At 41.7% G+C, this 62,583-nt stretch overlaps 1 protein-coding gene across 2 annotated transcripts; it reads left to right on the top strand.

Moving 5' to 3' along the window:
* The first annotated feature begins 19,571 nt into the window (after positions 1–19,571).
* HLF (HLF transcription factor, PAR bZIP family member) lies at positions 19,572–52,746 on the top strand. 2 transcript variants are annotated; one of them, XM_069952131.1, is made up of 4 exons: positions 19,572–19,841; positions 21,912–22,250; positions 43,326–43,546; positions 47,574–52,746. In XM_069952131.1, the coding sequence occupies exons 1-4, from the start codon at positions 19,727–19,729 to the stop codon at positions 47,787–47,789; spliced, it is 891 nt and encodes a 296-aa protein (XP_069808232.1). In that variant the 5' UTR covers positions 19,572–19,726; the 3' UTR covers positions 47,790–52,746. The 2 variants fall into 2 exon arrangements, with proteins under 2 accessions (XP_069808232.1, XP_069808231.1); XM_069952130.1 differs by having other exon boundaries at positions 47,571–52,746.
* Positions 52,747–62,583: the final 9,837 nt, after the last annotated feature.

Below are 62,583 nucleotides of genomic sequence, written 5' to 3'. Positions count from 1 at the left end.
ACACACACCAGTCCTCTCCCCCTTTATACAGGACCCCCCCCACACACACACACCAGTCCTTCCCCCATATACAGACCCCACACACACCAGTCCTCTCCCCCTGTATACAGATCCCTTACACACCAGTCCTCTCCCCTGTATACAGACCCCACACACACCAGTCCTTTCCCCCTGTATACAGACCCCCCACACACCAGTCCTTTCCCCCTGTATACAGACCACACACACCAGTCCTCTCCCCCTGTATACAGATCCCTTACACACCAGTCCTCTCCCCTGTATACAGACCCCACACACACCAGTCCTCTCCCCCTGTATACAGACCCCACACACACCAGTCCTTTCCCCCTGTATACAGACCCCACACACACCAGTCCTCTCCCCCTGTATACAGATCCCTTACACACCAGTCCTCTCCCCTGTATACAGACCCCACACACACCAGTCCTTTCCCCCTGTATACAGACCCCACACACACCAGTCCTCTCCCCCTGTATACAGACCCCACACACACCAGTCCTCTCCCCCTGTATACAGACACCACACACCAGTACTCTCCCCCTGTATACAGACCTCACACACCAGTACTCTCCCCTTGTATACAGACTCCGCACACCAGTCCTGTCCCTATGCATCCCCCTCTGTCTTACTGTCGATATTGGAACTCCCTTTCCTCTTTTTCTGAGGATACACGAGTGAATAGGATAGATGCTGGAGTGTATACTACACATCTGCAGTAAGCCAGAGATTAACCCTCCCATGTGCTTGTATCTGCTCGTATCTATCCTCCTCGTCTCCTCGATGGTGATTGGCTGAATGTAGGTCAGCCCCGCCCACTCACATGACGGCAGAGCAGTCTTGCAGCCGCGCTTTGTGCAACGTGACCTGGAAAACCAGGTAAATCTTGTGGTTTCAGTTGAGAAGCAGGGAGGAAGCGAAGCGGGAGGGCGCTATCTATATGTACTTACTTATTTATTTTTTTATATGAAACTCAAAGATGGGCATTACTATGGTGTGTGATATAAAGTTCTATAAAGTATCCCTTCAATAAACAAAACATTTTTACTTTTTTTTGCTACTTTTTACTTGTTTACTGTTTATTATAGTAGTTTTGCTTTATATTTGTACAAATACAAAAGTATCACAGTTTGAGGAATAAAACCCTACACTGTAAGCCGTGTCTGTTTATCGGCCAATAAAGTGTTATGTCTGGCTGTGTTCCAGTCAAATCTGGGGGGGTTCACATTTATTTGTTGTATTGAGTAGTGCGGCAGACTGCACTCATCCATAGAAAAACATCCAGGAGGAAAATATATAACACCATGTTGTATGTACATATTACATTACATTATGTATGAGAGATGCCACTCAGTTTCATCTATTAGAATTCACACTGTGAAAGTATAAGGAAAAGGGTGCAGACATATACCGTGGCGTACTGTATAAAACTCCCTTCATTTTATAGTCAGCTAGTGACTAGGTTAAGGTCACTTTTTGCTCATATACACCTATTTATCAGGAATTGTAAAGTGCTACAAAATAATAATTTTAATATTTATATAAATTCTGTAGCGCTTTACAATTCTCATCACAAGAGCTTACAATCTGAAAAGGAAGGGTTGAAGGCAAAAGGCAGAGGTGCTAAAATACTAAAGTGGTCTGGCCATTTTTTATTTTTTGGAGCATACATTTTTATTTTCGAACAACACGGGTAGGTACATACATGCTTATATAAATAATACATACTGTGCAGAGTACAGCAAATATACTGTGTTTCTCTGAAAATAAGACATTCTCCTAAAATAAGACACCCCAAGTAGCCTAATAAGTAACCCAAAGTAAGGCATACCCCCGAAAATAAGGAACCCCCAGAAAGTAAGGCCGCCACCCAGGGAGGAAGGGCCCGGGTTGAGAGCAGAAAGGTGAGAGAAATAAGTTAAAAAAAAAACAAGAAAAGACAAAAGTAAGACGTAGTGCCTCTTTGGGAGCAAAAATAAATATAAGGCACTATCTTATTTTTGGGAAAATATGGTAGCATGTAATACAAAGTGTGGCAAGTATAGTAATTCTTACAAAAACACAAAATACAAAAACAAGGTTGCTCTTAGAGCCGGCAATAGCCCAGTAGTGTATTAAACTATGCACCTTAAGGGTACATTCACACTGACCGACTCGCAGCGGAAATCTCTCTGCGAGTTTTGCAGCGAGATCCGCTACGAGCTAAGGTCCTGGCAGGTCCTGTGCATAATTCAGCTGCCCCCTTAACCCCTTTATCGGTTCCCGCTCGGCTCGGCCGGTGTCTGAGAAGATCTTTACTGCCGCTGAATTCGGATGCGGGCGGGATTCTCCGCTGCTCACAACTGACAACTGACAGGGTTCTTGAGGCATCGCTAGGGATCCAGGCTGGAGTGTATACTATGTTTATACACTCCGGCCGGGATTCCCTCAGCGGCAGCACTATGTAAGTACCGTAGTAATCACGGACGTGATCAACTACGGCTGTGATTATAACAGTACTTATGTAGTCTGAACATGCTGTCAAAATCCCCCCTCCCCAGGCAATCCCCTCACACAGCTCCATTAGGTTAAACCCCACATGTGGGCATCCCCCTATTAGTAGGAGCTCACATACTTACCTGGCTCCCTGCAGTACACCACCATCTTTGCATGTTGGATGAGTGACCTCCCTGCCTGGCACTGGTGCTGGGAGAAGAGAGTGGTCTCTAGTGGCTGAAGACAATCTGCAGCCAAAACAGTGATGGCACTGACACTACCCTCTGAAGTGGCAGCATTAGAAACACCCTAATTATGCCAGTAATGTCGAATCAGGCCACAGTATACCCCTGAGGATAAACCCTACACCTGGGGGTGTAAAACAGCCTAGGTCATGCTATATCTCTCCGGGTCATAATGTTATTACTTCACTGGTTTTCTCACCCCTGGCCCAGGCCAAAGTATATCCCAGGGCATATATTTTCATAACCAGGGGTGTAATATAGCCTAGGCTATAAACCTGGAGACAGTCTAGCCCAGGCCACAATATACCCCGCCAGACTATGTCCTTCCAATTTATCATATCACTGGTTTTCTCAGTTCTAGCCCAGGCTACAGTATACCCCAGGGGATACATTCTATACCAGGGGGTGTAAAATAGCCTAGGCCAGACTATATTCCTCCAGGCCATAATGTCATCACTTCACGTTTTTTTTTTTCACTTTATCTCTAATTTGTTGAAAAGAGTGCAGATTTTTTTTTTTATCATACTCGGACACACAGCTGCTTCCTCTGGTTGGGATATACAGTACAGTGCTTACATTGAACTGACAGTAGATGGCGTTGTCCCATCACTGCATCATCTGCACTATTTAAGCAGGAGGAGGTTTTTATGGGCTGTGCAAAATTTTACGGTTCTTGCACAAAAATCATCATTAGACGCAAGTGCCTTGATACATTTAATTAAAATTTATGAAAATTTATTGCATAATTTATGTGTTTTTTGCAGAACGTTTTTTTTTCATCCTTTTTTGGAACAAAAAAAAATGGATTGAAAAACGGATCAAAACGCATTTCTTTGTAGTGTACACAAAAATGCAGTCAACCACAGTATTTGTGTACGTAAAAAAAATGATGCATTTTTATCAGGTTTTTTTATTATGGAATGGTGCCTTTAGCTTCACACATACGGGATCCGCAGCGGATTTCAGGCTGCTAGTTTGCACCGAAATCCGCTGCGGATCCTGAACTGTGAAGCTGAATCGGTCCCATTTAACCCCCCCCCCCGCCGCCCGCCCGCCCGCCCGCAGCCCTCAGCCCTCAGCCCTCAGCCCTGGCCCCTCGCTCCCCATCAGCCAATCAGTGCTGCCTGATTGGCTGATGGGGAGGCGGAAGCGTCGCACACAGCCGCGGCGGCAAGCAAGTTATGTATGCTCGGGGCCGGGGCTGAGTGCGGCCAGCGGCGGGGGGGGGGTTAAAGGGGCCGGGTCCCATACATGCAGCGGATCCGCTGCGTGTATGGGACCCATTCAGCCTCACAGTACAGGATCCACAGCGGATTTGGCTGCAAACTCGCAGCGTGAAATCCGCTGCCGATCCGGTACGTGTGAAGCTGCCCTAGTGGAAAACTGATCAAAATGGAGGCACACTAATGCTTCCTTTTTTTCTCATCCATTTTGCAAAAAACGAATGGGAAAAAAATGGACTGCAATAACACAGTGTGAACCTAGGGGAGGATTTTAAGCAAAAAAAAATTTAAATTTGCACTTGACAAATATAATGAAAACTAGTTAATAGAACACCCCCCTCCCCCTTGCATACATTGAAAAACAGTGCAGGCAATGAAAACTGATGTAAAATAGCGCAAAACCCCTAATAAGTCTTGGACAGGTATTTATGAAGTGCACAAAATGTCCTTATTAGGGGGGGATTTATCAAACATGGTGTAAAGTGAAGCTGGCTCAGTTGCCCCTAGCAACCAATCAGATTCCACCTTTCATTTCTCACAGGCTCTTTGGAAAATAAAAGGTGAATTAATTGCTAGGCCAGTTTCTGAGCAAGTTTCACTTTACACCATGTTTGATAAATCTCCCCCCATGTTTGATAAATCTCCCCCTATATGTTTAGATTTTTCAGATTTCCATCAGTAGATTCTCACTTATCTCACAGACAAAGCCGAATCCCCAATACCACGGTTGAAAAATTAAGTATTTCTTGTGTCTATCACTCACTGCTGCTGATTTCATGGGGGTATAAAATGGCCTGAGGGGGTATGAATTGGCCTAGGCCAGAATATACCCGGGGTATAAAACAGCCTAGGCCAAAATATACCCGGGGTATAATCTAGCCTAGGCCATTTTAACCCCGGGTATAGTCTGGGCTGGGGGTATACTCTGGCCTGTTACACCGGGTATGCTGATGAGGGCCTAGACTGTCAACTGGGCGGTCACCACAACTCAGTTCCTAACAATGAAAGTGATTAGATTCCTGCACTTACCTTCATCCTCAGCGCCCTTTGCCCTATAGGGACATACCTCCCAAGTGGCCCTCTTTTGGAGGGACAGTTCCTACTTTTGAGGCAAGTCTCTCTGTCTTGCTTTGTCCCTTTTATGTCCCTCTTTTTGACTTAGAAATAAGATTTGCATTAATAAACTTTATATGTTGCTGTAGAAAGCAAATTGGATCCTAAAAATTGTCATATCCAGATGAATCCCACATCATGTCCAGATGAATCACATATCATTTTACACATGCAGATAATATGGCCTCATACACACATCTGTAGGTGTTACAGGTCCGTTTTGGGGTCATGTTCGGTGACACAAAACAATGATTAAGCAATTGTGTGTCTCTGTCACCTATGTGACAGCGGGTTCCTGCAAATGCGGACAGTTACTGCAGAAGAGCATGTACGTGTGATTGCGTCCTTGCATTAAAAAGTATAGAAAGGTCTGTAAAATTTTCCTAGATTGAACCACAAGTGTCCCTCTTTGGCTGTTCAAAAAGTTGGGAGCTATGATATCAAATGGTTAGTGAAAGAAAGCTTAATAAAGAGAAGAACATTTCGGTAAAATAAGTAAGAGTCCATTTACACAGAAAGATTATCTGACAGAATATCTGCCAAAGATCTGAAGCCAAAGCCAGAAACAGACTATAAACAGAGATCAGGTCATAAAGGAAAGCCTGAGATTTCTCCTCTTTTCAAATTCATTCCTGGCTTTGGCTTTAAATCTTTGGCAGATAATCTGTCAGATAATCTCTCTGTGTAAATGGACCCTAAGTAATGGTGTGTTTACACAGGCAGATTTATCTGACAGATTTTGGAAGCCAAACCCCAGAATGGATTTGAAAAAGGGAGAAATCTCAGTCTTTTCTTTATGACCCGTTCCCTGTTTATGGCCTGTTCCTGGCTTTGGCTTCAAAAATCTAACAGATAAATCTGCCTGTGTAAACGCACCATAATGCTACGTTTACACGGAGCGATTATCGGGCGAATTTTCGTGATAACGATCGAATTCGAACGATAATCCTACGTGTAAACGCGGTGAACGATCGAAAAATCGTTCATTTTGATCTTTTAACATGTTCATAAATCGTCGTTCGTAGTTCGCAAAAAATTGGCCGATCGTTCCGTGTAAACAGTCGTCGCGTGATAGTCCGGCCGCCCGCCGCCCGCAGCCCCGCCCGCCGCCCGTCCCACCCCCCCCCCAGGCTGCCCGGCCCCCCGCTCATCCGCAGACCCCCGCACTGGCTTGATCGCCACCCCGCCGCCGCTCTGATCGCCGCCGCTCCGATCGCCCCCACCACCGCGGCCAAGAGCATACGTTACCTGCTCCGCGCAGCAGGTCTTCGAGATCCCCGGCTCCCCTCTTCAGCGCATTGATTGGCGCCAGTTGAAATTCCCGGCTCATCTCTTCAGCAAATCAATGCGATGAAAAGGGAGCCGGGGATGTCGGAATACCTGCTGCGCGGAGCAGGTAACGTATGCTCTTGGCTGCGGCGGTGGGGGCGATCGGAGCGGGAGGGCGATCGTAGCGGCGGCGGGGGGGGGGGGGGGGCGATCGTAGCGGCGGCGGGGGGGGCGATCGTAGCGGCGACAGGGGGGCAATCGGAGCGGCGGGGGTGGCGATCGGAGCGGCGGAGGTGGCGATCGGAGCGGCGGGGGTGGCGATCGGAGTGGCGGGGGTTGCGATCGGAGCGGCGCAGGGGGCTGCGGTTGAGCAGGGGGGCGGGCTGCGGCTGGGCCGGGCTGCGGGCGCGCGATCGCAAAACGATTTTTCCGTACGATATATCGTACCGTCTAAACACTGATCGTTATTAAAAAAAATCGTTACTTCGAAATCGTTAATCGTACGATCGGGCCAATAATCGCCTCGTGTAAATTTAGCATTAGTAATCGAATTGAGAAAGACTGAACACAGGTGAAGCTCATGAAAACTGCAGCCAATTTCTGGTAACACTGCAAGCAAGATCTGCACGATCACCGATACTTCTCTTAGCAGGTGATTGGCAGAATGAGTGATATCTTGGTGTGAACTAATGCCATGAGGATGGACGGATTGGCAGACAAACCCCTTTAACACCACAACAGATAATGTCATACTTTTTTTTATACCTACTGTAAGGATTTTACTTTTTTAACCAAAACTGGTAGTAACATGGCAGCTTACAGCAAATTTATGTCATCAAATTGAATGTTTCAATTATTAGGTAAACACTGTAAATGTTTTTTTTCTCCGTGGTCCGGGTCTGCCCATATATGAACCAGCAATATGCAAATATACAGTATAATTCTTTCTGAGTTTACGTCATCCCCTCTCCGTGTACTCAGTGGATGATAATGATCCTGTGGGTTTGCATTGTCTATGATTAGCTTCTCTTTTTTATACCTGAGCGATTATGACAAAAGCTCCATGATAATTGAGGGTCTTCATTAAGTGTTTGTGATTCATTCACACTGTGTAATAAATGAGGTGAAAGGAAAGAGAGTTATTACAGGGCTATTTAGTGTTTCAGCTGCAAAATAGTCAGAAATACCGCGTTTACAACTCGGCCACTGGTTCCTTTAACTGGAACAGAGCTAATATACAGTATTTCTAATAAAATGTCATGGTAAAATTGAGAAAATTAATGCCAAGCTTAACCCCTTACCCAGTTGTGTAGCTTAACATTTCAGGACCCGAATGCAACGCTTGGTTTGTGCCATCCTGCCAATTTTACATTCTATACATATACATTTATGTTATTTCGGTCTAAGAACTTGTCTAAGCTTGTTTTGAAGCCTAAGGCTTAGTTCACACATTGTAAATTTTCAATAAATTACGGCCGTTGCAACACCGGACCCTATTTATTGAAAATTAAAATAACATTGTGTCCTATGAAATCCCAGCTGGAGTGTATACACTCTATATACAATCTGGATGGGATTCCTTGTGGCTGCATAGAAAACTGACTGTCAGTTTTGTGCGGCCGCTATTCATTAAATAGTGGCCGCACAAAACTGACAGAGCAGACAATGTATAGTGCGGCTCCAGCTGCACTTTACATTGTCGGCTATGGTTATTTGGAATGTGGGCACACCCGAATGTGCCCGCACTCCAAATCAAAAGTAGTGAAGTTCATCCAGCCGATACTGCTGTACCAGCCGGCATTAACTTCACTGACAGTAGCTGATTAGTGACACGACCGCTGTCTTACACTGTGTGAACCTGGCCTTAAACTGAACAGCATACTCCAGATGAGGCCGCACCAAAGCTTTATAAAGCGGTAATATTATATCCCTGTCCTGAGAGTCCTTCCTGTTTTAATGCATGACAATATCAGTCTGGCCTTAGAAGCAGCTGACTGACATTGTGTGATGTTCTGTAGTCTATTATCTACAAGTCCACCCAGATACTTCTCTATTAGTGATTCTCCCAGTGTAACTCCCCCTTACACACACATACATACATCCCTTTGTTCATGGTAAGATAAGCTTCTCCAAAAGGTTCAGGAATAATCAGCGGGGAGCTAAGTGCAGGCCCCTGTAGACTTATGTACATGTGCGGGCCTGGAGCTGAATGTCCAGGAACTGTAATGTTCTCATCCTGCATCTTGGGGTGAGGTGCAGTGAGTGGCTCTATCCTGAGCTTAGATATCTTTTTACATCATGCCTATTGTCTGTATTCCACATTGGTCATACATTTAATTATTATTACCACCAGATCTTATGCCCCCCCCCCCCCCCCCCGCTATTGTTAAGTCTATCAAAAATAGACTAGATAAAGTATTTGTATTGCCCCCAAAGCATCTAGACATAAGCCAAGCTGTCAAGTTTTGCTATGACACTGTTTCAGTAAATCCCGACTCCTGGGCTCTTCTTCAGGCCCAGGCACTGTTGGAGCATTGTTAACTAATAGATCTAAAACATTTTCAGTAGCAGATTCAATAATGGGATATTTTGGCAGCAATGGGGCCGTCAGGAGCATAGTCTACCTCGGGGGGAGGCAGGGGGAGCAAGGAAGGTAACTATAGGGCATTTTTCCCTCCTCACTGGCCACATCCTTAGAAAAATCTTACAATTCAGAATACCCTTGTATTAAAGTTATGTTTGCAATATAGTTGGTGCAACAAAAATGGAGCTATTCCACTTGAATGGGGAACCGTAGACCCTCTCCTGTCTGTCTTTATCCTGTAAAGCTCTCGTAATTTTGATACACCCAATTTAATAAATAATGTGCCCCATGTACTCACTGCTATTAAATCCATTAATGAAAGACTCTTCTCTAGAGCGAGCCAAGAGTGTTCGGCTTTTTGCGGTCTTTTCTTTGCAGCAGAACCTCCTTTTGTATTCCCAGTTGCATAGCTCATCTTGTACAAATCAAGAAGAATTTGATGAGGAAGTGAAGAATCACCTCCACGTCTTCAAGCCGTATCCATTGATTTGTTTTTAACAAAGTCAGAATAAATAAATGCTGTAATCAGTAAAGATTTGCCTCCAGTTTTTGACTGCACTGTATGCTTTGTATTCAGAGGCTCCAATTACTGGTTAATGTGTTTCTTTAGAACCACCAAGGTTCCTATTTTATCTCTTAGAGCATTGGAGATCGCAGCAGACAACCGCATTTCAAAAGCCTAATAATGATTCGTAATTACACTCCAACTCTGAATATTATCAGCTGGGTATTTCATGCACCTGTTCCATAGCAAAACACTGTGATTTGGCTGTATGGTTTTATCCATGGGAACTTTTCTCTATTTTTTCATGTTTGGAGGTGGCTGGGTACGAAAGGAAAAGTATCAAGCTCTTTGAATCTATGAGTCATTCACAAATTACTAATCCAAATATAAAGTTTACCTTGCACTTGACATTGGTGATGGCTGCTGTAATTTGCAGGTGGGTGATAATAGAAAGAAAAAGAGGTTTCTTTTTGCAGTAAACAATTGAAGTTTACTGGGTGAGAAGATAATGAGTGGTCCCAGAGGAAAAGGCGACAAAGTTGGAGAGTGAAACGCATAACTGCGCGCTTCATCCGGCGCGTTTTAGAGATCTGTGGGGGTACTAACACTCAGATCCCGAAGGATCAAAACTTTTGATGTGTTAAAAGTTTTTGTCTAATGAAGAAGAAAATGTATCCAGAAACAGCGCCACTCTTGTCCATGGTGCAGACCTCCTCTCCAATTTCCAGCAGGTATAACAGGTGCAGCTACTCCCAACAGATGATGTGTAAAACTACTTTATTAAAATAATAAAAACATGTATAAAAGGCTCAGCATGACGGGTTTCTAGACCGGACTGGTCTCTTAATCAGAGGCTTGGTTAATACAGTGAGAAGTAGCCATATTTAAATCCAACAAGTGACATCTCAAGTAGGAGGATACAGAGTGTATATAAAACTATAACATTATCTATACATATACACTCTGTATCCTCCTACTTGTGATGTCACTTCCTCTTGTTGGATTTAAATAGTCAATTTCATAGGAGTGTATTCAGACTTACGTTTTGCTTGAATTGTTTGCTTCTTTCTTTTTTGTGCATATGTTTTTTTAGATTCCAATATACGTAATAATATAAAGCATTAGAGGAAAGGATATATATATATATATTTTTCGACATTGTTTGATTTTTTATTAGCGTATTTAGCACACCCCTTAGCATCCCATACAGATATAGCGTTTGTTCTGATAGCCAACCTATGTGCGGTTTCATACTGCGCTCCTGAAATAAATTTGAAGTACTGGTATATCTGTTTTATCCAGGAAGTGTTGACACTATACTCCGTGGTGTAGGCACCGTTATGTTACATAGCTTTGTTTCAAGAATACATATCACAGATTTCTGCTTTTTAACACAGTTGTTTCAATCAAGGCATACACACTTTGTGTCATGTGACATGCCACACTGTTTTTCATTGGCCAAAGTTGGTCTCTTAAACACCACCCATAGTGACGACCTCAGACATGAGTAAGTACGCATGCGCGAAACGCGTCGTCTAGTCGCCACTTCACTCCAATATGGATCCAAGTTTTAACCGTAACATGGATTAAAGTTTAATGTTTTAACAGTTTTTCCTTTGAACTCTCTGGTCGTGCTGGATCCACCAATTCTTCTTTGAAAATATACGCATGGAGAGTTGTGCCTCGATCTTGCACAACTTAGCCAGGTGAGAGGGGAGCCGGTTTTACTCCGGTACTGAAATTCTATACATCCCATTGCATCTGGTCCTGCACATGGAGATGTGTTTGGTGATGATGGTACTTGTAGTTCCCCCTAAGGCTCCTCTATTACTGCTGCCTGAGGTGTTAATGGAGAAGACCTTGATGGTGATAAGGTGCAGAAAAAAATCAGACAACAGGGAGTCGAGGCAGTGAGGTGCAACAGTGACTTTTATTTGCAGTTAAGGTATACAACTTGAACAGTTCCTTTATACTGTGTGTCTAAGGGTCCTATTCCACGGGCCGAGCAGGGCCCGATCTGCTAGATAGGCGCTCGTTTACTGGGCCTATTTCACGGCCCGACAATCGTTAGCGAGGGCTACAGGGACATCGTTACCGATGTCCTTGCAACATACATTACCTCTAGCAGGGCTTCTCCTCCGCTCCGTCTTCTTCCCCGGGTCCCGCGGGGCAGCATCAACTCTGGAGCGGCCTGACTGAGCTGTCAGACCGCGCAGCCAATCACTGGCCGCAGCGGTCCGAGCCTGTGATTGGCTGAGCGGTCTGACAGCTCAGTCAGGCGGCACCAAAGCTGCTGCTGCGAGTGGGACCAGGATGAAGACGGAGCGGAGGAGAAGCCCTGCTAGAGGTAATGTATGCTGCTTCTCAAATTGTCGGTCGCCCACTGCGCACCGCTATTCCACGCAGCAATGCGCGGTGGGTGACCGATGATTTTAGGTTTAAGCCTAAATAAACGATCAGCCGATGACACGATTCGGCCGATTATCGCTCCGTGGAATAGGTCCCTAAGATGGCAGTCGGCCAGAGATGGGTCACTGTTTTTTCACTGGAGTTTGGTCGTGTATGTGGGTCACCCTTTTGTGGTTGAATAGATAGTGAATCAGAAGTGAAATGAAAGGATTTTTGGGCCATCCGGGCCAGGCCACAACTTTTCAGGTCCCAGAAGGACTAAGGCACTTCAAATAATTATCCCTCAGTATAGTACAGTACCTAGAAGAGTGGTTTGTATGCTTCTCCTTCTCTGGTCACACTTGTAGGTTGCACTTTCCTAGTCTTGATAGTTAAGCTGACTCCAACAAATCTCCTTACAGTCTGTAGTCCCTTCAGAGGATGTTGCTCCTGCCACAGCTGCACTCAACTACTTAGTGAATTCTAGCCACAGCTGCCTCTTAAGGGGAGCTCATTATAATAGCTCAGCCTACCTTCTGGATATTTCTCTTAACTAGTGTAGTACACTAAGGAGGCAGTTGGTGGTGCTGTTTTCTAGCTCCCTGATGTGCGTGTAATTGAAGGTGATGACCCATCTCTACTGTGACTCCTCTCTATAATGCGTAATAGAAGAACTAACATACTAATAAACCCATACCAATACAAAAAAGGGGCCATTCTATGACGAACCTTAGGGAAACTCACCTTAAGTACACTGCAGAGATGTCGCATGTCACAGTTCATGGCCTCACAAAGGTCCAGGAGGGAACAGAAACATTCATCATTCAGTTCATTTATATCTGTTTTAATGGAGAAGCCCATCAAAAATTTTTATTAAAGCATTGTATTGTCCCTCAAAAGTTATACAAATCACCATTATACACTTATTATGGGAAATTCTTATGTTTTTTTCCCTGCACTTACTACTGCATCAAGGCTTCACTTCCTGGATAAAATGGTGATGTCACAACCCGACTCCCAGAGCTGTGCGGGCTATGGCTGCTGGAGAGGATGATGGCAGAGGGACGCTGAGGGACACAGGGCACTGGAGGGACACTGAGCATCCCCCTGCCATCACTTTATAAGCATTTCCAGTATTAAGTGTATATTGGTGATTTGGATAACTTTTTGGGGGCAATACAATACTTAAAGCGCAACTATAAAATATTTTGACCATTCAGTTTTAGTTAGCTTAGGTCATGATAAGAATTTTTCCAATATACATTAATAACCTAAAATGAACAGTTTTTTAAATACAGAAGGCTGATTAAGCCCTTATAGCCCTCTCTGGCTGTGACTTATTTCTGCATTCCTGCTGGACACGCCCCCTCCCTGCAGATCCGTCCTGAGTGTACGGACTCTGACAGGAGGATCAGATAACAGCCCTGACACAGAGAGAAACATAAACAAAGCCTCCTCCCCCACCTCCTAGCAGCACGTTCTCCCCCCTCCACTCACAGAGGTCACATAGCAGAGCTGAGGGTGTTGTGTGTGAGGAGCAGCACAGGGCAAGAGCTGGAGCTGACATTATCTTACAGTGTAATGAGAGCAGATGACTGTATCTAATCCCACTGTGTGTGATACCATCGGCTGGGGCTCTGAATCTAATCTTACATTGTGATACTGTATGCTGGGGCTGTATCTAATCCTGCTATGTGTGTTACATCTGCTAAGGTGCTGGTTAGTGGATAGAGGGACGCAGCCAGGGAGATGAGGGATAGGCCACGCCCACATTCTCTCAGCCAGAAGAAAAATTCATTTATTCCTCTGAGCCAAACAACTGGGGATATCTCAGCGAGCGTACATGCTATCAACGCAGTTTAGGGCTCTTTTTAAAGGGTAACACGTGGGCTTTTTATTTGAGGAATTTCATTTTTTGGCTACTGAAATTATAGTTACGCTTTGAGTAAAATTTTTTGCCGGACTTCTCCTTTAAGTTCATTAACTGTTTTGTGAATTTTCCAAAATCTCTTAGGTTTTGCTGCATTTTGCTTAAATGTGTTAAAATTGCAGCATTTTTAAACAGTTTTGGAAAATTGTGGCAAGACCACAGTGGAAACACAACATAAGTGCAATGTGTGAACACACCCTTGAAGGAGAAGTCCGGCGGGGGGCAAGAAATCATTTTAGTTTGGGGGTAGGGGGAACATAATAATAAGAAGGTATATTTACCTGTCCCAGTGCCCGCGTACCTGGACCCCCACTCACAGTCTGCATATCTCCCCTGCTGCTATGTCACAACTCAGCTGACAGATGCCCTGCTCAGCCAGTCAGTGACTGGTACGGGACACCGCTACAGTCACTCATTGGCTGAGCAGTCTAAATGTCACCCTTTAGTGACCTTTCAGCCGGGTGGTGATGTACCCCACAGCCGGTAGGAATTCACACGCGGCGGGGTATCGGAGCCTGGTGATTCCGTGCAGCATGGCCACAAGGTCCGGTAAGCATACATTTTTTGGCAGGTTCCCCAATCCCCTGGCCAAAATGATTTTTTTACCCCCCCCCCCCCCCCCCCCAACAGACTTCTCCTCTAGGCTATGTTCACACTGGGTATGATTCCGGCCGTAGTGCGAACCGTGAATATACGCACGTAGTTTTGAGGTTGATGCGTTTGCTTGAAAGTATACGATATACGCCCGCACAATGCACACTACGTATGAGCTTACAGCCGGATCATATACGGCGCCGTGAAAAATGAACAAGACCATTGTTTGAGGACGGAAATGTTGAAACTCACGGCCGTGGATTTCAATGCGGTCCCGTACGGAGTACTTATTTCAGCCAAATTGAACTTGATTTTTCGATCCAAAAGGTTCTGTGTCGTTTACAGGGCTGGGCGAAGATTTCCAAGTAAATGACCTGCCTCAGATCGCTTCGAAACAAGCTAGGGAAGCATAACTGTACTACGGGCGTATGTTCGCGGTTCGTATGCATCCGACTCATATGCAGTGTGAACATAGCCTTAATCTGTATTCAGATTACTCTCTATTTTAGCCCTGCACTACCTTAACATGTAACCTACACCATCCAATGGATAATGTATCTATTTGGTAACCAGAACAAAATATTATTTATTCAAAATCATAAAAGTCATAAAAGAAAAACTCTTGACATTTCACATGCTTCAGGAAAATGAGCTGGGAAAGGTACACGGTTGTGAATTTCACTCTTTGGCTCTCAGTGATCTCCATGTAGGCAGCTCCATTACAAGTATATGGGGCTGCTTGGATAGAAATAATTGACCGTGAGGAAGTGCTGCTCCCTGTTCATTCTTCTGATTGGGGAAGGTCCTTTAACGCATCAGTATAACACTGTCCACAATTAGAGATTACAGACAGTATAGTACCCATTGATTTTAATGGACCCTTTTACACTTCCGTGTTTGCAACAGATCCATAAATGGGCCGTGATCTGTGCCGCAAACAGTACTGGCAAGCCATAACACAGGCCATGTTAATGTGGGCAGTTACCGAACACATCCATAATCCTCTCCGTCATTGCTGGTCCACAATGACAGAAAGGATTACTGTGAATGGGGCTTTAGGTCGGCATGACACGTAGTGCCTTTCATATATCCATCTGTATTTCCAGGATCTAGAAAAATGCTTTTATTTCCTGGTATAAAGTGCCCAAAATTTTGTTTCTTCGACAATAGTCCATTTTTCTTTATATAGCACAAACACATTGCAAAGCACTTTACACAATTTGTCACCACTCAACACATTGGGCTCTCTCCCCAGTTGAGTCTTATCCACAGTGGGGGTCTGATCTCTCTGATTTTTTTATGTTAGACGTACCCCAGTAGCGTAATTTGGTGGGGGCAGAGGGGGCGGATGCTCCTGGGCCCACACAGGCAGGGGGCCCACTGAAGATTTCACCAGTTAATGCTGTCTGCAAAAGCTATTGCTTTTGCAGACAGACTTAACAAATGTCTATTGGCTGTAGGTGGCCCCTGGCCAGCACTACGTGCTTCTACATGGCTAGCAAATGCTGTGCCTGATGCGAGAACATACGGTTGAATGCGGCACAGTGATTGAATAGGCTCTCCACCCTGCCAATCACTGTTGTGGCCACAAGAGGCTGTTCCCTCCCTTAGAGCTTTTGGACATGAGTGATGTCACTCATGCGCTCACAGAGTAGGGAGAGAGTTGACATGAAAAGACTACAGTACTGCAACCGCACAGCAGGTAAGTATGGCTTTTGTTTCCTTAGTTATAGAGGAGGAGACCTATGTGGATGGATGGCTAACTCCTGGGAAGGATGTTATCTATAGGGGTTGGGGTATGGGATGTGCTGCCTAACTGAATAGGGGTACCTAATTTGGAGGTACAGTCCACTCACAGTGGTGGTGTCTAACCACCAGGAGGATTACCAGGGAGATTACAGCTGGGGAAGGGGGTGGCCGCATGGGAAATACATACCGGGGGGATTACCTACATGAGATGGTGCTGGAGGTGATGCCTACATGCAGAATACTATCTTTTGGGGGGGGGGGGGATTGTCTGATTAAGATAGATATGAGATAAAGAGATAGAAGAATGGATGGATGGTCAATTAGAAAACAGATACAGCGCCATAACTTCCTCTATGTTGTTTGTGGTATTACAACTTGGTTCCATTCTCTTTTACTGGAACTGAGCTGCACTGCCACATCCAAGCTTTGGGGGAGAGTGGCACTGTTTCTGGAAAAAGGCTGCTATGTTTTTGCAATGCTGGATAACCCCTTAAATTTTTACATGGTTATATACAGTATGTGAAATGTAGAAAGAATTTTCCACTGTTCTCAGTCCCTGTGCACTATGAATAATGTAGTAGAAAATACCCTTTATTATTCGGAAAGCATTGTCATCTACTGAGGTTCCCTATGGGTAACATAATTGGTTGGGGGCCCACTGAGACTCACTCGCCCCCCCTAGGCTTAACCCCTAGCTACGCCCCTGACGTACCCCCAAGTCAACCTTAAAGGTAAGCTGTTCCAGGCTGGTGCTGCCACTTCCAGGCATGCCTGTTGTTTTCTGTGGCATGAGTCCAGTTTGTTATTCCATGATAGGTGTGACACAGAGATGAGTGAGTCAGGCGGTGCCGTGTCCTGTACACTTTGTATCCTCTGAACTTATTGATGTTTTCATCCATGATATAGAGAGTGATAAACAGGCAGAGCATGTGCCAGTCATGTGTGTTCCTTGCTGGGTATAGTACACACGTTTTTAAAAGTTACAACTCTGCATCAATTTCAGATGCTGCAATAAGTCAAAAGCATCAGTGATCCCATATTGCGATGTGATCCATATTGACTGACAGTAATATGGCATGGTCAAAGCTGCCAGTTGTCTGGTATATTGATAATTGCTTCAGTCTATACAAGTATGCATTAAACTTTAATTACATTTTGTGTTGGTAGATAAAGGGGTATTTAATTCTCATACCGCATCCCATAACAGTGTCGCACTGGGGTATCTGGGGCCCACCAAAGGAAATGATCCTGGGGGCCCACCAGTGAAGAGCCAGTGAGACATGTCAATGTTAGTGCAGGTTCTAAAGCTGGGGGCCCACCATTTAGACAGTCTGACACTGCCCTGACCAATCCCAGGAACAGAGACACAATTGTCCCTGAAATAATGATGTGCATACCGATGAGCGTCTCTAAGCAGGGATGAGTATGTTTATGTTCTCAGGAATGTTGGGGAGTCCTAGCGGTCTGAGTCCCAGTGATAAGCTATCTGCTGCCCATGGATAGGAGATAATCAGCTGAGATGTTAATACCCCTTTAGGCTATGTTCCCACTGCATATCAGACCGGCTGTTCCGGTACTTAAGTAGCGGCCAGATGATATTTCTGGCCGCAGAGTTCTGATGCGGGCGCATCAGCGCGCGCCCGCATCAGAGCTTCACACAGCACACAATGAAGCAAGCAGTCGGAGCCGCTCGCTTTATTGTGTGAACTGACAGGGTTTCCTACGGCCGCTATTCACTGAATTGCGGCCGCAGAAAACTGACATGTCAGTTATTTGCGGGTCCGCATGGGATCCCGACCGGAGGGTATACGATGCGTATTCGCCCTGGCCAGGATCCCATAGAAGAACAGGCAATGTGCCACACTGCATAGAGTACGGCCGTTGTTGCCTACACTAATATAAAGCCCTCTCTGTACCAACAACATTTGTTTTTCTATATCTCATTGAATAAAAATGGCTGATAACAGAGAACAAATTGTTACATTTAACCACAGATTACTCTTACTTTCTAAACATTACTTAGCCAAGTATTTACTATCCAAATATAAATCCCCGAAATCGAATTCCAATTCTCAGCAAATGGGGCATTAAATTCGCTTTGCAAATTCACTAAACATGGCGGACGCACATGTTAGTTTGCAGAACTGTCTTTTGGCGGAGGAGCAAGGGATTATCCATAATTCTTAGCACCAGTCCAATCATCTGCAAACCCCACTGGGCAATAGCCCCTCACCCTCTATATAAGGTGATTCCCTTCCTGGAGGCGGCCAGTCGGCTGTGCATAGTGGAGAGTAGGTTGCAGCAAGCAGTTAAAGCAGGGAGAGAAATACAGAGAGATAGGGATAGAGAGGAGAGGGGGGGATTGTGGGTGGTTTTCTGTGGGAGCAGTGAAGCCATTGTCCAGTATACCAAGTAACTGGGTGACTGTTGCTCATTATACCAAGTCACTGGGTGCTGGGTGTGCACTATAGGAAGGCACAGTGAACACAGTGTCCATCTTGATACTTCACTGGGTGCTCATTTACCAATGCCCACTGCTGTCCTGGGAGAAAACTGATATTATGCCGCAGATTCACCAACGTCCATTAGTTTCCATGGGGAAATTGAATGATTGACAGGCTGATTGACATTTTCCAATTTTGACACTGTCACAGCAACAGCTGTTGAAAAAAACACACCACTCTATAAGAGTCCCACTATTGTAGCTACTATTATTTGACTGTTTTAATAAAAAAAATTTGTTTGTATGCGATTCACAAATATTCCCAAATTCGCACAAATATTTGCAAACTTTGCGAAACAAATTTCCGAGTGATTCCCTCATCTCTTATTTTTACAGATGCATTGGACAACTGCAAGAAATAATAAAGCATGATATATGTAATATCAGTATATAGTTCAGAATACTGATATAAACATATTAGTAGCATTGGTAAATGAAAAAAGAAAAATTTCCTTTTCACGGACACAAAAAGTTTTACATTTTACAGACTGCCAAAAAATGTACGGCCAGACAACCATTGAATAAAACCTTATTAAGACATAAAAAGCAATGAATTGCTCATACAGTTTTAGCTGCTGCACTTAGTACAGACACTTGATGAAAACCTAGGTTCTAAATCGTGCTGATTTAAAGCAATAAAAGAGCATACAGTAAGTGATGTAATTTTAGGCATTCACTATACCGTCTGTTCCCAATAGAGCATTACGGGCTGGATGCATTTGTTTTTCTAGCAAGTTCACGACCATGCAGGATTCATTTAGACTGCAAGGACATTGTAAAGAGAAGTTGTAATTTGCAGTTAAGTAGCAGCAATTGTGAAAGGGAAAAAAGCAGTGTGCTGGCAACTAGAACCAGGATATTCATGTACAGTAAGTGGAACAGTATGAAAACCCTCCCAGCTATTCCTTTTTAGGAGGGAGGAGTGGCGGTGACGTCACGCCTGTCAGCTGCTGCACATGGAGATGGGGATGATCACAGCCTCACTGCACAGATCTGGATTTGCAGTGGGAGAGTCAGGAGAAGCAGTGTGACAGGTCACTGGGCTGCACAAGTATCTGTATTATCCAGTGCACAGTTCAGCCTGCTTTTTCCTGACTTCACCGCTGTGAAATCCCTGCACAAGATCAAAGATGGAGAAGATGTCGAGGGTGTTACCGCTCAACCCAACTTTTATACCTCCAACCTATGGGGTGCTGAAATCTCTGCTGGAGAACCCTCTGAAACTACCGCTACATCACGAAGATGGTAAGAAATGTTCTCGGATTATTATTGGCATGAATATAGTGAATATGAATATGAGTATATGTAGTCATAGCGTACATTACAATAAATGTTAAGAAAGATGTAGCAGAGTCTGTTTTTTTTTTTTTTTTAGCACTTTGCTAGTTCAGATAGAGTATTGTAAAACAGCAGATAACTGGTTGAGTTGTTTTATATATCAGCTTTGGTATATCTGTGTGATTTAGTGTGAACTATACAATATATTCTCATATTCTCATATCATATCTGTTAGGGCCCTATTACACCAACAGTTTATCTGACAGATTTTTTTTTTTAGCCAAAGCCAGGAATGGACTATAAACAGAGAACAGGTAATAAAGGAAAGACTGAGATTTCTCCTCTTTTCAAATCCATTCTTGGCTTTGGCTTAAAAAAATCTGTCAGATATTCTGTTGGTGTAATAGGGCCATGTTAGTCAGCTTTTAAATTAGGAAACCTATGTTTGGACTGTGTATTCTTTTTATTAGTCTTTATGTTATTGTAACTTACTCCATAAAAAGTACATCCATGTGGGATGGAAATGCTGCAGATTGCCCACTTCAAAAAATGGCAACTAAATTCACTGCGGCACTGCATCATTCAGATGAATTTGTGGCAGATTTGCTAAATCTGCGGATTGTAGAAATCTGCAGCCTATTAACCTGGTGTGAACGTACCTTAAAAGTTTCTGTGAATAATTGTTCATGGTATGAATGCAGTAAATTGGTAATTACTGGTCACACATCTTCTACCTATCTGTTCCAGGGCTTGTGGACCAGACCTACGTGATCAGCGAGACTCTATAACTTTAGTTAATTATATGGGATGTAGCATGCAAACACATGATTTTCACTTAAAAGATCATGTAATGAAATTACTACTAACTAGACAACAAATCTGGAGAGTATTGTAAAACAGCAGATAACTGGTTGAGTTGTTTTATATATCAGCTTTGGTATATCTGTGTGATTTAGTGTGAACTATACAATATATTCTCATATTCTCATATCATATCTGTTAGGGCCCTATTACACCAACAGTTTATCTGACAGATTTTTTTTTTTAGCCAAAGCCAGGAATGGACTATAAACAGAGAACAGGTAATAAAGGAAAGACTGAGATTTCTCCTCTTTTCAAATCCATTCTTGGCTTTGGCTTAAAAAAATCTGTCAGATATTCTGTTGGTGTAATAGGGCCATGTTAGTCAGCTTTTAAATTAGGAAACCTATGTTTGGACTGTGTATTCTTTTTATTAGTCTTTATGTTATTGTAACTTACTCCATAAAAAGTACATCCATGTGGGATGGAAATGCTGCAGATTGCCCACTTCAAAAAATGGCAACTAAATTCACTGCGGCACTGCATCATTCAGATGAATTTGTGGCAGATTTGCTAAATCTGCGGATTGTAGAAATCTGCAGCCTATTAACCTGGTGTGAACGTACCTTAAAAGTTTCTGTGAATAATTGTTCATGGTATGAATGCAGTAAATTGGTAATTACTGGTCACACATCTTCTACCTATCTGTTCCAGGGCTTGTGGACCAGACCTACGTGATCAGCGAGACTCTATAACTTTAGTTAATTATATGGGATGTAGCATGCAAACACATGATTTTCACTTAAAAGATCATGTAATGAAATTACTACTAACTAGACAACAAATCTGGACAGTAATGTACTGTAGGCGTAACAACCCTAAAAAATCTTTCATCATTTACCTATTTGGGGTACATTGTGTCCCCGGGAATATGTTTGCTACAATAAGTATTGTTTATCTTACTGATGTGCGATGTGACCACCAAGTTAGGACTCTTTAGCTAAAGTCATTCCTCTAAAACGGAGAAATAAAAAGCTGTACCTTGTAAAATTCTAAATTGTAATGTTTCTTGGTGGTTTCACAGTTGCTCTATGTGTTTTAGTGTTTCATCATGTTGGTTTAGATGCCATACATAATGACAGAGAAAATATCAACTTTTCCATTGATTTGACATCTTGCCTTGGGTACTATGCTACACTTCTTAATCCAATGTTAATTTCATCTTTACCCACTTAGCCTTTTGTAAAGAAAAAGACAAAGAAAAGAAACTTGAAGATGACACCACAGGTTCTACCATCCCACAGTCGGCTTTCTTGGGGCCAACGCTCTGGGATAAGACCTTGCCATATGATGGAGATACCTTCCAGCTGGAATACATGGATCTGGAAGAGTTTCTCTCAGAAAACGGTATTCCACCAAGTCAGTCCTCGCATGACCTGAGCTCTCATCAACCCAGTAGTCTCCAACCAGCTCCAGTGACATCACCTTCTGTCATTGATCTCAGCAGTCGGGCATCCACATCCGTCTTACCTGGCTTGGTGCCCCAGAATTGTATGCACAGTCCAGTAAGACTTGGTAAGTGTTATTTCTCTTAAATCACTTTCCACCACCGTAGACCCATTAACTGTTTAGCCACCATGGTCCATTATATCACCATTTGTGAACTATATATGTGGTATAGTACATTCCAATTTCTCAAGAAGAACAGAGAAAGGAGCGGAAGGGTCTATATGTTATACCCATTTATAAAGCTTTACCATAACTCTGTTACCGTCACATACAACACCCTCAACCATATGAAGAGCAGGTAATACTTAAAAGTAATATAAGAAAGAAAAGCAGAATATGTTGATACTTGAGGGGAAACCTAGTATAATAGTCTCAGATGTGTAATATATCACAACGGCAAAGTCTGTGATGCTGGACCATTACTGGTTTTCATAATGAATAAACTTTATTGAGTATTCAAACCCCTTTAACACTACTGGAAATGTGGCACAGGACAGTAAAGGTCCTGAGGAGAGTATGTTGTAGCCACCGCTAAAACACATCTAATTTTACGTTCTATAAATCCCTTGTCTTCTACATACAAATCAGCAGGTTCTTAAAACCCTTCTCCCCTGTAAGTATTGCACACTCTTTTACGTGCATATGTCCATTTTTAGCGACTGTTATTCACAAGTAATCATTTTTCCTCTCTCGAGGACCACATTTTAAGAGCTGCATCCTTCTCAAGGCTGCCTGTAACCATGGATTGTGCCCCCACACTCTTCTGCAGCAGGCTTTGTTGCAGCACTGTGTCCTTATAAAGACATGACGAAAAAGCTGTATGCATGAAAGCAGCTCAAGCATCACTTAACTATTTCGCCTTTTTGCTACAAAGAGGAGGTTGTGGAATTTTTTTGGTTTTGGCTCATAAACCGCTATACTGTTGTTGTTGTTTTTTTTCTGAAAAATGCTCTGTGTGAAACTGCCCTCAAGTGGATTTCCTCTTTAACAACCTGTGAAGGGAATGGAAGTTTAAAGAAGTGCTTGCCCTATGCATATAAGTTTCTTGTCAGATCATATCGATTGACTTTTCTGGGGTTATCCAGCGCTACAAAATCATGGCCACTTTCCCCCTACTGTTTTCTCCAGTTTGGGTGGGGTTTTGAAACTCAGTTCCATTGAAGTAAATGGAGCTTAATTGCAAACCGCACCTCAACTGGAGACAACAGTAGTGGGAAAAGTGGCTATGTTTTTGTAGCGCTGGATAATCCCTTTAATTGTGAGGAAAGCTGAAAATGGCTATTGTTTGCTTATAACAGAAGATATATATATATATATATATATATATATATATATATATATAATCCATATCCCATATAACATGTTTTGCAGCCATATCACTTTTTCAGCCTTTATCTTTTTTTGCTATTCGATCTAGCTCCTTCCCCGAATATACACCAAAATTTACCAAAATTGATATTGAAGTCAAATAATCTTGCTTAATATAACTCTTAACGTCAAGTCCTAAATATACAGTCATTAGATGGGTTAATCACTCTCATGTAAGTCATATACATTAGATAGCTTTTAGCCAACAGATAATATTCCTGATTCTCTTCATACACATATACAGTTGGTTCGGCCAAGCGTGCATGTGTCCTAAATGGGAAGAGAGAAGTAAGCCACCACCAGACACCTCTAGCAGCAGGTGTTTTTCCTTAGGAATAAAATGACCAGCAATGTTCTCTGGGTACTCTTTTTTTTTTTCAAATCAGCTGGTTTCAGAAAGTTATATAGATTTGTAATTTACTTCTATTTAAAAATCTCAAGTCTTCGCATACTTATCAACTGCTGTATGTCCTGCAGGAAATAGTGTTTTCTTTCCAGTCAGACACAGTGCTCTCTACTGACATCTCTGTCTGAGACAGGAACTGTCCAAAACCTCTCCTGCTCTGGACAGTTTTTGTCTTGGACAGAGAAGTCAGCAGAGAGCACTGTGTCTGACTGGAAAGAAAACACAATTTCCTACAGGACATACAGCAGCTGATAAGTATGGGAAGACTGGTCCTGTAAAAATCTTCAGGCTTGACTGACACGTATGATCATCGGCAATGTCAAGAATCCTTTTTCTGCATGCTGGATCAAAGCATTCACCCACAAGTGATGCACTTTACAATTCATGGATGAAACAGAATAAAGACTAAACTGAGCTATTCTGGGCAGTCATTAGCTATCCCAAAGGCTTGTTGTTAGCTGCAGATTACCACTCATAATATTAGCATGCACTTTTTTACTAACACGTTGTTATGCAATATATGAGTCAGATGATGTATAGTAAGTGACATAGACAACAAATATGTTGGGTGCAAAATTTATTCTCCACATACTATAGATAGAATAGCCATTAGTACAATAACTACCAGTGCTTATACAGCTAGTACTTCTATTAGTACAATACAGAAACGTTCATGAATACTGATGATCTGAAATACGTAAAATAGATAGAGCTGGTTTTGCTACATGGTAACACAAATCTTGCTTACATCCACTGATATTGAATGGTGAACTCATGTGCATAATGTGACCTCTATAGACTGTGTTCTTTTCTTATGTTATGTGTTCTAGGTATATATTGCGCCATTTAGAAATATGTATATGTATGCTGACTTTATTGTTATTCAGACGTAAGAATGAATTTCAAAGTGATTCGTCCTTGTGATAAATTGTATTTCTGTAGCTTCTATGGGAACCAACGGCTCACACAGTAACTTAATTTTTGTTGAAACTCTCCAAGGTTTCAAGGTCGGTGTAAATATATTAGAGTTAATATAAACTTAACAATCTATGCTGCTTATTTGTGTTCTCTTGGGAGAAGCATCCCAGTGAATCCTCGAAAGAAATACATTTCTGCTCGGGATAAAATGAATACCTGGAACTATAAATCCATGAATTATCCTCTAATGTGATGATACAGGTTCAGCCTATAACTTGACTGTGTTGATCCAGAGGAAGGCAAAAAACTTTTTTGAGACAGATGCAAATTGTCTCATATTAAGGGGAAAAAAATTCCTTCCCGACTCCAAATATGGAGGTTAGAATAAATCCCTGGATCAACATCCTATCACCAGAAATCCAGTAGTACTCGGAAACTGTAATATGGTAGTTTTCAGGAACATCTTGTTCTAAAGTAGACATTTTAGTGGACTCTAAAAAATCTAACAAACTCTTTATGACAACCAGTAATGGCATTTCTTATAACAAAGTGACCAGGTGGAACTACATTGATACTGAATGTAAATACTGTATGGATACCTTTCAAGCTGTAGACTTGCCTTAAAGGGTGACCATTAGATTTGTATTAATCTTTGAGGATGCTAGGGGAGACTGGTTATGTATGTGCTCCACTGGAGACAATGCTGAGGGGGGCATCAACAAGCTACTCTGCCTTGCCCCCCACATTGAAATGGTTCTTTGCCCTGGATGAACCAAAATATAGTGAAGAGTGAGTAAATGGGAATACCCTCAACACATAAAAATGGTCTTTACCCAACAATGACCAGCCCTGTTTATCATAAAGACTTAAGACCCTATTACACAAAGCAATTATCGGCTGTATTTGTTCGATATCGACCTCTACGGCCAATAATCGCTTAGGGTAATAGGAGACAATGATCAGCCGACACGCACAATGTCGGCTGATCGTTGTCTTTCAACATGTTGAAACGTGAACGATCCCGATAGCAGTGATATGCTGCTGTCTCTCTACGTAATAGGAGCGGCGGACCACCGTTATCTTCTATGGGCTGCCCGGATGATCTAGCAATGGCCTGACAGGTCGGCGCTCGTTTGCTCCTCTGAATTGCCCCGTGTAATAGGGGCTTTATTGTATGTCACATATCTAGCTGGAAAATTTTCTAACACCTAGAGATAAGATAAGATAGATAGATATTCAGATAGGTCCACAGCATTTAGAAGTAGGTGAAAAAAATCTTGATACTTTTATTCCATCAAAATTAAACACAGTATAAACAGGTGGTGAGTAACAGGTGCGGCAAAACACGGGGTGCGACGTTTCGATAGCCTCACGCCATCTTTCTCAAGCTGGCGTGAGGCTATCGAAAAGTCGCATCTCGTGTTTTGCTGCACCTGTTACTCACCTGTTTAAACTGCGTTCAATTATGATGGAATATAAGTATAAAGATTTTTTTCACCTACTTCGGAGTGCTGTGGACCTTTTTGAATTTATACAAAGAGCTCTTGGTCAGAGCAATCCGGTAGTGCTGCTTCATCATTTTTAATAGCAATCCAAAAGGAGACCCCCGCACTGCTTACTCTCCGCTTGCAACTTGTACACCCTTGCGCTGCCACTTAGGATCCAGACTGCTCAAGGTGCTCAACGACACTGAAGACCAGTAGTAGGATACACTTCCAAATGGAAAGAAGGAAAGTCGGAGCACGTCTTTAAACGCAGTATCTTAGTCTTTATTCAGCAAACAGGCAGTATAGATGAATGTGAAGACTGAACAGGCCTGTTCAGTCTTCACATTCATCTATACTGCCTGTTTGCTGAATAAAAACTAAGATACTGCGTTTAAAGACGTGCTCCGACTTTCCTTCTTTCCATTTGGAAGTGTATCTCATTATTTTTAATTTTTAGATAGATAGATAGATAGATAATGGCTTGAAAATGGTGGCGTGAGGCCACAGAAACGTTGCCTATTGCTGTGCTGTGACAACTTATTTTTGGACACTGGAATAAACACTGATTTTTGCATCTATTTGGGAGTGCCATTGAATCTACTTCAGATAGATAGATAGATAGATAGATAGATAGATAGATAGATAGATAGGAGATAGATAGATAGGCAGACATTGTATTCATATATGTGTTGTTCAGAACAAGACCATCAGTCTTTTACAATACAAGGCTTAACTGAGTTGTGAGCCAAGACACTACACTCACTAATCACCACTAAGTATAGCTCTATGCATAGCTAAGAATGGCTGGATTATACATAAACCTATCTTAAAATATACTCTGGTGTCTAACAGAGCAAAGCAATTAATTGTACATACTGTGGACAGATTAGCAGCAAAGAAAAAAAATTAAGTGAAAACACCTTCGCTTTTTAAGCCTTATTTGTACGGCTGGATAATTAACAGGTGTGCACACGCACTTTACACGCCTCTCCCGTGTTTACTTTCCCAGCCTGTAATTGAGACATGTGTGAGCGCATGGTTCTTCAGTACGTCTGCTCACATTTCATCTCATGTGAGTACGGATTAGTATATGCACGGTACACATGGCTCTACCCTGTGCCGGCTCCTAAAACGTTCAGTCCAGCTCAGCTGTAGAACAGAAGCGGCTAAACGTTTGTAGTAGTTACTGTATTTGCTGCATAGAGGGAAGTCAATTAGAATTCTGCTACAATAGGCAAATGATTCAATCACATGTGACCCATAAACCAGACAACAAAATGGACACTTTGGGGGAGATTTATCAAACATGGTGTAAAGTTAAACTGGCTCAGTTGCCCCTAGCAACCAATCAGATTCCACTTTTCATTCCTCACAGACTCTTTGGAAAATGAAAAGTGGAATCTGATTGGTTGCTAGGGGCAACTGAGCCAGGTTTACTTTACACCATTGAAAAATGTCCCCCTTTATTCCTAAACTCAACCCAAAAGTGGTTGTTTCTGAGGCAGGGCTTAGATTTTTGTAACTATAGATTTCTAAAAATTCAGATGAATGGGTCGCAGAAATTTCTAAAACAAACACTGCGAAGCGTAAACCCAGTTTATATGCTCTACAGATTGCTGTTACAGGGGCAATCTGAATTGGTCCCAGAGCATTGATTTCAAGGATCTTACCTTCAGCAAAGTAGATTGCTTGTGGTCAATGGTCGACTGTGATATTGGGGGGGAACCACAGTGATAGATGGACCTACATCCCACTCACTCACAGTATTTTAATACTACATAAAACACATAAAAATGCAGTTGAGAACAGCTTCTACCACCTATGGGGGTGGCAGGTGAATAGAAAACTTGCTGCCTGGTTCCAAATATTGATTATGTAGGAGGCCATAGAAGAATAATGATAAGTTTTAGTGGATTTTAAAATCAATATCGAATCAGTGGAAGTCCTACTCCAGCATTGATCAGCTGACTGAATGGGTGACATTACTCCAGCAGTGCGTCGCTTGCATTGTGCTCTTCATTTGGCAGTGTTATTGCCTGGTACTACTCCCCCTCAGTCTGCTGATCATTGGACATTCAAAAGGTCAGAGGCCACCAATCTTTTATTGATGGCCAACACAAATGATAGGTCCTCAATAAAAAAAACATCACTCCCCCCCCCTATTGATACTATCCACTCTGAGTTGTGTTGGGAATTTTGATAATCCTTTTAGGTTTTAAGTCACAGGAAAGTTGAAAATATTTCAGCCATACTGACATATGGTGAATTTAATGACAGTATGATATATAGTACAGAAGTCTGGGGTCTGTTTTGTTGTTGTATCCCATCGTATCAGTTTTGTAAAACAAAACAGTGGTTTTATTGTTATGGTGGATCAGCAACCGAGACTTATTTAAAGGAATAATCCTATCCCTTGGGGCTACAGTGTTGCGTCACAAACGTCTGACCCTGATCACAAGGCCTTCACAGAACATTCAGTTCAATTAGTCTTTAGTTGAAGAGAAGTGAAATTATCCTGGAGCAAACAGGCTTGTGGACGAATGCTTAGAAGAACAATAACTCCTTTCTTATTATAGCCACACAAACCTGTATGTCTGTGCACACCAACCACCTATCTGCAAAGCACAGAAACTCATTTCTTGCACTTACCCATATACTTGCTCTCACCCATATTGTGCCCTATAATGAAATTGGGGGAAGTACTTCACATCCTAAATGTTTACGGACCTTATTGGTAATGATGTACTTTTCATGTGACAAAACACTCCATGTGATTTATTATTCTAGTTTAATATCCATTGTTTTGAAAAACCCACAAGTACCTAATACTGAAATCAATAAACCTTCGCCATGACATCTGACGTTTTATAGAATGATAGAATAACATGAAATAATTCGCCCCTCTTTGCACACAGTTTGTTTTAAAGGGGTAGTGCGGTGCTAAGAAATTATTCACAAAATAACACATATTAGAAAGTTATACAACTTTGTAATGTATGTTATGTATGTGAATGGCCCCCTTCCCCGTGTTCCCCGCCCCCCGTCTGTGGACCCGGAAGTGTAGTGCATTATACATACCTGATTCGTGTCGACCCCCGTCCGCATTTCTTCTGACAGTGATGTAATCTTCGGGAGGCCCCCCTCTGCCGCGTCATAACTGTGCTCAGCCAATCGCGGCTGAGCAGCTGATGACGTGGACCACAGTTATGTATAATGAGCACAGTTATGACGCGGCAAAGGGGGCCGGCATGAGGGATGGCAGGAGCGGGTGGGCCGGCCTCCCGAAGATTACATCACTGTCAGAAGAAATGCGGATGGGGGTCGACACGAATCAGGTATGTATAATGCACCACACTTCCGGGTCCACGGGCGGGGGGCGGGGAACACGGGGAAGGGGGCCATTCACATACATAACATACATTACAAAGTTGTATAACTTTGTAATGTGTGTTATTTTGTGAATAATTTCTTAGTGCCGCACTACCCCTTTAACTTCCACCAAGGACATTGGACACATATGGTAAACACTGCAGTTATTTTAAGGTATATAATCTAACCCTAGATAACATAGAATGTAATATATATTAAGCTTTAACAGCCATTGAGATAGTTGGGGAAAAGATCAGAAGCAACGTGAAAAAATATTACTGTACTGAAAGAGTAATACAGGCTAGGAACAATCTTCCAGCAGATGTGGTTAGTAAATCTGCAGTAACAGAATTTAAACCTGCCTGGGATAAACATATATCTATCCTAAAGTAATAAGAAGGACAACCTGGATGGACCCAGTGATCTTTTTCTGCCGATAATCTTCTATGTTTCTATGGATTTTTTATAGGGTTGTTAATGTACTGAAATATAGTAGTACACAGTGGAACTTAGTGTAGTCCTTTTTCATCATGTTTTTAATAAATTCACCCATAGCTTATTTTATAGCAAAGAAAGTGGGGTCCCTACATAGCAAATTTTAGGGGGTCGCAAACTGGGTAATTGTCCTGTTCTCCAGATTACTAGGTTCCAAGGACAGGAAGCAACGTAGAACCCCAGTATTATGTGTACAGTTGTAAGATTGTGGTATTAAATTATGGTGTGGGTACAATATTGCAGTAATATTTTGAGTTTTATCTTTGCACAGACACCAAAAATATAGATAAAGTATATCTGTATGTAGAAACACAACTGTAAATCTATAGGAAAAGTATTAGGGTATGTTCACTCTGAGTAAATCAGGCGGAATTCTGTGGTGGAACTTTCTGCCCTGGAATCCCTCCTGTCTCAGTGTGCCATAGCTTGTCTATGGGAGAGCGCGCGCTCCTCTGCTGCTGTCGCTCACTTCTTTGACATGTCACTTCTTTGTGTAGAGAGCGTAGAAGAGTGCGCTCTCCCATAGAGAAGCAGTGTCACACTGAGACAGGAGGGATTCCGTGGTGGAAAGTTCTGCCATGGAATTCCGCCTGATTTACTCATTACATCCCTTAGTGTGGATTCAATCAGAGTGAAATTTGTTACCAAGATCTCTGCAATTACAAATAAGTTCCATTCATCTGAATAGGGTCGATTTTGCAGCAAGGGCATGGATTTCTTCAAGTTCTCAGACAGTCGCAAACATTTCTGGAACAAAGTCTTCCATCTGTGAACCCACCCTTAGGTCTGTATGCTTTGTTAAACCTTTGGAAGTAACAGGAATGTTTTTATTCACTATTTGCAGGTGTGAGAAACGGAACCTTAAAATTTACCAGAAAGTTTACCACTGTTTTTTTTTTTTCTATATATATACTTGCGTTAGCTTTATTTACATAAAAAAAGTTTACAAAGAATTAATAGCTAGTATGTAAAAGTCAAATAAGGACCTCGATGTGTATCACTTGTTGGTAGATTTATTATCAAGCAGTAATTATTACAGTACACTGTGGACTGCTGATATCTAAACATACATATTACTCAGTGTCCTTTTTATTGGCAAGAATAGTGTTTGTTTATTACAGATAAGAGGCCTCTGCTCATAAGTACACTAGTAATTAGCTTATTCACGAGGAGTAGCGAAAAAGCGCGGTTACTTCCTGTACAGTGTGTACAGTCAATGTGTGCCCCGGCACTGCGCCAAGTCTACATCTGGGTAGGAGCTGGATGGCGGTAGGCTGGTACATTTTGTGCCTGAGGTGAGGGAGTGAACGTAGTGATCTCTTAGCACGTGGAGTGACTTGTGCTCGGAAGAAAGCTCCAACCTCCACTCACTTTCACTGTCAGCAATGAATCATGGGAGGACTACAGTAGACACCTAGTACAGTACATCGTGTACAGTTGTAGTAATGGTTACAGTCAATTGTTTATTCATTTAATAATCCTGTGCCACTGCCAGCTATAAACACCTAATCCATGTGATCGGAAGTAAGTACTTTAACCGAGGAATGGCGAGCTTTAAAAAGCCTCTGAGCCTAAAATCAGCTTGTATTACTCGAAGAATACATTATAAACCTTTAGAAAGTAATTGCTTAAACAGTAGAACATTGAGTTAGCTTTGTTCTTAAAGGGGGGTCCAGTATGAGCTAAAAGAGTTCTAACAAGTGAATATGACTGAATAACACCCCATATATTAAGTGTTTTAGACACTCACTAGACAATTTGTATGGCTTTTACAGAATTGGCAAAGCTTAGTAGAAAGGGGTTTGGCTCCAATGTGCTATATACTAGAAATGGAGATCGCTCGACATTTGAATACTAGTGGCTGATTAAGTCAGATGCAGCCTTAGGGAGTCCTGGAAAACATGGATGCAGCCAGAGGCTTGAGTCACACTCATCTCTACCCTCTACTGTATCATTAGATCATCCAGGCAGCCCATAGAAGATAGCAGTGGTCTGCTGCCGCCGCTCCTATTGCACGGGGCGCTGACAGCAGATCATTGCTATTGTGGTCATTTGTCTTTTAACATGTTGAAAGACATTCAAAGACAACGATCAGCCAACATCTTGCATGTCAGCTGATCGTTGGCTTTTATTGCACAAAACGATTATTGGCCGATAATTGGCCAAATACGGACGATAATCTCTCCGTGTAATAGGGCCTTTAGTATAAAGTAAAATCCAGACAAAGACCAAATCCAGAGCAGACCATAAGAAGCAACTAGACTTGGACTGAGAATTCACATTTGATCCTGTACTCAAGTTGATTGGAGATTAGTGAATAAAGCAAGAAAAGAAATCCTATTTACCTTGGTCAGACTAAGATAGAAAACTACAAAAACTTCATCGGGCTCAGTGGAGATCATTCATGTACAATAACACATTACAGTCCAGGTTGGCTCCAAGCACGAAGATTCTTCATCTCAGACTAATTGTTGCAGAAAATGTGTCTGATTCTGCACACAACACAATCCCAGACTCTTCAGCTGCCTCTCTCCTTAAATGGCTCCATGCTTATAAAAATATCTACTGCTAAGTGAAAAGCCTCCTCTGAATCTGTCTGTAATGAATTCCGCGTCTGGTTGGATATAAAGCAGCAAAGTCCAGACTGAGAAACAACTGGTTATGATATCAGTGGCGAATGAGTTGAATTTGTGAATAGACCAATGTTAAATAATAATAATAATAATACTAAAAATAATAATTATTGTTATTATTATAAAGTAGAGCAATGGCATGTGTGCAAACACAATGGGCAGGACCTGAAAGTATACTTACCCACTATGGCCCTCACATGTTCATGAATAATAGAGGAAATTCATTTTTCAGGACATACATCGGTAAGCTAAATGAAAGCAGATATAAGAGCTTCTCTCTCTCTAGAGTAGACTGCATTATTCATTTGAATAGGCACAATGCAATACTCCATTTTCCCTGTGGAGGGACTGCACGTATATTAAACGGGTTATCCAGCGCTACAAAAACATGGCCACTTTCCCCCTACTGTTGTCTCCAGATTGGGTGGGGTTTTGAAACTCAGTTCCATTGAAGTTAATGGAGCTTAATTGCAAACTGCACCTGAACTGGAGACAACAGTAGGGGGGAAAGTGGCCATGTTTTTGTAGCGCTGGATAACCCCTTTAAACACTTTCTTTCGGGTTCCTCCACAGTTTGCAGCTAACTCTTAGGAGTCCCAGCAGTGAAACTGTCATTGGCTGTCATTGGCTTAATACTCAACAATGTATAAAGTGAGCCATTCCTCTAAGGTTTATGGTTTTCTGTAGAGTTGACTGGGGCTTTAATAGATGATTTACAAAACTGGTGGTCCCAAAATGAAGCTTCACTTTACAATGCAGTGAACTTTAAAATACATTAAATAAAACATTCACTTCCCCTTCCTACGAGCAAGAAAACATTCCACTTTTAAAAAATCTGAAATTGTACCATGTTGCACTAATAAAAAAAATGCAAGTGATGGTTGGAATGTATTTATCAGATTGTTTTATAGCAACATTCATTTCCTTGTCAGGGGTTTTGGTCATGTTGCCAACTACTTAATAACTAAAGCATATATATATATATATATATATATATATATATATATATATATATATATACACACACACACACACACACACTGCTGGGAAAAGTCCATATGTGAAGAAAACTCTAGGTACAGATTGAAGCTTCAAGGTTGCACATGTTGTGAGACATTCATCATGCAGTGTGTACCCAGTGTGATTACAGGACTTTTCTCTTTGAATAGATTGGGAGGGAAGGCTAATTGGTAAATAATTGTATGGGTTATGAAATGCAAAGATAGCGTATTGAAGATTGTTTTTTTTTTTCAGTTAGCTGTGCAGAATCCTTCTGAGACTTAGGGCCCTATTCCACAGTAACGATAATCCGATTCGGCCGATTATCGTTCGGTGAAATAGAGAGAACGATCAGCCGATGATTGTGTCATTGGCTGATCGTTCATTTAGGGCAAGACCTAAAATCATCGTTCCCCCACCGCGCATCACTACGGTTGAATAGCGGTGCGCGGCGGGCGACCGACGATTTGAGAAGAAGCAGCAGCATTATACATTACCTGGCTGCAGGGCTTCTTCTCCGCGCTGTTTTCATCCCCGGGTCCCGCGCGCTCTAACTTCTGAATGGCCGGTCAGCTGACGGAGCGCTCAGCCAATCACAGGCCGGGACTGCCGCGGCCTGTGATTGGCTGAGTGTGGCCTGTCAGCTGAACGGCCATTCAGAAGATAGAGCGCAGGGGACCCAGGGAGGAGACGGAGCGGAGAACAAGCCCTGCAGCCAGGTAACGTATGATGCTGCAAGGGCTGCAAGGATATCGGTAACAATGTCCCTGCAGCCCTCGCTCAACGATCATCGGGCCGTGGAATAGGCCCAGTAAACGAGCGGCGATCTAGCAGATCTCCGCTCGTTTACATCGTTCATCGGGCCCTCCTCGGCCCGTGGAATAGGACCCTTAGAATTAGCTTAAAGGGGTTATCCGGGAAACAAAAACATTATTCTAAACAATCCTTTTTCCCAACACCATCCTATGTCTAATATACATATATAACCTATCTTTTACCCTTTGCCTTTTCTTTTCTCATTCTTATCCGCTCTGGATGTCTAAAATCCTCTACTCTGGGTGCACTCTGACCAGGCTCAGCTCCCTCTTACCCCCTCCCTTTGTGGTCTGAGGACATGTGATCTCCTCTATTGACTTGGTAACCTGACCCCCAGGAGTCATTATCTGCATCATCTCCATGCACCTCTGCTGCTTCCATATACTTACATGTGTCCCTGAGTCTAGGTTTCTGAAGTATGAAAAGTTATAGTTCTAACTCTGCTTGCTGTCAGTGAATGCAGGCATGCATACATGTCTTTGTGTCACAGCTCTGTATATTGTAAGTCTGGATAGAACTAAAATGTTTTCTTTCTAAGTAAGCAAGTGGAGATCTAAACCTACACTACACCCCCACCCCCTTGTAACAGATGCCCATTATGCAGCTACATCATCAGCCAGTATGAAATACATACTGGGGTGATGTGATTCAAAATCTGTGAAAAAAAGTCCCGTTTACTGTGCAATAGTAATGACAGAATTGGGCAGTAAAGAAAGCTAAGGGGGCGAGTACGCAAACAGGCCAATCAAGGAGATGCATGATGGGAAATGTAGTTTCCTGGTCGGCTTTTTAGAAAAAAAAATTCTTTAGGAATGGCAGCAGCTAGAAAGACAGGAGACGGCTTAAAATACTCAGGGGGAGTAAGACCAGCTAGCATTTAATTTTTTAGTTCTTAGGTGGATAACCTCTTTAAACTCTAGTGTATTCAAAGTGTGTCAATCTGAGCATGGCCTTATTCACACAAGTGCATATGCAAAATAATGACCATTTTCAGTCGTCCATCCTTTACCAAAAAGTACTGTAGGTTAGGACCCTGCACACGGATGCATGCAGCACATGGCCAGAGCAGAGTCACCATTTGCGTGGAACACTCATTTACCCAATAGTGGGCCTGTGAAAAAAAGGGCCAGCGACTAACTGATACACAAGGCCTTTATTAGTGCCCAGCCGCTCAATTATCCATGGTATGCAAAGGTCGTGCAATTGAGTGCAGATCTCGCTGATCGGAGCTTGGTTGTGGTCGCACATCGGCCAGTGTAAAGGGAACCAAATGTGACTCCTCTCTGGCCCAGGACTGCATTTTATGTATGCATAGTTTCTCCTAACCAAAAAGCCTTTAATGTGCATATGACAGCAGTTCTGAAACCAGATTTTTACATGTAAATATAGGTGGCATTCCTTTAAATGTAAGGATCTTCTGTGTCTTTTCTCCACTCCTTCTCCGATACCTTTCTATTAAAGGGGTACTCCAGCAGGGGGGGGGGGCACTTTTTTGCGGCAGGCCCTGCATCGCGGCGCTCCGGTCCCCGGTTCCCGGCCGCTTCCTGGTGTCTGACCCGGGCCCGAGACGATACGTCTCAGGTCCGCTCAGCCAGTCAGTGACAGAGGCGGGATCTCAGTGGACTTAAAACGGATCCCGCTTCCTTCACTGACTGGCTGAGCGGACCTGAGATGTCACATCTCGGGCCCGCGTCAGACACCAGGAAGCGGCCTGGGAACCGAGGACCGGAGCGCCGCGATGCGGGACCCACCGCTGGAACTGGTGGAGGTGAGTGGACGTCTTTTCCCTCAGCCACCTCCTCCGCGGTCCCAGCAAAAAAGTGCCCCCCGATGGAGTACCCCTTTAAAGTTGACCAGATAATGCTGCACATACATAATACTAGAAGAATAGGAATCATAAGTTATACGCTGGGGCATGGGAATAAACCTACCATGGTCAATACAGAAAACCGATACTGTTGAGAAGATATACAAGAAGTTCTAAGACAGTAACATTTGTAGCTAAATCCTAAATCATACATGCTAGACTCGACTTGTATATTTAATACGTGAGCATATCTAACAATGTTGGCAAACAAGCAGTTAAGAAGAGATTGTCAAGTTTATCAGCTACTAATTTTACAAAAGAAGCCGAACATTTGTCTGGGAATTTTTTTTTACTCTCATTGTCTCCATGGAAACTGGAGAGTTTTGACTAGTGGAATAATAGCTGGTTTTGCTGTGGACTGTTATAAGGTTCTCTATGACAATAATTTATAACATCATCCTAAAAAATAAGAGGTCTGTAGTGTTATTTACTAGTGGCAATATAAATCTATTCAGATTTCATGATTCATCTTAATGTCAACGGGAGTTTCACCACTTTTGCTGTCTTGTTGCTGTTCTTTCGTCGAAAAAGCCGGCAGTGTTGATGCGAAGGTTTCTGAAGAATAATAAGAAAGAATGTGCCGTGATAAAGTGATGGCGAATGAATAAAAAAAATGTTTATTTAGATTTAAATGTTTTGTATACTAAAGTCAATTTGCCATCTCTTTATGATGAGAAGTGTTCTGGCAACCCAGGTCAGTTCTCATCTGTATAAAAGGTCACCATTAGAGATGAGCGAACCTCGAGCATGCTTGAGCCCATCCGAATCCGAACTTTTGGCATTTGATTAGCGGTGGCTGCTGAAGTTGGATAAAGCCATAAGGCTATGTGGAAAGCATGGATATAGTCATTGGCTGTATCCATGTTTTCCAGACAACGTTATCCAAGTACAGCAGCCCCCGCTAATCAAATGCCGATCGTTCGGGTTCGGATGGACTCAAACCTGAACCTGGTTCGCTCATTTCTAGTCACCATACATCTTTAATAATGGATGTCCAAATGTTCGGCCTCAGTTATCTCTCCCGCCCGCCACCAGTCCTCCTCATAAACAGAAACAATCAGCGCAGCTTAGTGTTCCTGTATTCTCTATGGGGAGGGGTAAGTTTCAGCGTGAGAGCTCTCGTAATGAAAAATCACCGCCTGACCCCTATCACCATCAACAACATCATGTGTGTTTGTTTGGGACATCCCCATACACTTTAGATTGATGGCTGGACCCTCTGTGAGAGGCCGTTATGGCCAACTAAAATCTTAGGTGTATGGGAATCTTTAGAGTTATATAGCATTAGGGCCCTACTACATGGCCAAGCTAGTGGTAAATCATACAGAGACAGCTGCATGAACAAAAGCTAAACCATTTTTTGTCCCTTTGCTGTCAATACGCATCGGCTGCACATCATCTACTTGATTTCTTTTATACAACTGACGAATCAGCTGTTCACTGGCCCTATTACATAGGTCAATTTTTATAACATAATCCATGTGATAGGGCCCTGAGAGATGATGTTCAACATTGCTGTTCAAGTACCGGTACCCTTCTAATAAGGAGAACGGCATCCAAGAGTGCACCTTTGTGCCTACTTGTAAAGCCCCCCCCCCCCCCCCATGGATGTATATCTATGCAGTACATGGTCTCTCTCTTTGTTGAATATATCTCCATGTCCCCCTTTTTGTGGTGCCATATCGCTTTTGGTTGCTGGAGGATTGAAGGATTGAGATGAATTTTCTGTATCACAGAGCTGGAGACTCAAGATGGGTTCCCCTGTCTGCTGTTTCCAATGTTAAGCTAATGGATCCCCTGAGATCACTTTTAGGGAACTCTGAATGTAAGATTTGATTCCTCTGCCTGTCTAGTATGGTTCACTATCTGGTTCACAATGACCGAGTCTTGCTTGCAACAATGTCTTCTTCAGAGACTTGCCCTTTAATGCACAAGTGATCATCTTGTACAGCTTCTCCTAGGCCTGAGCCATGTCTCTTGGTGTCCAGTCCACCATGGACTGTGCAGACTCCAGCTTCTAGTCTTTCTGCCTCTCCAGCCGAAGGACATGTGCCCTGATATTAAAGACCTAAGGCCTAATTTTCTCTGACAGGCCATTAGAAGCTTTCATTAAGAGCCCAGAAGGATTATTACATACTCCCTGAATGGTACCAAGCCCCAGCCTTTCATCACATCTTCAGTGCTTTACCCACTCATTGTGGTGCTGATCACCTCATTCATCCTTCTGCCAGCAATGGGCTCTTCCAGGGTCTACTAAAAGACTCCTATTCCTGCTCAACGATACAGCAACCCAACATGGCAGTGCCACTGGGCATGACAACCTTCAGTGTTCAATCAAGAGGATAAACATATGCACATAGACATGTGAAGTCAGAAAAGACAGAAGTATTACCGAACAGTCTCTCAGAGTGCAGACTGTCCATTTAAAGGGACAATCAGCTGTTACCAATAATACAGAATGCCCTTTCAGAATTTCACAACTATATTCCATGAAATACTTGGTGGTATTTATTATGTAATATTAAAATGAAAATGTCTATAAATTCTAGGCATGTTACTTAAGGCAAAAGACATGATTTACTTATACTTGAAAGTTGTATCGTTGAATTTCTCCCCTATGTCATTAATAATGGAGAGCTGCTAATAAATAGAGACTCTTGCTCTGATGGACTCAAGCTATCATTGTCATCAATTAATGGTCATACATTTGGGTGACTGTGTATAATCCTTTATTTCCATTTGGGGTTGATTTATTATTCAGAGAGTCCTAAGTAACTAGGAGTATTGTAGACTTATAAGCTAACAAATCCAGTGTTGTCATTAGAAAATATAGCCACTCTGGGTATTCTTAACAATGTGTGATCCGAGACATCTCAACTGATTTCCGCAAAGTCTCACATTCTAACAGTTTTATAATCAATTTATAATTGAAATAAGATCTAAATAATTAACTTTTCTATTTGATTGTATCGTACATTTATTGTACATTACATCTGGCTATTTCTCCATAGTTATAATGAATGCTATACAAGTCGGTTCCGTGATTTTGTGCTTTCTTACCTAGCTCCCCTTTTCCTCTGCTGGTAAAACTGTGTTTCATAACAAGCTGTTTTTGAACAGACTTAGCCCAAATTTCTCAGCTTAACGGATCAGACTTCCTAAACAGCGCCTGAGTGGCATTTTCTGGAATTTATTGAAGTAAATGGAGCATACTCTGACCTACATCTTAGCACATATATTAACTCTACATTGCTTTGTTTGCTACGTGACATCCTACCTCAGTTGTAGAGACAGAAGGTTGAAGTGTGTCTATGACTTGGCTGGCCTCCATTCTCAATTTGTTTGTTTTCCCACTTAATATAAAATCATAAAAGTAGCCTTTGTCATGGTGCAAGGGGGGAAAGAGAAAGAGATAGGGACAGAAAACAAGAGGTCATATGCTATAGAGATTAATGGCAGTTCTGGTGAAGTACTAGGTGTATGGCAAAGGTATTGGTCAGATAGCTCTCTTGTCGTGTTTCCTGTTTAATGAAGAATCAAGGAGAAGGAAGGACTTATGGCAGAAAGTAGGAGAAGAACAGAAGATCTCTAGATTGGAAGTGTTCAAAATGGAACTTACTGTAGGTCCTACCGAGAAAATAATGTAGATGACAGATATTCTTTGGATGCTTGATGTCCTGTTCTTTATTAAATCAATAGTTGAATTAACAAACATTGTGGATAAAGACAACCATTGGATGACGCTGCACCAGATGCTATTTTCATATGTCAGAGAGTATAGACTTACCTAGCGGAGGCCTACCTACTGCATCTGGTAATACAGAAGCTTACTTATTCTCTATGCACGTGTCTCTAGTTTCATAGGCTTGACAGGTGCCGGTATGTTCGGCTAAGACAAAACAACGTGTTTATTTTACCAATGTCTCAGCAAGCGATCTAGGTACAATAATTGACACCAGTCGTCTCTACTTTCTCGGCTAAATCCTGCTATCTCACCATCAGCTTTGTGGAAGCAGTAAAACGGCCATCACTAAGCATAAACGGTAAAATCTGATTCCTTAAAATAGGATCTTAAGTATACTGGGTATCTTAGGACAGTAAAGCCTTGGATGCAGTCACGTGCTTGTTTTAGTAATATTTGCCATGTTCTTTGTTACCACCGTGTCACTGTCTTCTACCTGAGTAACAGATACTAATATGGAGCACAAGTTGAAGGGACAGACATATACATAACATAGAGACATGTGCACTCAGCCCTTGGAGACAAAGCACTGTGTTGTATTTCATAGATAGAAGTTTATACATACACCAAAAACTGCTGATATCAATCTAGTAATATTTAAACAAATTACTCAAGAACATATTAATATCACTATGACATGTCAGACGTCTTATGGTTTTGCTTATTGCTATACGTACCACCCCTTTAGATGACATTTTGTTTTTAAAGTCACTCTGATAACTTTAGCATTGGCACCACAACTGGCACAGTGGTAACGGATGCCAATCAGCTGGACATGTGACCCAGGGCTGGGGTTCCTCCCCGGATGTGTCCTTTTCTAAGCCTTGTCTAATCTGCCACCTGTCTGCCTGTTCCTATCTGCTGTGCAGCCCCTGTTCCTGCATGTAAAGACTTAACATTAGAGAGGATTACAAGTAAAATTAGGATTGTGAACTGCTTTTAGCAGCTCCACCCTGAATGACTGGACCCGGCAAATAAGACTTGAACAACATGTTTACAGCGCACAGAAATCCTCAGCTAAACCGGGATATGTGGATTCTAAACAACTTGTAGGATATTTCACTAGGACATCAATAAAAATCAGTCGAGTAAATAGAGTTCATTGGAACGTCATCTTAGGTTTTTATTTTATGTCTTTTTGTCTAGTTTAAAACTAATTCAATTTAGCTTAAACAGGAGAGGTCATACAATATTTCTGATTGCTAAGGACAATAGCCCTACTCTTTTATGTTGTATATTTAATTTACTATTAGAGGAAATGTATTGTCCAATGTGTTTTTCATGTAAAGCTAGCAAACAGCACCCTCCATTATTAAGCATTGGATCATCTGTGCTGAGATAAGTATCCTGACTTTCTGGCTGCCATTATTGTGGTGTAGAAGAGGTTAAACTAGGATTAAATAAAATGTATCCAATCTCTGAAGAGATCATGTGATTTCATCAAAGCTATTTCTGTCACTGGCAAATTTCAGAGTCACGCCAATCAAGCACTTGGACGACTCCTTAATCAGGCGGCTTTCTCTACCCTTTCGGTTTGATTGCTGCCTCCAGAATAAAAAGGGGGTTTTAATCAGGATTTTCAGCTGTTTAATGACAGTTCAGCTCATTGATGCGGCTGAGCCATAAACTAACTGACTGGTGCCCTCTGCTGGCAGACACTGGGATTGTTTGCTGTAATAACTGTGTTTTGAGGTGGAAATGATTTTCACTTGCAAATTTTTTCCACATGTGAACACATCCTAGAGTTATGGAAAAATGTATTCAACGCACCAACAGATTGGTTGTAGCCTATGTGTGATCTCAGCTGAAAGTGTGCAAAGTATAGGTTGTAGTTGTTTCACCAGTAGTGGTAGCTTCTTGGTTGAGAAAAATAATACTTTTTTTTTTGCATTAATATAATAGCTGCAAGTCTCACCCTGGCTTTGGTTCTGATGACCTGAACTATCAGCTGTGGTCAAGCCAGGATTTGTGGTCATAACATTGGTGCAAAAATATATCTCTAGTATGCTAGCATGAAGACGGCTGAATGCCGCATGCGCACAACACTTGGTGATACGGTAAAACTAACATGTGCCCATGCATGTGTGTACATTGGCTATGGCCACCCACATTAAATATAATTGTATACCTCTGGAAGAACCAAGCATCCTGCAGCACGGCTGGCAGGATAAACAATCCCCATCTAATATTGCTAATGCTGCAGTGAAAAAAATAGTATATTATAACAGAAAAAAATGCAGCCACGGATGCAATAAAAATTTGTTTAGCATAAGCTGAGTGGGAGGTAGCTGTGGGGATGACGCATCACATAAACAAGGAAGCAGCGGTAATAAGCAGAGAATGGCAGCTGCAGGGGATCAGGGCAGGTGAGTATAACTTCTTTTTTATGTTTATATAAAATTATTTAAGACTATTTGCAGACACAGAATTTCGTTTACTTTTTTTTATGGTTGACACTAAAAATAAGAATAAAGCTCTATATTTAAAGCACAAGGACATTAGAAGTGCAGATTTTCAGACTGGTGAATATCCCAAAGCAACACAGTAGAAAATAGAACAGCAGCTTTGTTAAATGTACCGTAAGGATGTGCACTTTGAGAATCCAGCAACAAAAAGGTCTGTGTATTATTCATATTCTAGGCTCTTCTGTATTTGAAGGACTCAAAAAGGACCATCATCAACCTACTTACATTTGTCATAGGGATTGCTGCTTTCATCTTTTCATGTGAATCGCAAGTGAATATATTCTGTGTACCGTGTACAAATGATAACATCTATGTCATTTTTAGTAGTCTGTATTCTATATGGTTTGTATATCACAACAGTAGACATTTTGTATTTCTTTGTATAGTGCTTCCAAATGGCACTATATTACTTAGGTATCCCCCATGGATATGTATGTATATATATATATATATATATATATATATATATATAATGTGGAAATCATTCCCTGTAAATACTACTAGTATTTAAAAAGTATACAAAGCTTTTTTATTATTTAACATAGTAAACTAATTTAATTGGGAATTATCTTTCAGGTCAGATTTTGCCTGCAAACCGCAACACCCCAAGCCCAATAGATCCAGAGACCATCCAAGTGGCCGTAGGATATGAGCCAGACCCAGCAGATCTTGCCCTATCCAGCATCCCAGGTCAAGAGATGTTTGACCCTAGAAAACGCAAGTTTTCAGAAGAAGAGTTGAAGCCTCAGCCAATGATTAAGAAGGCTCGTAAAGTCTTTATACCAGAAGATCTGAAGGTAAGTTGGAAACGGTGTACAAGATTTTCTTGCTAGCCTTAGGCTGTGTTCAGGTTTTCATAAGAAAGCTCTGAAGGCCAATATTAAGCATCCAGAGCAATATTAAACCTCAGGAGAAAGCAGGAAACCTTAACCAAAAAAACTTTCCCTTAAACAAAACCTTCATCAAATTGTTTCCCTTTGTCTTCTCTAAATACTATCGGGTGGGGCCAGATCACTTTGTAAAGTCAGAAATCTGAACACAGCCTTAAAGCCAACTTGTAACTATTAAAAAATATTAGACAAAGACAGCCGCACTCGCCAATCTTGACTTTCGTATAACTTTTTTATTCATCAAAGTGTGGACATAGTTGCGGCAGATGTCAGACAGGTGCAGGTAACAGGCTTGTTTCGCGCAAACTTGCGCTTCAAGTTTGCGATAAACAAGCCTGTTACTTTAACCTGTCTGGCGTCTGCACCAACTATGTCCATGCTTTGTTGAATAAAGAAGTTCCACTAAAGTCAAGATTGGCGAGTGTGGCTGTCTTTGTCTAATATTTTCTAATTTGCCTTTATGTGTTTGTACGCGGAGCACCACCTGACATCCCCATTGGATATACACAGTGACTATTGCCCTCTCTAAGGTCTGTAGTGACGATTTTTTTATATTGGCTACATCAACCTGTAACTATGTTTTGGTACACTAAACCACCTGAAGCCTTTTTGTAGAAGAAGGTAATAGGGGTATTCCCATGTGGGAAATTTATGGGATATCCATAGGTCCACTAGATGTGGGTCTTACCTCTGGGAACCACATCTATCTTTAGATCTCCTGTCCCTTCTGGCTGCTGAAGGTGGTCAGGAAGCCCAAAACACATTTTATATAACTTCCATTGACGTTAATGGGAGTTATGCAAATGGTGTAGTTTGTTGTGTTTTGTTGCTTAAACAACTCCAAAAAGTGGAAGTGGAAGTATTGCAAATTAAACAAATCACCTCGGCTGGTTTCAGCCTCCTGGCCACCTCCAACAACTGCAAACAGTCCGCAAGTAATTCCCAAATGAGGACACCTCTTTAAAGTCCAAAAAGGGAAAGAAAATGAATAAAATATTTTACACAAACTATGAATATAATCGTAGCCTTACATCTACCATTTTCTCCTACTTTTCATGATTCAGCTCAGTTGTACAGTCCGTCTGGTGACACTCAATGCACATGCATGTGCTGCAAGAGTTATTCTATGAAGGACATTTTTAGGAGCAAATAAATATTTGTCAGATGGCACATGTATTGTAGGAGAATATTGTTATACAGTAAGTGGGTTTATGCTCACGTATCTTTGAATTATTCTCTTCATTATTGCCAGTAGATATAAATAGTTATACAGACTATATTAATCTCTATGGAGACACAAGGGAACGTTATCCATTAGTATGCTATCCAAAGCATAAGTGGTTTGAAAAAGGGCAAGGTTTTCTTGTATAGACCCAGTTTTTGATGTGTATACTGAAATAAATATTTTTAGAAACAGTGAATCTGATTAAAGGCTTCAGTTTTATAATGTGTTTAATGTGTGCACTGACAGCTGATTTCCCATAGACATTAAAGATATGTCCAAAGTTTTTAACTGTTGGGGTCTCCGTGTTCACACTCCAACCGATCAGTTGATCAAGCACGGAAAGGCGCACACTGCTGCATTCTGTCCCCCTTGCTCTTCTTCCGGCTTATTCTTGGGATTATTTGGGGTCTAAACCCTCAGACCCGAACCAATAAAAACTTTTGATATGTCTCCATGACTTTCTATACCTATTTTACAGGTTGAAAATGTTTCTAATAAGGACAGTAAGTAAAGTGAAGACAACTAGTGATCAAGAATAATCAGAGAGTCCTGTAGATACTCCAACTACTGGAGTGGTATTGTCAGGTTAGGACCACACTTTCATTGTGTGCCATAAAAATACTATATTAAAAATCCACAATTAATAATAATTCATCTGCTCTTGAGAATGGAGTATTATTGTTGATGAGGTCTTCTGCTCATGATTATTTAGAGCTGCAGATAAGTATAGTGTAGGTAGAGGTACTGATTCTCACTGAAGAGACCTATCTATGTATGGATTATTTTTACGTATTATTTTCAGCCAAATTAGCTGTCATCCACAAGAAATAAGACTTACACTAGCCTCCAAATGAACAGTTCCCCATGTGTAGATAACTGTTTTACTTATCAGAATCCCATTGAGGAGACTCTGGTTTGTGAGAGCAATTTGTTATTTTTGGAGAAACTCTAACTCGAGCAGCTGAGCCTAAAAATATATAGTCCTGGAGCTACACAGGGTTGTATAGTAGAAGGCTACTAAATTTTAAATAGGATTGATTTTGTTCAGACACCTTTAAATACAGAAGTGTCTCTTTAATGACATACTGTATCCCAGAATGGTTCACAGCTTAATCCTTAATCCTCACACGTGAACAGTACATGCTCGGAAATCTGTCTTGAACTTTTTGTGTGCACGTGAAACCGATTCCTTTGGAACAACATCAATTCATGTGCGGCAATAAGGGAAGCTATATAGAAATGATTTTATCATTTCCCACCAGTGAGTCAGTGAAGGGGCTCTGCCAATGTAACAAAGAGCCTCCGCTCGGCTTTAATCACTTGAGTTGCTCTGATCACTTGTCGGGATACTTAATCCGGCCTCACTCTTCTATTACAGCAGGCTGATTGGCGGTTTGATTCTAGGGACAGGGTAAGGAGATTAAGCCAGTCAATCGCCTCTGGTGAGCATGTGATCTCATCTTACCAACCTTGGATGTAGCAGGCTAGGATTAAAAGATTTGCTTTTGCAATTTGTTAAAATAAGGATGGACGTGGCTCAGGTGACTGCATAATAAATTGCTTCATGGAAAACAACTAGAAATAGTGAACAGTGAAAAAATATCTTGAGGAGAACAAGGTGAAATAGGAGCTGGTCTCCTTGCACCATTCTCAAAGCTGAGAGGTTGTTGTCTCATTTGTGGGACTCTAAAAGCATCGTCCAGTTCATCTTTTCTCAATGGTTGTTGTCATTTTCACGTAACAGTTCATCCACAACATTAACAATGTTGTAAATGGTAAATCTACACATGGCCGATCCACATCTGTCAAAAATCAGCAGCAAAATCTTGGATATCTTAGTCTCAAATGCAAACATTTAGGACATCTATATGATAATCCATCAGTGTCTGTCTGGCTGGGTGCCGACATCATGCACCTTCACAGATCAGTTCGGCAAAGCCCTTGCGGTTGGGAGTGTCAGAATCCCACCATTAAGACATTGATGGTCTTTCTTGAGTATAGTCTATCTATGTAAAAAGCGTGAAAAACCCCTTTAAAGAGGACAGATTAAAACGAATTACCTATTATAGTAACCATTGAGGGTCCATCCACTGGAACCCCTTCCGATCACAAAGATAGAAGTCACTTGTTCCCTGGGTGTACTGAGGGTCATTGAGCATGCTTGGGTTCAACTCCTTTCACACTCTATAGGATGTCCTAAGAAAAGAGAGCACTGTAGTTGGCTATAGACGGTCCTATAGACCAGTGCTTTTCAATTCCAGTCCTCCTAGCCCACCAACAGGTCATGCTTTAAGTATATCCCATCCAAGGAACACCTGTGATAATACCTGATGCATAGTTATATGACCTTGGAAGTACTAAGAAAAACATGACCTGTTGGTGGGCCATGAGGACTGGAATTGAGAAGCACTCCGATAGACAGTGAATAGATAAGTAATTACTTCTCCTTACATACAACTACATTATTAAGTACCGTATATTCAAAATATAGTGCTATTGTCCTGCTTAGCAAACAAGTGACTGCACTTTTGTATTGTCTTCTTATAACCGTGCTCTTACACCCATAGCTGAATAAACTATAGATGCTGGGACCCGGTTATAACCTGTACAGCTACATCAACATTACAGCTACTTCTGTTTTCTGTAACCTCATTTTCCATGTATCCCAAAATCTAACATGTTCCATTTTGTCTTTGAACAAATGAGCAGGATGAAAAATACTGGGCAAGGCGTAAAAAGAACAATATGGCTGCCAAGAGATCAAGAGATGCACGCAGACTAAAAGAGAACCAGATTGCCATCCGAGCTTCATTCCTCGAGAAGGAGAATTCTGCCTTACGGCTGGAGGTTGCTGACCTCCGGAAAGAGCTGGGCAAATGCAAAAACATTTTGGCAAAGTATGAAGCCCGTCATGGGCCTGTGTAAGGGCCTGACTGGTTATGGAGAAATATGGACACCTTCATTCCTGCCGAGTAGCACTAAACACATACCAACCTACTTCTGTCATCAGCACTTTACTGGAAGAAGAAAAAGACTTGCAATGTCTCTTTTTTACCATTATTATTATTATTTTTTTTTTTCATTTCTATGTTTCGGTCTTATCACTTTCCATACTACAAAGCGCTTTATACAAGAGTATGGTTTACCTTGACTATGTCAATACCTGCTGTAGCAAATGTTTTTCCATCATCTGCTCTGGACATAAACTTTGGTGACATCCATACATCGTGGAGCAAAAAAATCGGATTCAAATCATATAGACTACTTCACAAGACATTTCCCATCTTAGATTTTACTTCCTTGCCATAATTCCCAGATGTCTTTGAGTCAGCAATGAATCTGCATTCATGTAATGTTCATGTTTTCCCTTCCTATGTATTAAGGTTGTTTAATGATGATATTCACTATACCATTTATTTCCACTATTCCCTTTTTATATTCTAATTGCCCTACTGGTCAAACTAAGAGAAAGTCTTAAAACTTAAAGAAGCTTACACTTATTGTTATATTTCCCATATTCCAATATGCCTGAGCCATAACCTTAACCATTGATATACTGTACATAGAATAAATGATCACCTGTAAACAGTATTGCGCACATGTCTAAAAAACCTGTTGTGTTTAGGAGCCCCAATGGGAAATGCAAACCCAAGCCACTGTCTTACTGCATAGTAGGCAAAATTTTCTCAAGATGATGATCCTCATCATAGTACACAACGTCTTACAACAACATCCGTTATTATACAAATGATGGCCGTCATTATGAAATAACAGGCGTCAATTTCCTTGCAGCACTGCCACGGAGCATATTATCTATTACATTGTATAAACCAATAAGTAGTCCATTAATTTCAAATTCAAATTTTCTCTTTTCCCTTCCCCGGCAATGTAATTTATCTTGCATATTCTGAAATGCTCTTATAAGCATAAACTACAGTAGTTCATTCATAAAAAAAAAAAATAGGTTACAGCTGTATTTTCCACCTCTCCGCCTTCCACAAAGCCTTTTTTCATATTGCATTTCACAATAATACTTGTTTGTACAGTTTTCACTTTTGTAACAAACTCTTTGATTTTAGTGTTTTCAGATTCTTTGTAATTTTTTTTTTGTGCGATGTCATTTGAAATCTGGTAGCTGTGAAATGACCATGACTTGCCGAAGCTTATTTTTTATGGCATTGGAAAGAAAAGCAAACTCGTGCCCTGCGTCTTGTGAGCTTATGTTTTATGGTAGAGTTTACTGTTTATAATATGTCATTATTATAATATTATAGTCATATAATAAGACTCCTTTACGGGATTATATTATTTTTCAGAAATGTGATTGGCTTTAGATACAGAGCCTATAAAATTGCTAGAAAGTTACATCATTCTTAGCCCTTTGGGAGGATCCTTTGTCATGGGAAAGGTTTAACTTGCACACTTCCTTTCCGCATGGTAGGGGCTAATTTGCACAGGGCTCTTGGGATGGGAAAGAAAGCTGTCCTCATGTATTTCTCTCCTTCAAGGGGGTATTGTACTGGTATGGTGCCATAGACCTATTCCAGTAGAATGGCCTGGCTATTGGGCCCTTCTCTTCTATATACTGCCTAGTCTATGAATTTTTACAAACCATTGTCTTCAGAGACAATACAAACTAGGAAAATTCTTCATGTTGTTTTTTTTTTTTGTTGTTATACTCTATGTATATGCCAGGTTTCAGTTTGCTTTTTTTGTTGTTGAAAGAATGAATGTAAAAGAGGCATGTAATATAAGGAAGGTCATGGTGTTGTCTTATACTGTGGTTCATCTAAATAATTTGGTGTTTTTCAACGGATCTTTGTATGATTTATATTATATATATATATTCAAAAGGTACAGGTTAAAGTTAAAATGTTTTGAAGTATTTTTCACAATGGCTTCTACAGATGTGGTATGAAAGACATCTTTTACACTGGAGATAAACATAAAAATAAGTCCGAATTAGTAGAAAGTACAATTTCAAGTACATAAACCTGAGTTTACAGGGGAAACATAGACTGTTTTTCACAGGAAACAGCGCCACTGTTTTACATTGGCTGTGTCCGGTATTGCAACTCATTCTCATAACAAGATTTCATGGAGTTATTACTCGAGGCAGCTTAAAGAATGTCAAAGGTAACAGAAAGTAAAGCAAGTCAGTTTAGACTGAGGGACGTATAAGTTAATATGAAATAATGTGTATGTTTACAATAAATGGGTTTTGAACGGCATTATCCAAATTATTTTGTGTGCCATAGGACGACATGGCCTGATAACAGATCCTCTTTATTGTACACAGAAACCAATGGTTGTTTCCCAAAAAGGCAAATGGAAGTAACGTTAATGAAAGTATGGGTCTTGTTTTAATACCAATGCTTTGTGTACCTGACTTCTGTACAGACTGGGACATATTAGTCTATTTATCCGATAAATCTATTAATATACGGCTTATGACTCCTGTGCACTATTATCTTTTTCTAATGTCCCTTATATAGTGCCAAATACAATGCTGCCAGTCACAGTGTGGAATAATGCACACTGGCATGCTGCATATTCATATGTTGCAGTCCAGTTGTTATTATGATTTCAGCAGACTGTATATGGAGCAATATACAGTATATGTGCAAGTGATCATAAAAAAAGTTTAATGAGTTTCACGCATACGGCTTTATTATCTTGCGTTGACCTAACTTCTGGTACTATATACAATGTGCAATGCTTGAGACAATCAAACCATGTTAAGAAACACCTAAAATTGCTTCAATCTAGACAATCTGAACTTTTCAACTTTCCAAAGCAAATTAGATATGAAAACTGAGCTCTGATTGGCTGATATGGATGTTCTTCCTGTTGGTATACCCAAGACCAATCTTTTTGCGTTTAAGGGCCCACTCACACATACAGGATCTTTGATGTCGCAGATTTGAAGATACAGATTTTATGGAGCAGATATCAATGTAACTAACTGGAACACAACAAAAACTCAAATGCTGCAGATCCTGTTATGTGTGAATGGACCCTGAGGCTATGTTCAAACATTGCATTTCCGCCAGTCTTTTTTTAACCAAAATCAGGAATGGAACTGACAGGGCAAAATTATAATGGAAAGATTTTCATGGCTTCTGTGTTTTCAACCCACTCCCAACTTTGGTTGAAAAAAAAGACTGACCAGAAGACTATGGGGGACATTTATTAAGTCCGGCGTTTTTTACGCCGGACTTATAAATGTCCCCGCATCTCCGGCTCTACAGAGATTTATGTAGAGGCGGACTGCCGAAAACCTACGCGACCTGAAAGGTGGAGTAGGTTTTCGGCGTATCTTTTGTTGTAAAAAATGATAAATCCTGCGGACTCTGAGTCCGCGCCCCCAGTTCCGCCCCCTCCCCGGCGTACCTGGTGGAAAGGGGCGATTTGCGAATATTTTATTCGCAAATGGCCGTTTTGCGAATAAAATATTCGCAAATTGCCCATTTCCGCCGAAAAATACGCATTTTGGGGATGATATATGTCGCCCTATGTGTGAACATAACCTAAAACGTACAATTGATTATCCAGTAGTTGGCCACTTCAGGTTACAGAACATCCATTAAGACACCCCTAAACAGATAGCTAACATGAGATTTTCTAACTCCTGAATGACATGTTATACATGTATGAAGGGTGCATACTCAGGAGTCAGGAGCTGCCTGTGCTTCATACACGATATAGACCCAATTTATGTCAGCGCCGGGCATTAACTCCCTAGATTTACTAGTTAATAGCAACTGCAGCATCTAGGCAAGTAGATGATGCGATTGCAGGGTGTTATTCAGTTATCATAACAGCCAGTGGCCATCAGAAGGTCTGCCATGCTAGATCTCCTATTACATTATCAGGATGACAGTACACTGCAATACATAGGTATTGCAGTGTACTATAGAAGTAAATGATTGCATGTGTTATTCTCCTAGGAGGACCACAAGTGTGATAAAAAAAAAAGTTTAGTACAATTTTGCATCCAGATCATAAGATTCAGATCATAAGATACCATTTTAAATGTCAAATGATTTGTTATTGGATGGATACATTTCACTTTAGAACCTTTAATGTTTTGCAAGCATTGTACTGCATTTGTCAAAGCTCCAATGTCTGCTTTATTATATGTTCTGCTTATGTTTTACAGTATACGATTAGTTTAAAGCTGGCACACTGCAATGTTTTAGCGATTGATAGGTTAAAGGAAAAGCAAGGCATAGGTAGAAACTGCTTTTTCTATAGATAACCAGCAGCACCTTCAACTCAGATGCAGATCTATGAACAGGTATATGCCATATTGGTCATAGATGTAAGTAAAGTTATACTCAGTGTCAGGAAGCAGCACCCAGAGGGTACGCAACCTGCAGAACACAGAACCCTTTTTTTTATTTTATTTTATTGTTTTTTGCTATGTATATAGGTCTTTAAAGATCTCTCAGCTTTGACTTATGTACTGTATTGGAACTTTACTAGAAAAATTCTTATTTATTTTTTAAAAATATTCCATACATAGACTATAACAGTGCTATGAGCCAGTTCATTAAGTGAATAATAAAATTTTCTATTTTTCTATGAAATGTTATTAGTAACACAAGGTTTCTGAGAGTTTTATGGAATAAGCTGCTATGCTAGTTTGTATATAATGACATTTCAATTTTAGAGTAATAGAAATCCTTTCTTAAACTGTACAGGAATATTGGCGTTTAAGAGATCAACCATTGTATACTACAGACAACACCATCAATTCTCACTGTTTACCAATAAATGTATTTTTATGTTATGTCATGGAATTCTTTTGATTAGATTGTTGGCACCAATCATTCCCTTTGTTTATTTGTAAGGTATAATAAACTTTTAAAGCTGTTTACCTCTAATGTATTTATTTGCGTCTTCTTAACCCCTTAGGGACCAAGCCTGTTTGGGCCTTAATGACCAGGCTCATTTTTCAAAATCTGACCAGTCTCACTTTATGCGCTTATAGCTCAGTGATGCTTTAACGTATGCTAGCGATTCTGAGATAGTTTTTTTCGTAACATATAGTACTTTATGTTAGTGGCAAAATTTGGCCACTGTCTTGTGTGTTTTTTGTGAAAAACATCAAAATATAATGAAAAATTAAAAAATTTTGCACTTTACGAACTTTGAAATTCTTTGCTTCTAAAAAAAAAGTCACATGACAAAAATTAGTAAGTAAGTCACATTATCAATATGTCCTCTTTATTCTGGCTTCATTTTGTAAACATATTTCACTTTTTTAGGGTGTTACAGGGCTTAGAAATGTTTTAGCAAATTATCAAATTTTCATGAAATTTCCAAAACTGATTTTTTTAGGGACCAGTTATTTTTTTAAGTTGATTTAGGAGGCTTGTATACTGGAAACCCCAATAAGTGACCCCATTTTGGAAACTAGACACCTTAAAGAATTAATCTATGTGTATAATAAGCATTTTAACCCTACAGGGGCTGGAGGAAAGTATTCACAATTAGGCCGGAAAAAATAGAAAATAGAAATTTTCCAATAATATATTTGTTAAGATTAAAGTATCTCATTTTCATAATAAACATGAGAGAAAATGCACCCCAGCGGGGCTCAGAAGGGATGGAGCACCTATTAGCATTTCCAGTTCAGATTTTGCTGAAGAAGTTTTTGAGCGCCAGGTGCGTTTGCAGAGCCCCTGTAGTGTCAGCAAAATAGAACCCCCCCCAAAAGTCACCCCATTTTGGAAAGTACACCCCTCAAAGAATACATCTTGGGGTGTGGTGACCATTTTGACCCCACAGGTATTAGAGGAGAGTATTCAAAAGAAGACAGTAAAAATGAAAAAATAGAATTTTTCCAATAATATGTTTGTTTAGTTTGAAATTTCTCAATTTCACGAGAACCAGGGGAGAAAACTCACCCCAATATATGTAACGCAGGTTCTCCTGAGTAGAACGGTACCCCATATGTGGGCATAAACCACTGTGTGGGCACACAGCGGGGCTCAGAAGGGAAGGAGCGCCAATTAGCATTTCCAGTTAAGATTTTGCTGAAGAAGTTTCTGAGCGCCAGGTGCGTTTGCAGAGCCCCTGTAGTGTCAGCAGAATAACCCCCCCTCCAAAAGTCACCCCATTTAGGAAAGTGCACCCCTCAAAGAATACATCTTGTTGTGTGGTGACCATTTTGACCCCACAGGTATTAGAGGAAAGTATTCAAAAGAAGACAGTAAAAATGAAAAAATAGAATTTTTCCAATAACATGTTTGTTTAGTTTGAAATGTCTCAATTTCACGAGGAACAGGGGAGAAAACTCACCCCAATATATGTAACGCAGGTTCTCCTGAGTAGAACGGTACCCCATATGTGGGCATAAACGACTGTGTGGGCACATAGCGGGCCTCAGAAGCAAGGAAGCGCCAATTAGCATTTTCAGTGCATGATTTTTCTGAAGAAGTTTCTGAGAGCCAGGTGCGTTTGCAGTGCCCCTGTAATGTCTACAGAATAGAATCCCCCCAAAAGTCACCCCATTTTGGAAAGTACACCCCTCAAGGAATTCATCTTGGGGTGTGGTGAGCATTTTGACCCCACAGATATTGGAGGAAAGTATTCAAAACTAGACCGTAAAAATGAAAAAAATTAAATTTTTCCAATAACATGTTTGTTTAGTTTGAAATTTCTCAATTTCACTAGGAACAGGGGAGAAAAAGCACCCCAAAATTTGTAACGGAGGTTCTCCTGAGTACAATGGTACCCCATATGTGGGCATAAACCACTGTATGGGCACACAGCAGGTCTCAGAAGAGAAGGAGTGTCATTTTAGTTACAGGCAATATGTGGGTGTTTACTGGTTATCTGGGAGGGTAATGGACAATCTCGGGGTGTTTACTGGCTATCTGAGGTGGCAACAGGCAATCTGGTGGGGTTATGGGCAATCTGGGGTGGTTACAAGCAGTCTGTGCCAATCTGGGGTGGTTACGGTCAATCTGGGGTGGTCACGGGCAATCTGGGGTGGTTACGGGCAATCTGGAGGTGTTTACTGGCTGTATGGGGTGGTGATGGGCAATCTGGGGGTGTTCACTAGCTATCTGGGGTGGTGACGGGCAATCTGGTGGTGTTCACTGACTATCTGGGGTTGCAACGGGCAATCTGGGGTGGTGACGGGCAATCTGGGGTGGTGTCGGGCAATCTGGGGTGATTGCGAGCAATCTGGGGTGGTTACAGGCAAATTGGGGTAGTTACAGGCAGTCTGTGGCAATCTGGGGTGGTTACGGGCAATCTGTGGTGGTTACGGGCTGTCTGGAATGGTTATGGGCTATCTGGGGGGGATACGGGCAATCTGGGGAGATTACAGGCAATCTGGGGAGATTACGGGCAATCTGGGGAGATTACGGGCAATCTGGGGTGGTGACGGGCAATCTGGGGTGGTGACGGGCAATCTGGGGTGGTGACGGGCAATCTGGGGTGGTGACGGGCTGTCTGGGATGGTTATGGGCTGTCTAGGATGGTTATGGGCTATCTGGGGTGGATACGGGCAATCTAAGGGAGATTACGGACAATCTGGGGAGATTACAGGCAATCTAGGGTGGTTACAGGCAATCTGGGGTGGTGACGGGCAATCTGGGGAGATTACGGACAATCTGGGGAGATTACATGCAATCTGGGGTAGTGACGGGCAATCTGGGGTGGTTACAGGTAATCTGGGGTGGTTACAGGTAATCTGGGGTGGTTACAAGTAATCCGGGGTGGTTACAAGTAATCCAGGGTGGTTACGGGTAATCCAGGGCACTTGACTTTGGTGACAGGCATAAAAAAGTGCCGGCACCATTTGGAACAAGCGATCAGTGGTATATAGTATATACCGCTGATCACTTGTACTGGGACCACACCGGGTGGTCACCGATCATTGCTTCATGCTCTCCGCCACCTCCGGTGGTGGAGAGAATGAAGCTTTGATCATTTTTAGGAATCCATCACTGTGAACAGTGTCTGTTTACAGAGATGGCGGCGGCCTTCTTGGATCAGATGGCCGCCCTGGGAGGGGAGGGTCAGTGACCAGGTCACTAGGGTTAATTCTGGGGACAGGGGGGGGACATGTTCTCATCTCCTCTCATCGTGAGAAGAGATGAAAGCGTTCAGCTCCACTGGCAATGTCCGTTACCGATGGCCGCGGTTAGGCTAGGTTCACACTGCGTTTTCAGCATCCGTTTAACGGATCCGTTTTTTTTAACGTCCAGAAAAATAGGGTCAGCAACGTTTTTTGGTCCGTTTTGGTCCGCCAAAAAAAACGGATCCGTTTTTTTTTATAATGGAAGTCAATGGAAAAACGGATGCACACAAATGAATCCGTTTTTTGCAATCCGTTTTTCATGCGTTTTTTGAAAAAAACGGATGCGTTAAACGGATGCTGAAAACGCAGTGTGAACCTAGCCTTATACTGATAATAACGGCGATCGCTGGTGAGGGGACTTGCCGGGACTGACCCCACACTCTGCCCCAACCCCTCAGCTACCTCCGATAGCTGAGAGGAGAGGGCTGTGGGCATTACTGACGCCGCTGCACTATTCTGCACCATCGCCATAAAGAGCTGATGGCAGCAGAATAGAGCCCATTAGTGATCGCCGTAAAAATCCGGATCGGCGGTCACTAATAACATAATACATGTATTCTCTGGGTTACTACGGTTACGGCAATACCACATTTGTATAGGGTTTTTTTTACTATTATCACTTTGGCGCAATAGAAACTATCTTCCTAGCAAAAACCCACAAAAACTGTTGCCGCATTGCAAGATCCATAGCGTTCTCATCTTTTGCAAGACAGAGGTGGTTTTAGGCTTATTTTTTGCGAGAAGATCTGTAGTTTCTATTGATACCAAGTTTTATATGTATATGACTTTTTGATCTCTTTTATGATGTATTTTCTAAAGTGGATTGATAAAATACAGCTATTCTGGTACTGTTTTTTTATTTTTTTTTACAGCGTGTGTCGTGCGATATAATTATTGATATAGTTTTATAGATTGGGTCGTTACGAACGTAACGATACCAAATATGTATAGGATTTGTGTTTTTGATCACTTTTATGTCATGTTTTATTAGGTATAGGGAATGTAATGCATCTTTATTATTGGGGGGGGGCTCTGTTGTGTTTGGTGCACATTTTTTTTCACTTTTTTTACTTTTACACTAGTGTACATTACTGTACACTATTGTAAAATACTTAGATCACTGATACAATACATTGCAGTACCTGATGTACTGCAGTGTATTGTATCATGCCTCATGCTGACAGGCAATAGCCACGGCCACCCCTGTCAGCATGAGGCATCTCCATGGAGACCCCGGGGACTTTCATTAGGACCCCGGGATCACCATGGAGACATCGGAGAACCGGACGGCGCCGCGGGACATCGCAATCGCGTCATGGTTTGACAGCGGCATTTAACGGGTTAAACTGCCCGGAGCGGAGAATCCTCCGCTCCGGGCAGTTACAGGAGGGTGTCAGCAGTCACACTGACTGCTGATCACCCGCTCTGCAGCCGCCACCAGGCGGCTATTCGTTCCGATGCGTACGCCGTTAAAAGGCGTACGCATCGGAATAAAGCCCAGTAGTGACCGCCATTAAAAGGCAGCATGGCGGTCACTAAGGGGTTAAAATTGTTGTTTATTATAGAGCACCATTAGTTCCATGTACAGTCATGGCCAAACGTTTTGAGAATGATACAAATATTAATTTTTTACAAAGTCTACTGCTTCAGTTTTTAAAATGGCAATTTGCATATACTTCAGAATGTTATAAAGAGTGATCAGCTTAACAGCAATTACTTGCAAAGTCAATACTTGCCTAGAAAATGAACTTTATCCCCCAAAACACATTTCAACATCATTGCAGCCCTGCCTTAAAAGGACCAGCTAAGGACCTGCTCCATTAACACAGGTGTGGGTGTTGATGAGGACAGGGCTGGAGATCAATCTGTCATGATTAAGTAAGAATGACACCACTGAACACTTAAAAAGGAGGCTGGTGCTTGGCATCATTGTTTTTCTTCTGTTAACCATGGTTATCTCTAAAGAAACATGTGCAGTCATCATTGCACTGCACAAAAATGGCCTAACAGGGAAGAGTATCACAGCTAGAAAGATTGCACCTCAGTCAACAATCTATCACATCATCAAGAACTTTAAGGAGAGAGGTTCCATTGTTGCCAAAAAGGCTCCAGGGCGCCCAAGAAAGACCAGCAAGCGCCAGGACCGTCTCTTAAAAGTGTTTCAGCTGCAGGATCGGGCTACCAGCAGTGCAGAGCTTGCTCAGGAATGGCAGCAGGCAGGTGTGCATCTGCACGCACTGTGAGGCGGAGACTCTTGGAGCAAGGCCTGGTCTCAAGGAGGGCAGCAAAGAAGCCACTTGTCTCCAGAAAAAACATCAGGGACAGACTGATATTCTGCAAAAGGTACAGGGAATGGAAAGCTGAGGACTGGAGTAAAGTCATTTTCTCTGATGAATCCCCTTTACGATTGTTTGGGACATCTGGAAAACAGCTTATTCGGAGAAGACGAGGTGAGCGATACCACCAGTCTTGTCTCATGCCAACTGTAAAGCATCCTGAAGCCATTCATGTGTGGGGTTGCTTCTCAGCCAAGGGAGTCGGCTCTCTCACAGTCTTGCCTAAAAACACAGCCATGAATAAAGAATGGTATCAGAATGTCCTCTAAAAGCAACTTCTCCCAACCGTCCAAGAGCAGTTTGGCGATCAACAATGCCTTTTCCAGCATGATGGAGCACCTTGCCATAAAGCAAAGGTGATAACTGAATGGCTCAAAGAACAAAACATAGAGATTTTGGGTCCATGGCCTGGAAACTCCCCAGATCTTAATCACATTGAGAACTTGTGGTCAATCATTTAGAGACAGGTGGACAAACAAAAAACAACAAATTCTGACAAAATGCAAGCCTTGATTGTGCAAGAATGGACTGCTATCAGTCAGGATTTGGTCCAGAAGTTGATTGAGAAGAAGGGTCAACACTGCAAACACTCATTCTGTCAATATAAGCTTTAGTTACTCATAATATGATTGCAATTATATTTCTGTAAGTGATAAAAACATCTGACAAACACACATAAAAACCAGAGGGCAGCAGATCATATGAAAATATAATATTTGTGTCATTCTCAAAACTTTTGGCCATGATTGTATTATCCCCTTAAAGATCCATGACGTACCGGTACTCCTTGGGAGCCTGTCACATAAGGACCTGTGCCATATGATATGCCATTAAAGGGGTTGTCCAGTGGAAAAAAAAAATCTTTTAAATCAACTGGTGTCAGAAAGTTATATAGATTTGTAATTTTCTTCTATTTAAAAATCTCATTCAGAATTCAAAAACAGTGCTCTCTGCTGCCACCTCTGTCCATGTCAGGAACTGTCTATAGCAGTAGCAAATCCCCATAGAAAACCTCTCCTGCTCTGGACAGTTCCTGTCTCGACCAGAGATGTCAGCAGAGAGTACTGTGTCTAAAACAACACTTCCTGCAGGACATACAGAAGCTGATATCTAAGGGAAGACTTGAAATTTTTAAATAGAAGTAAATTACAAATCTATATAACTTTCTGACACCAGTTGATTTGAAAGATTTTTTTTTTTTGGTGGATGACCCCTTTAAGTCCAGGGTCTCTATGAAGCGAGCTCAGGAGCTAACCTTGCTTCATGGAGGGTGGGAATAGGCCTCTTATCAGCAACTGGGTCCCCACCGTTAATGACAGGCAGTAGCAATCGCACTGCTGCTCATCATTAACACCTTAAATGCCACTAATCATGACAATAAAAACAAGAGAACATGATGCAAAAATTACACCCCAACCAGCCCTGTAAGTGGAAAAATAAAAGCGCTATGGCTCTTAGAAGGCGGAGAGGAACATTGCCCTAATTTGCCCAGACATCCGTGCATCAATGGGCTCGGTCATGAAGGGGTTAAACAATTGTGGTGATCAAATTATATTATTAACCCTAAAATCTTCCAGTTTTCATTTTGGCCTCTAGGCTAAAAAAGGACCTGTAGTAAAGAAAAAAAAAAATAGAGAAGGAAAAAGGACATTATTATCATTAAAGTGATACTGTCACCCCCCCACACACTTTACTCTATGTGTGGTTCGCCACACCATCTACAAGCTTAGATGCTGACTGAACAATCCATAGAAAAAGAGGTGCTATAAAAAGAAATCATTTGGCTCCTATCTGCCCAGTTGTAGGCTTATTCAGCCCAGGAGAGGCCATTGCTCATGTGAAAATGCTAGAGTAGGGACCCTGTCTCGAGGACGCCTTAAAGTGGCAACATGGTACACTCTGATAAAATAGTTTGCTAAGATCCTCACTTTTTAATATCTACAGAGAAGGTGTTTACCATGTGTACGCTGGGAGGAGTATATACGGTAAGCCCTTGCACCTGTTGGTTGCTGTTGCACCTTCTGGTTTTTTTTGTCTGTACTTAAGCCACGAGCAGCAAAGAACCTGCAGTGTGAACAGAGTCATAGATGTGCTGCCAATTTTTTCTTCTTTTTTCTGTTGAATGTGTGTGTGTGTGTGTGTGGGGGGGGGCTACCTCCTGTTGGCCTGCACTCCACCCATGTCCCAGGGTGCTATAAAAAGAGATCATTTGGCTCCTATCTGCCCAGTTGTAGGCTTATTCAGCCCAGGAGAGGCCATTGCTAGTGTGAAAATGCTAGAGTAGGGACCCTGTCTCGAGGACGCGACATGGCGACATGGTACACTCTGTTTGATCAAATAGTTTGCTAAGATCCTCACTTTTTAATATCTACAGAGCAGGTGTTTACCGTGTATACGCTGGGAGGAGTATATATGGTGAGCCCCTGCACCTGTCGGTTGCTGTTGCACCTTTTTTTTTTTTTTTTCGGCTGAACAATTCATATATACCTTTATGAAACATCTTCCTATTTATACCTTTGGGTTCATACTGCATTTTTGGTGTCCGTTTAAGGCATCCATTTGATGGTTGGGGAAACATTTCTTTGCATCCATTTGGATCCAGTTTTCCATTGACTTTTTTTTTTTTAATAATGGATCAAAAAAGATTTTTAGTGTACACAAAAACGTGGTTGACCCTAACCACATATATATTTTTTTTATATAATGCAAGTCACGCAAATGCATCTATTTTTTCATCAGTTTTTTTTATCCATTAAAAATATCCGTAAAATGGAGAGCAAAAACACAGTGTGAAACCAGCCTTGGTGTGGGTCAATGGATGCTAAGCCCTGACTTAGTAACACTATCCAACAATAATAAAAGCACACAGGAAAACTGGGGATGAGAGTCTTAGTTTAAAGGGGTTAGTCAGTGCTAAAAAACATGGCCAATTTCTGTCAGAGAGTACACGACTCTTGTCTCCAGTTCAGGTGTGGTTTGCAATAAAGCTCTATTAACTTCAATGGAACTGAGCAGCAAAACCCCACCCAAGCTGGAGACAAGAGTAAGGCTGTTTCTGGAAGAAAGTGGCCATGTTTTTGTAGCGCTGGATAACCCCTTTACATAACAGAGGGCACTCTGGGTACACATCTTGTTGCCATTACTTAATACACCCTTCCATTCCTGAGACATGAATGGCCCTGCAACCCCAATGTCACAGGACCAAACCCAAAGGGCCCCCCAAAACCCAGCAGGCACCACCGGCGGAGAAATCTGCCACCAAACAACACCAGTGTGAATATGATCTTGTACTCACCATAGCTCCTGCAGGTAGAATGGGAAAGATAGGAGGTACTTAACATGTGTGCACAGGTGCCTCCTGCTAATTTGGGTCATGTTGGTCTTACAAAGGGGAGTGCCAACTGCTCAGAAAAGAGAGAAAAGTAAAATACGACATGGAGAGAAAGAAGCTGTTGCACATCACATCTATGGCCGACACTAATGCCTCTCGGCTCTATTTAAAAACCAACACCAGGATGTTGGTATATAATTTGATCAAACCATATTGCCCCATGTACCACATGCCGGTCTCCTGGTTCACATGGGTCCCTACACTAACTCCACAGTCGGTCAGCCACCGCCAACCCCGCAAAGCGTGCAAAAGCTTCCTGCAGTAAAGGCCAATGTAGGGCCAAAAATGCTAGGTAAACCTGGCCTAATACACCCAAATCTCTCTAAGACAAGCTCACATTAAATACTGCACAGACTTATTGCAACGTACTGTACATTTTTCCTATGAAAAAGATTAATTGACCTGGGAAACCACATGTGCTCCGACTTATATAAGGTATGTTTTCCAGGAGAAAGATAGGTATAATCTTTACTGAGTCCTTAATAAACCCCAAAGTTATATGCTGTTGCTAAAACTATTTATTACCATCATAAATGTATCACACATAAATTTAGTATGTGCTTTTTCATTTTCTGTTATATATTGTATTCTGTATATTTGCTTAGGTAAAGGAGAGGGGGTTATTACTGTCATGTGTGAGGTGGTAAAACAGCTGCATTGACTTTAACCAAGAAAACACACACCGTATACGCAGCGTATTTACTGCTGCTATACGCAGCAAATACGCAACAAATACGCAGCAGATTAGATCTAAATAACTGAACACAGCATCAAATCTGCTGCAGATCTGCTGCGTATCTACGTATACGGTGTGTGTGTTTGTACCCTAACTTTGTATAGGAAGATTTGCACCCTGCAGAGTTGCGGGGAATAGCGGGAGTACTGAGGAGT

The sequence above is a fragment of the Dendropsophus ebraccatus genome, chromosome 14 (genome assembly GCF_027789765.1).
Source record: "Dendropsophus ebraccatus isolate aDenEbr1 chromosome 14, aDenEbr1.pat, whole genome shotgun sequence".
Taxonomy (NCBI): Eukaryota; Metazoa; Chordata; class Amphibia; order Anura; family Hylidae; genus Dendropsophus; species Dendropsophus ebraccatus.
Note: the sequence above shows the minus strand (reverse complement) of the source record. Positions and strands in the feature narration are given on the sequence as shown.

Coding starts and splice junctions, on each gene's coding strand:
- HLF (XM_069952130.1), top strand. CDS start 19,727: ATGGAGAAGATGTCGAGGGTGTTACCGCTCAACCCAACTTTTATACCT. Junction 22,251..43,325: donor GCACAGTCCAGTAAGACTTG/GTAAGTGTTATT, acceptor ATTATCTTTCAG/GTCAGATTTTGCCTGCAAAC. Junction 43,547..47,570: donor TTATACCAGAAGATCTGAAG/GTAAGTTGGAAA, acceptor TGAACAAATGAG/CAGGATGAAAAATACTGGGC.